At 38.1% G+C, this 72089-nt stretch overlaps 2 protein-coding genes and 1 long non-coding RNA gene across 3 annotated transcripts; 2 read left to right on the plus strand and 1 right to left on the minus strand.

Annotated features, from left to right (window-relative positions):
* Nucleotides 1-38204: 38204 nt before the first annotated feature.
* Nucleotides 38205-40266, minus strand: LOC5576585 (non-homologous end-joining factor 1). The gene is made up of 5 exons (XM_021841800.1): nucleotides 39989-40266; nucleotides 39166-39360; nucleotides 38959-39097; nucleotides 38622-38895; nucleotides 38205-38565 (listed from the first exon to the last, which is right to left on the minus strand). Exons 1-5 carry the CDS (start codon nucleotides 40166-40168, stop codon nucleotides 38391-38393), a joined length of 963 nt encoding a protein of 320 aa, XP_021697492.1. The 5' UTR covers nucleotides 40169-40266; the 3' UTR covers nucleotides 38205-38390.
* A 7454-nt stretch (nucleotides 40267-47720) lies between these two features.
* On the plus strand, nucleotides 47721-57761 carry LOC5578881 (galectin-3-binding protein A). The gene is made up of 6 exons (XM_021841807.1): nucleotides 47721-47959; nucleotides 48060-48299; nucleotides 48365-48948; nucleotides 56087-56505; nucleotides 56569-56744; nucleotides 57096-57761. The coding sequence occupies exons 2-6, from the start codon at nucleotides 48261-48263 to the stop codon at nucleotides 57357-57359; spliced, it is 1482 nt and encodes a 493-aa protein (XP_021697499.1). The 5' UTR covers nucleotides 47721-47959; nucleotides 48060-48260; the 3' UTR covers nucleotides 57360-57761.
* A 10875-nt stretch (nucleotides 57762-68636) lies between these two features.
* On the plus strand, nucleotides 68637-69692 carry LOC110674448. The gene is made up of 3 exons (XR_002498875.1): nucleotides 68637-68750; nucleotides 68818-68991; nucleotides 69049-69692. It is a non-coding gene; the product is annotated as an uncharacterized LOC110674448 (long non-coding RNA).
* The last annotated feature ends 2397 nt before the right edge of the window (nucleotides 69693-72089 follow it).

Below are 72089 nucleotides of genomic sequence, written 5' to 3' on the forward strand. Positions count from 1 at the left end.
ACGATATGCATTTTAATTTTAATGATTTCTGGAGCCTGATTTACGAAATAATTTAAAAGCATCAGATTTAGTTTTTAAAGCAATGGAACATTCATTATCCCACCAGAAAGAAGGGCGATTTTTTTTAATAAATCGTGAAACATTTTTTTTATTTTGAGATTTGAATAAACAATCAATTAATAATTTTGAAAAATTATTGTAATTGTCAATTGGAGATACTGAATCTGGCATTATCATAGTTTGAAAATTAAAGCTTTGCAGGGTCAGGGGATTGAAGACCAGAAATATTCAAATTAGCGTTCAATCAGAGTGGACCAAGTGAAAATCTTGAGTACCGGCCAAAATATACTGGTCCAATAAGCGGGTTCTACGACATTCTATACATACACCATATAACTACCATAAACTTCTATCGGACTCTGAATTGATTAAAAAAAAACGTAATAATCAATCAGTTTATTGCTTTTCATCACTTGGTTCGCTCTGTCTGCACAGAAATTGTTGCAATTTCTGATCATCCATCAAATATGGAAAATGGTCAAAAATCAAAATTAAATGCATCGAATTAAGTAAAATTTATAAATTTCTATTGATGGATGAGTAATAGAATTATTCGATGTCGAAAAATCTGAAAAATCTTTTGCAATGATTTCCATTTCCTCGCATTCCTCAGCGCGCTGGCCATTTTAGCTGTTATGGTAATAAGTACTTGGTCCATTCTGACTGCATACTTTTATAGATTTTTATTGATCATCCAAAGTAAATTTACTACCGTAAAGCGGGGTAACTTTGATAGTTTTTTCGAAGAAAACTTGAATATTTATGCATGCTGTTTCACAGAATAATAATTTATATTTTTAAAACAAGTACTGGCATCCTAGCTATCGATTGCAGTCGCTAGATTTCCAAAAGATTTATAATGAATGGATATATAATTTTTCATATAATCGAAAGTTGGTTTTCTGTTTTGGGGTAACTTTGATAATGGAGTATGATTCGAACAAAATTGAATGAATAACGAACATTTGTAGGGCATTGCATACCTCTAGGCGTTTAACGTTATATGGAAATTTCTGACTTAGATTTCAAAAATGGTCCCAGTTTGTGAAAATGCTATTCGCTAAGAGATTTGAGACCGTATTCAAGTTCTATGATAACTAGGCTGTCAAAGATAAGTTGCCAACAATTCAAAACTACATCAAATAGTGATCGTAGAACAGATTGTTTGTAAGCGTTTTGAAAATGCTAAAATTGTGTCAATTTTTAATATTCGTATAAAAAGCCTCAAATGCACTTGATTCCAATGAAAATAGCTTTGACATGAAGTGTTATACTAATACTCTTTACTTTTGCATTCGTTTTGCTTAACTGATTAACAGAAACTTCGTTATTTCGTTCAATATGTTGTGGGTCTCGCACTATCAAAGTTACCCGCATTATCAAAGTTACCCCGTTTTACGGTACATATCTTTGGCAGTTTACAGTATTCATCCAATCTGATCAAAGTGAAACGGAGGTAAGGTAATTTTGCATCTAATGAGAGAATAATCCAATTTTCCCAAGTTTTATACTTGGTCCCCTCTGACTTAACGCCGACCAATTTAAAAAATGCCTATTATATAACATAATTTCAGTTCAATATATTATTAAAATTTTTGAACCCTAACTGATTGCTGTTAGCTTTATCAATCCGAGCAAGATTTTCAGCTTTTTTTTTCTACATTTTCAGCTGTAAACTGTTTAAGTTTTAGCAACAGCAAAAGTACTACAAATGAAATTACTAGGAATCAAAATTATGTAACTTAAACAGGAAATATGCTTGTTTTAACTATTTTTCGAAGGACTTTTTAGCATTATGGTATATCAAACTATCATTCGTCAGATTATCCTGATGTTTCAGTGTTCAATATCAAATAATCTCTCTATTTGTGTAGAAATTTCGGGATTTTAGTGTTTCATTTTAGCCCAATCGTTGAGGAAAACAAATTGCAAATTAAGGGGGGGGGGTGCTTGATATGCTACGTATTTTCCAAGGGGGTGGTACCATCATTTGTGACTAAATGCTACAAGGGGGGAGGGGGGTGTAAAAAATCAGTAAAAAATGCTATGTCATGCTTCTTTCTGGCGTAACGTCCCAACTGGGACAAAGCCTGCTTCTCAGATTAGTGTTCTTATGAGTACTTCCACAGTTATTAACTGAGAGCTTTCTTTGCCGATTGACCATTTGTTGCATGGGTATATTGTGTGGCAGATACGAAGATACTCTATGCTCTGGGAATCGAGAAAATTTCCATTACGAAAAGATCCTCGACCAGCGGGATTCGAACCCACGACCCTCAGCATGGTCATGCTGAATAGCTGCGCGTTTACCGCTACGGCTATCTGGGCCCCATCACCTATCAGTACTCTAAAGACTGATTGTGCTACTTTTCCCCGAAAGTTTCCCCGAATGCCATTTCCCCATATGACCCGTTTCCCCGAAAAGTGGAACAGTTCAAAGAGGCACTAAAATAGTGGCAGGATGGTGAATCAAAAAGAAGGAGGTAATTGATCATTCTCGGTTATACACATGTTGCCAAAAATGGTGAGGACGGTAAAACTCGTAAGAATCGCCAATCAAATAAAGAAGGGTGCATATCAGATGACCAGTAAATTCACTACCCTGAAATGTATTAAGATATGACAATTATGAGCAGTGTTGACCAGACTCATTTCCCCGAAATTCGAATTGTGAAGCCATGAACTGTTATAACTGTGCGTTGTATTCCTGAGATGGAGGGGGAGGTGGTTGGGCTTGAGTGTTGCACATGGGATCCGACAGTTTCGATCTCGGTGAGCCGCAATTCAAGTTTCGGTAAAATGATTCGCACTCACTCACTCACTCATTTTATTTCACCGAAACTTGATTTGTGGCTCTCTGGGATCAAAATTGATCGATTTTGTGTGCAGTACTCAAGCTTAACCATCTGCTTTTCTATCTTAGGAGGATAGAGCATGGTTGTAGTAGTTCGTGGCTTCATAGTTCGGAAAATGTTATTTTCGGGAAATGAGTGTGAACAACACTGATTATGAGTTCCAAAAACTTTTCGGGGAAGTGGGTTATTCTGGGAAACGGGATATTCGGGGAACTGGCATTCGGGGAACAGGCGTTCGGGGAAACGAAATTCGGGAAAAAGTAGAACAACCCTAAAGACTACGTAAACATATGATGGTTCGACACTTTCAGCGTCAAATCATTCAAAGGTTATTAAATTTCGCATTTTGTTATAATGACAAAAATCAGGTAAAAGGAATGGTATTGGGTTTTGAATGCTAATCTACAAGAGTATATGTCGACACCCTCAATAACGAACCGTTCATATTTCGTTGATGCAATTCAGTAAAGTAACGTCATGATAAAAATACATTTCATAATATATTGGGGCCCAGACAGCCGTAGCGGTAAACGCGCAGCTATTCAGCATGACCATGCTGAGGGTCGTGAGTTCGAATCCCGCTGGTCGAGGATCTTTTCGTAAAAGAAAATTTTCTCGATTCCCAGGGCATAGAGTATCTTCGTACCTGCCACACGATATACACATGCAAAAATGGTCATTCGGCAAAAGAAAGCTCTCAGTTAATAACTGTGGAAGTGCTCATAAGAACACTAATCTGAGAAGCAGGCTTTGTCCTAGTCGGGACGTAACGCCAAAAAGAAGAAGAATATATTGTACAATTAAAATGAAACGAGCTCACCCAATTGATCATCCATCCTTGATTGAACAGTTCTAGCATCTTTAATCAGCACACTCATTTCGCAAAACCAAAATATCACTCCGGCGGCGCGAAAAGCTAAACTCGATTGCATTCAGAACGCATGCAAACTAAAGCGAGAAAAAAAACTTCGGCGACGCAACGACGCAAAAAAACGATTTTACTGGTGAAACGAAGTCAAAGCTTAAACCTTCAAGAGTACATATCTAAAGAACCCGTCAGCGGTTCAAGCTGGAAACCTGATCAATTGGTCCCCACCAGCGATCCGCTGTCCGATTCTTCAGACCTGTGATCCTGAAAATCTGACGTCTGGCCTCGATGCATCTCTCCTTCTGCTTGGTCTTTGACAAAGCACTGCCCAGTAGAACGCGTGCAGAATAAACTGTTTTATTTTCTCTATAGACACTTTTTCAAAAACTGCACCAGCCGAATCTAATAATTTGCGGAGACGATCGTTGAAATTCCACCGGGTTCTGAAACCCGTTAACTCGTCCTCGCTCGCCGTCTGAATCTGCTGCACGATCTCCTTATTTGCAGCTTGGAAGCTCGTGCCATTGTCGGAGTAGAACTCCAGCGGTTTTGCTGAACGGCACACGAATCGCCGTATGACAATCAGACACACTTCAGTCATCAAGCTGCGAGCAATCTCAAGGTGGAGGGCCCTGCTTGTCTTGCATGTAAAGAGGCAGATGTAGCGTTCCTCCGATCTGCGTCCGACAGTAACTGTCACCGGCCCACAGTAGTCCACACCGCTATGGCTGAACAGTGGAGCCATACTGGGTTTTGTCGAGCGACACTTTTGCACATTATACCAGACGCAGGATTTCCCGATTTTCTTCATCTCGCGCCGCTCTACCTTCCATCCACAATACTCCATCGTCGTCCAGGAATGGACTCAAGACGTACAAGTAGCTGGACCTCTCCATCTGGTGACGTTGATGTGTTGGGAGCTGTTGATTCTTTTTCAGCGTTCTAATTTTGTCTTGGAGGTGGTCGGATTGAGCCGGTAGGCGCATGCAATCGTCCGTACTAGGACCTTCCGCTACGAGAATCGCAGCGGATCCACTGTCGGTTCGGTCACGGAAATATCGGGAACTGCAGACTTGCTCGACATTCGCTGTGATACTCTTGCTTCAACCAATTGTCCTCCGGTTGGTAGAGGAACTTTGAGGCACGAAACCACGGCCCGTCGGAACGGAAGGTATTTTCTTTCCCCTACTTGATTTGGCATCCATTTATTACGTAACGCTAAAATTGGAAACTTTCGGACTCTAACCACTCGACGGACTCTAGCCACTCGGCTAAGGAAGGCCCCAAACGTCATGTACTGCTTGTGTCGCCGGTGGTCAGAGTGGATCTACGACAGAACAGTCTTTGAGTGGAATGTTGCTTCACCTCGAAGGAAAGCTCATCGACGATAGAATTGGCCAGTCCTGCAGCTCTGTTACCGTTTCTGGTACGGCCTCTTAACCCTCGAGGATATGCTCGACGCACCCAGAAGGGGAAACATCCTAAATCGCAGGTTGCTAGTCTAAAGTCAACGACAACCTAGAGGGCGGGCAAACAAGACCTCTTTTGGTTCTCAAGTCCCAGGGTCGTTGAATGTTTTGGGGAGGTTTTCGGACCTTGCTAGTGGTCAATGTTCAGAAGTAAATTTAAACACTTTATTACTAACGGATTGATGGTTGGAGGTTAAGTTGCGTGGACTAGGCTGTAGTTTGATGGCAAGCGGCTTGACGGCGGGTGGCTTGACGGGGGTATGGGATTCTCAGCAATGGCGGCGGTGGATTGAAGGCGAGCGGCAGAAGTGGAAGATGAGGCACGTGGCCCATGGCTTGCTGTGCGGCCAACCTGGGATGTGCACTGTTGACTGCTGACGAGTGGTCGGTTTCCTTTTGGAACCCCTCTGGTAGGATGCAGATCCGCAGATTTCTTCGTCCTTAGCAATTAGCGGATGGCGTGTCGGATCGCTGAAGCTTCCGAGAAGGATCCGCGACGAACACCGGCTTTCCTCTTTTACGGTTAGCCGTAACGATTTGAAACCGTGCAGGGCGAGACTGGTATACTCTTTCCGATTTTTGGCCACAGTCAGTTGACACAAGCACAAGGCTTCTTAGACTGTTCACGACCACGGTCACAACTTAAGATCGCTCAGTCTCTTTCTCGAGGCTCCAGCCGCCCCTTTGTGCACGCTCGCTCCTCTTTCCACATGTTCCGTTTGCAAGGTCACTACTTTCTACAGAACCCATCCAAGCCATCTACACTGAGCCAACTCTCTCGTTAAAGGGTATATGGAAGTCATATAATTCTGCACTATTGGAAAATCATAAGAATATTAGCATGAGACGGAAATGAGGATTACAAGTTATATGCAACACATATGATAAGACTCACGGATATTGAAGTTATAGCTATATGCATTACACTTAGCCTTCACAAATAATGATCAAACACAACTACCGATCCAAATTTATATGTAATTCATGTGATGTACAATTGACCTTCATATATTAACCCCTCTACCGGCAGCTTCATTTTTTGCCGCTAAAAAAATATTCAAATCGCGATAACTTTTTTGTTTCTCGTTATTTTTACACTATTTTTTTTAGAAGATCTCAAAAAACTCTTCTAGTTTAAGAATCCGTGTCGATATCAATCATTGGTGATCAAGTTTTGAAGATATTCCAATATTCCTTGGTGAACCGACTTCTTCTTTCTGGCGTTACGTCCCCACTGGAACAGAGCCTGCTTCTCAGCTTAGTGTTCTTATGAGCACTTCCACAGTTATTAACTGAGAGCTTACTATGCCAATGACCATTTTTGCATGCGTATATCGTGTGGCAGGTACGAAGATACTCTATACCCTGGGAAGTCGAGAAAATTTCCAACCCGAAAAGATCCTCGACCGGTGGGATTCGAATCCACGACCCTCAGCTTGGTCTTGCTGAATAGCTGCGCGTTTACCGCTACGGCTATCTGGGGACCGACATTATCCATATAAAATGTCTTTAGCGGCCATTTTGTTTTTGGTCAATTTATCAAAAAAATAAAATGTGTACTATACAATGCCAGATAATAAGGAGCTACTCTGAAAAAATCATACAAATCGGTGCAGTATTCTTGAAGAAATTTAAATAACGATATGAGGTTTTTAAGAGTTTTCAAGATCTTTATTTGTCCAGCGTGGTATCAGAAACATAAATGCTCGTAACTCAAAGACGGCTGCACCAAATTGCTTCATTTTTTCACAACATACTCGCATTAATGTATTATTCCGTGGTATGAATATCCGAATACGATAAAATATTTTGGTCGGTCCTACACGGAATTTTGGAATATCTTCGGATCCAGATGACCAATTATCAATATTGACACATATTTTTAAACTAGAAGAGTTTTTTGAGGGCTTGTGGAAAAATGGTGCAAAAATATCGAGAAACAAAAAAGTTATCGTGGTTTGAATATTTAAAAATGAAGCTGCCGGTAGAGGGGTTAAGCAGTGCAAAAATATGCTTGTAATAAAGGAATGTGTATTTAAAATTGGCATGAATATTTCAATAAAGGGCTTTTAATAATAAAATCCTAGTACGCCTTGGCGAGCCTGCTTATTTGAAGATATAAATGCAAACCAGCACTAGTAACAGATGAAAACAGCTCTTGATTTGGTATTTTGGATTGCACTTATATGCTCGACTAAGTTGTAATAAGCGTTTATTCCAAAGCTTAATTGTGCCCTATTGAAATAATCACGCCAATTGATTAAGAAACAACTATACAACTTAAATACAAATATACATGTTTATTTACTTATAAAATACATTTCTCATAAAATACATGCTCGAATTTGCAGGAATAATCTCTGACTCGCTGCTGTGTAAGGTGGTCGCTTCTGCCACTACTGTAGCTACAAAGAAGCGACAACTATGAAATAAACGCAACAAAATACCTAACTTCAAACAACAAAACCTACCTTTCCGGGTCTTACTATTTCGATTGGAAACGCATTATCACCAGACGCCTTTAACGTTACATCGCCGGAATAATGATGGCCGTTAGTCTCCCCTGTTGCTATTCCTAGCTTACTGCTGTGGAAACTCCTTGGCTGAGTGTGTGGAACAATAGGACAGGTCACAAATACTCCTGTCGATGGTTCCCTTCCTGAACTGCGCTCGCTGCTGCTGGCAATATCACGCTGTGAAGAAACAGAAAAAAATGTATGCTGTTGATCATAATTCATAAAAAAAATAATGAGTAGATGTTTGTTACCTGTTTAGTGTCAATCGCTTCTTCGCTTTGATGTCCCGGAAACAAAAAAAAACTCCTAAAAAATTGCTTAGCAGAGAGGCGTTGAGCAGTTCATAAGAGAGGGTACACTGAGGAGTCTCTGTACTACTTTTAGCTGCACTGTTGTTGGTTTCAGTACTGGAAATAACTCCTTTACAATCCTTTCTTCCAACATGGACTTCGTTCGACTCTTGATGACGCTCGTTTTCTGGCTTGATTTCCTTTGTTTTCGACAGATTATTTTCGCAGTCCAGAAGATTATGGAGCTCAATAGGGTCATAAAGTCCTGTCCTGATTTTAGTACCAGACGGTTGAGTTCAGGCCAGAAACACATGTTTACACAATTTTTGAATGCTTTTCGTTGGTTTACGATCAAAAAACATTTTTTATGATTTTTGAGATTTTGTCACACCCCTTGGTTTAAACTCAATTTTTGAGTGTATTTTGTTTTACGTGTCCCTTCCGAAATGTCAAATAGGAACAACCCCAGTGTTAAAAGGATGAGCCCCTGTGGCGTTTTTGCCAGTTCAGTGAATGTCAAACATGATCTTAAGTGTCAAGGTTCAAATTTGAACCTATTTTTTAAATTAAATTTTAAATGTGATATAACCGTTATTTGAACAGGAAAAATAGCTAAAGTGGTTGCAAGAACGTGATCTTTCGTATTATTAAATTAAAACAAGATTTCATTCAAAATTTTAGGACCCTATTTGCTGTGAAAAAAAAAGATTATCCTCTGAAATTATAATTCTTTCCAAAAAAAACCCTCAAATACCTTTATCGCCACGGAACTATGGCACCGAAAATTTGTTATGTGTTCCAAACGTACCCTTCATCCAAGTTCGCCAACTGTAGTGCTTCCTTTAGCTCTCCGATAGTAATTACGCATAGTTCTCGAAGACCAATGTTTAAATTTGAAAACCAGCTCCAATGTAATAAAATTTTATCATATTATGTACTAACTTACCAGCAAGAAGATCGAAAAATGTTATTGGGAGTCCGGAATCCAACAACAACTGCTCACGTTTGTCCGCCATTGTTGATTTTTGTGCTCTACCGAAATGATAATGTCAAAGTCATACGCATATAACTTTTTTTTTATTTATTTGAAGGCAATTGAATCCAAAAAGTTTTTGTTGTTATATGTTAAATGATCAATTGGAATTAATTAGACCGGCTATGATTTAAACTCATATGAAATTGCTTATACAATAAACACGTAGAATAATTTCAGTGTAGGGGTAATTTAGCTTGCTACCATTACCTCACCCGTGAATAGGGTTCTAAACATTACGTCCTATATCGGACAACTAGCAAGATAGATCGCTACATCTTAGCAAGATGGTGAGAATCGCTGCATCTATCTACATTTCTCTTGTACTAGGGTTTATTGTACCGATTTACGGCTACAGCTCTTAGCGGGGGATTGAAAGGTGATCTAGCGGGGCCATATTTGACCTCGACATCACGAGAGAACACTACGGCCCGTTTGTTGTCTCGATGTGGACGTATGCTGCTGCACCGCACACTTACGTCGACGAAAACGTGGAGCTGAAGGTACAGCCTACCTGAAAGAAATAACGGGGAATGCGAATACTCTCGATCTTTGGGAATCTTCTGATCCAGTTGTTTCACTTTCAAACGTAATCTTCGTCAATCATTTAGGAAAGGATTTGCCTCAGGGCTAAATTTCAAAGTAATACCTATGGAAGTTACTAGAGATAATTACGCTGGATTTCCTGATGGAAATTCTTGGGAACTTCATCTAAGCATCCTTTGAAAATCCCTGGCCAAATTCCTGGGATAATTGTTCATAAATCTATGATGGAGTAACTTTTGAAGGGATGCCTTGAAGAGTCCATAAAATTATTTCAAGACAAATCTTTGGTGAAATCACAAGAATGATTTTTGAAGCCTGGATGCATGGCATGCAGAATTTTTTTTTCTGACGTTACGTACCAACTGTTACAGAGCTTGCTGCGCAGCTTAGTGTTCTAAGTGCACTTCCACAGTTATTAACTGTGAGCTTTCTATACCAATTGACCATTTTTGCAAGTTTATTACATGTGGCAGGTACGAAGATACATTATGTCCTGGGAGGTCTTTCTTCACGAAAAGATTATCGACCGGTGGGATTCGAACTCACGAACCTCAGCTTGTCCTTGGTGAATAGACAATCGACAATCGGAGGAGCAAGTTTTTCGAAGTAAATAACTGACGCTATTCATAGGTATTTGGGTTCGATAATCTTCGTCTCTGAGCACACCCTGCAATATTTGGCAACACTGCATTCAATTTTAAGAGAATAACAATAATGACCTCAATAAACGTATATTAAACGGAACGAAAACACACTACACGGTCAGAATGATAAATCTCTTTCGCCTCACGGTAGTGAACTGAGACACGCATCACATCCGAAGAAAGAAAGCGGGAAAGTTTGAGCAAACGTCGTCGTGTGGCCGTTCGTTTTCGACAAGGAGCAAACCTCCTGCCTGCCTATGTCAGCATGCATGGAGTTGAGGAACATATATGAAACGTTGGCAGAGAATAAAAAGGCCGTAAAATTTGTCCACCAACAAATATGTGCTTTATCATCCGAAGAATAACCAAAACGGAGGATGGAGGGGGCGAAGAAATTCGAAACATTGGGGAGGGGGGCATTGGTTTATGCTCTCCGTTCGACATAATTCATGATAAAAACCAATAAAATTATTATTCCCTCCGTTGTTGTTGGTCCAGCTGAGTTAACTATGCATGAATCACATCGTTTCCGAGTTGGATGCACTTTGTTGGGAGAATATTAGGGGGACAAATTTGAACTCTGTTCAATGGAGTGGACCAACCTCAAATTAAGGTTGGAATTTCAAACCACACTCAATGCGAATTCAGCTCACTTAATTCGAACCTCTGCAGATAGATCAGATAGATCTACTTGCTAGAAGATTTATTTGTAAGAAATAGTAAATATATTATCTTTTCTACGCGTTCTGAATGGCAAATAGAACGAGCCGTTTAATCTTTTAACAGCTAAAACAAGCATGAAGCAGTTATTACTGAAATTTAATTGAAACCTGGTTCCAAACTCAAAAGAGATCCATTTTTTTCTGTTTATCGTAATGATCGACTTGATGGAGCATGTGGTGAATTTGCAATCATTTGAAACCAAAGTTTTTGAAACTTTGGATGTTTCTGTGAAAACACAGCTTGGTAAATATACTTTTATAGCAGCCTATCTGACTTTCCAATGCACTGGGAAGCAAGTTAATTTGCGTATTTAATGCCATACGTCGCTCATGGAATAATTCACAAAGCAATTCCAACGGAAGATTTATTTAATCATTGCTTTTCAGGATACTTTTCAAATCAATACCCTAATAGCTCTACTTATTTTTACTCTTCTAGAAATCTCGCGACGATTGATTCGGTCTTAACCGACTCCAGTCACCTTTGTAACTAACTGGTTACTAACGCTGATTTTGATTCTGATCATGCCCCTGTTACGCAGCCCACAGACGCTCAGACGGTTGGACCAACATTGACTACGCCCCCAGATTGATGCTCATGTTGGTGCTATGTTTGACCGTGTGTGATGCTGCTCGACGAATCAATTTAATAGTTTGTGCAACCGATTTGACGGTTGGCGAATCGGTCGGCCAAAATCAAACTAGTTTTATTCTGCTCAAACCAACGGTGGGCGGAGCCAAATGTTTGACGAACTGATAGTACCGTCTGTGGGGATGTTTCACGAACATCGACGTCAGTATGTCAAATTGAAGCTTCGACGTCCCATGAACTGTAGATGCAGATGGGTTGCAAGTCAAAATACGTGAATTTAAACAGCGCACAATGGTCGGGCTCCATATAAAGGAGCCAAAACTACCAAAACACTTTTTTGAGATTTTTATGATTTTTATCATTTTAAAATATACCTCATGTATTATATTATTATGATTCTTAATTGAAATTGAACTAAAATTAAATTTTCTTTGACTTTTATGACGTCAAACTGACTGAAGTCAAAAAATTGAAAAATGTTACAATAAAATAAAGTACAAACTTCATATTTAAGGAATGCAATATTTTCCCAAAGTTACACACTATCTGAAAGCTTATGGTTCAACACTTTTATCGAGCATGAGAATGGAAAAAAATATTTGGTTGAAGTTTTTATACCGTTCAGTATTACACTTTGGTAATTTTGATGATTTTGAACATGAAAAACAACTCTTGTCGCGTCATGTCGCCGCCATTTCGAATATTGCACTTTAAAATGCATCCTTAGATCTTACAAAAAACGTTTAAATTTTTTGCAGAAATTTGCTGATTTGCAAGTTAGAGCTTTTTGAATAATTTAATATTTTCATACATTTTGACGATATTTTTCATACAAAGTTGATATAAAATATATTTTACCAATATTCATGCATATTTTGATCAAACTCGTTGAAATACAAACAAAATTTGTGCTTTCAGCCAAATTTAATTGCATTTCTAATTAAAAAAAGCTTTTAAAAAAAAGTTACGTAATATGTGAATAACCCCTTCTGAAACAATAAAAACGCCAAATAACATATTCAGATTACATATTTCATCGATTAAAGCGATAAAACTAGTTTTGGCCAAACTTCGTTTTTTTCCGACCATTGTGCAGCGTCGACGACATGGTGATATAGCAAATGTGCGCTTTTGAGTTGTTTCTATATAGGGAGCCGGATCCTATTCTTGGCACTTTTGATTCACTTCGGCAGTAGGGTTTTTTGAAAGCTATGTAGCTCATATTTGACCACAATATGCGTCGTATTGAAGTGTTTCTTATTGCAAAGTTTCAGAAAAATCGGTTGATAAAAGTGAATCATGGAAGTGCCCAAGTAGCTCTGCACCCTAATGCACTGGAGGTTTCCCACGATCTTTAACCTATTTCTTTAGCAAATACACGGAATTCCTCCAGGGATTGTACCAGGAATTCCTACAAAGAATTCATCAGGAATTTCACCAGGAATTCATTCAGCTAATGGGTTTCTTTTCAAAGTCCTTCCAGAGATTTTATCAGGAGAGTTACCATCAGAAGTTATTGTAAGGATTACACCAGGAATTCCAGGATTTCCAGGATTACACCAGGAACTCCTTCAAAATTTCCTCCAGGAATTCCATCAGAAGTACTTCTGAAGAGTCAATCATGAGCTCCATGGATTTCCTACAGGACTTCCATCAGGGTTTCCATTAGGAGTTTCTCTAGGGATTGCATCGGAAGTTCCTCTAGGGATTTCATCAGAAGTTTCTTAAGGATGCCATCGGAAGTTCCTCTGGGAATTCCCTCGGAAGTTCCTCTAGGGATTCCATCATGAATTATTCTGGGGATTTCATCAGATGTTCTTCTACGGATTCCATCAGGAGTTCCTTCAGGTATTCCATCTGGAATTTCTCCAGCGATTCCTTCAGGCACTTCAACTGGAATTCTTCTAGAAGCTCAGAAGTTCTTTCAATAATTTCATCAGAAATTCCTTCCAGAATGTCTATCAGAAGAACCTCTGAGAGTTCTTTTGAGGATTTCATCAGGAATTATTCTAGGGATTCCATCAGAAGTTCCTTCAGAGATTCCACCTGGGCATCCTCCACAGATTGTATCAAGAGTTCCTCGAGGAGTTCTATCAGGATTTCTTCTAGGCATATCATCAGGAGTTCCTATAGGGATTCTATCAGAAGAACCTCTGAGAGTTCTTTTGAGGATTTCATCAGGAATTATTCCAGGGATTCCATCAGAAGTTCCTCCAGAGATTCCATCAGCAGCCTTTAAAGATTATGGTAGGAGTTCCTCGAGGAAATCGATTCTAGGGAATCATAAGGAATTCCTCTAGGGATTTTATCAGGAGTTCCATCAGGAATCTTATCAGAAATCCCTCAGTTTCTGTAGAGATTCCATTAGGAACTTGTCAAGGAATTTTATCAGTAGTTTCTCTAAAGTTTCCATCTGGAGTTCCTTCAATAATATCTTAAGGGTTCCTTTAATGATTCCATTAGAGATTCCTCCAGGGATTCCATCAGGAGTTCCTATAAGTATCCCATCAGGAGTTCCTTCTTCTTCTTCTTTCTGGCGTTACGTCCCCTCTGGGACAAAGCTTGCTTCTCAGATTAGTGTTCTTATGAGCACTTCCACAGTTATTAACTGAGAGCTTTCTTTGCCGTTTGACCATTTTTGCATGTGTATATCATGTGGCAGGTACGAAGATACTTTATGCCCTGAGAAGTCGAGAAAATTTCCAACACGAAAAGATCCTCGACCGGTGGGATTCGAACCCACGACCCTCAGCTTGGTCTTGCTGAATAGCTGTGCGTTTACCGCTACGACTATCTGGGGGAGGAGTTCCTCCAGAGATTGTATCAGGAGTTCCTCGAGGATTTCTTTCAGCATTTCTTCTAAGCATATAATAAGGAATTCTTCGAGGATTTCATCAGAAATTTCACCACTGATTACATCAGTAGTTCTTCCAAGGATTTCATCGGTAGTTTCTGTAGAAATTTCATGAGGAGTTTTTCAATAAATTTCATTAGGAGCTTCGGCAGGGATTCCATCAGAAATTCTTCCATAGATTCCTTTTGAAATACTTCTAAGATTTCATTATAAAATCCTCCGGGGACTCAATTATGAACATCTTCTAGGATTGATCAGAAGTTCTGTCAGCCTCCCGAAATTTTTTAAGGGATTTATATCTCCAAGGATCTTTAAGGTTTATCAGGAAATCCTCCTGGGATCTCACCAGAAATTTCTTATCACCGGAATTGCTCAAGAGATTTCTTCCGGAATTCCTCAAGGAAATTCTCGGAGAATATCTCCAGAGATTCTTGGGAGTTTTCAGGGATTCCATGGATACACATGGATATGATTAATTTGTGTTCATGGAATGTTTACGAAGATGAAGTTGTGGCGAATGATTGGTTTTAAAAATAAATACTGTTTTATTTTAACAAGAAAGAAAAGTGTTAATATTTTAGTTATTAAAAACTGTCGAACCTCATGATTTGTAAATAAACAATAAAATTAATTTATTTAATAAACAACAAGATTATTTATGTTCAAATTCTATAAATTTTTCAATTTCAAATGAGAAAAATTTCTTCAAACTCTATCAAATAAGTTTAAACGTGAAACATAGAAATATTATTTTTTAATACTTAATGATAGCTTGTGGCAAGTCATATAGTATCATGTTTTAAATGTTAACAAGTTCGCCATCCATGAACTTCACTGCAATTCAAAAATAAAGACTCACATAAACTACAGAGGAAGTCTCCCGACAAGAAATATTACCTGGAGCTAGATTATGAAGCAAAGAAAGGTGTCGATTTTACCCCAAATGAAAGTGTCGATCTTACCCCGAGTGGACATTTATTTTTCAATAGCGTTTTCAGCCGTCGAAAAACCAAAAAGTAAATTCTTCTTCATGTTATATGAACGTAATAATAGTAAAGGAAGATGTAGACGCAGAACAAATAATAACATTTTAAAAATTTCACATGTGAAATAGTTAAAGAATAACAGCGAAATATTGCAACTGCTGTTGCTTCTATGTTATCCAATATGACTTTGTTGTTTATTTTGGCAGATTATTGGTAGATTCAGTTGTAATGTCATCCAAAACACAACATTTCACAAGTTAAGATAAAGCGTGGTGGAAACTGCATGAAAATCTGCTCAAAACATGAAAAACCAAAGGGTGTCGATCTTACCCACAGTGTCGATTTTACCCTGATTTCCCCTACACTAGAAATTCTTCCATTCTTTACTCTAGGTACTCCGTCAGGAAGGCATCTACAAAATTCCAAAAGATTATTCCTCAAGGGATGCCACTGATATTTACTCAGAGGATTAAACGAAGCATTTCTCTGAATGTCTGCAGGTTGAATCCGTGGAAGGATTGTTTCGAGCATTTCTGGAAACTTCTGAATGATGCATAATGAAATCTTTGGAACTAAATTCTAGGGGAAATCCTGAAGGAATCTTTGAAGAAATTGCTATAGCAATCTCAGGAGAAATTCTTGGAGGCGGCTTTAGAGTAAGCTCTGATAAATTACTTGAGGATTTTTTTTGGATTGATTTTTAAGGAAATCGAGGAAATCCTGAATAATTTTTGAAGGAATCTCTGAAAGAATACCAACAGAAGGTATGCCTGAAGAATTTTCCCTGACGAATTTCTGGTTAAATCTGTGGATAAAGTTTTAGATAAATTATTGATAAAATTCTTGGTAGCATCACAGGATGAACTTCTGGTAGAATCCTTAGTATAACCCAAGGATTCCTGGAAATACTTCAAAGTAGAATAACTAGAGGAAACTGGAGAGAATCTTTAAAGAGATTCCCACAGCCGTTCCTATATCGATGATTATTCAGCATAATCCCCGACAGAGACCCCTCATAATATTAGAGTTTTGTCGGAATACACATCGTGCTAATTCTAACTGGAATTACTTATCAATATCCATTTCTTCCAGTACAGGTCGGACTCGATTATCCGGAGACTCGATTATCCGGAATATATTTTTTTAATTTCTTGTTTATCAGTGTTTATGCAAAATTTTGAGATAATTTAGTATTTAGACGTAGGTAAGAAAAAGGGGGTTCAAAAATGTTTTTTTGTGTAAGCCGGTCAAAAAAATATTTTTCTTCTCAAGACTCCTAATATTTATAGAAACAATTTTTGGCTACGCCACTGCATCATATTAATAAAACAACGAAAAAAGATAATATTTAGGTTTTTATCACGGATTTGAATTTTCCTTTTAGTGATTCGATTATCCGGAGGAGTCGACTATCCAGAGAACAAAAAAACCGATACTCCGGATAATCGAGTCCGACCTGTACTTAAATTTTGAAAGTTCTGCTTTTGCTTAATACCATTATTAACCAAAAATCGTAGAGATATTCTCCTCACTGCCACAGAATGCGAAAAAAAAATAACTATCACATACCACTAGACTTACCAAGATTCAAAACATGCGGTTTGACTAACTTGGGGGCGGAGTCAATTTTGGTCAAACCGTCTGAGCGTCTATGGGTTGCATATGGAATACCTTTGTCGGCGTAGCAATTCGTTAGAATACCGACGCCGAACTTCGGCGAACTTTTGTTGATGATATTTCATTTCTCTTATGAACTTCGATCTAAAGTTGATCTGAATGCAGAATGCATATGAACCGTACGTCGATAATAATCTTGGTGTTAACATTTCTTTGCAAAAAAAATACTTGATATTGACAATGCTCTCAAAAGTTTTTACAAATTTCATCGTTGAAGCAATGGACACTGCTATACCAAAATTCTAATTCGAGATTATAGACGATGATTTCAAACTCTTGGTTACGTCTTAAAAACGTGAGGCGAAGACAATCAACGCACTCGCGATCCTGCAATGAAAGTTATTTGGCAGGATCTGCAAAAAGAAATATAAAAACGGTATTCTTAATAAGGAAACAAAAATTTTTAAAACAAAATTCCTAAATTGAACTTTGGCATTGAACCCTTTTAGAAACTATCTAAAATTTTGAAAAATAAACATCAGAAGTTTCTCAGCTTCCGTATGATTCAATTATTCACAATCTTAAACTCGCCCGTACAAATGTAATTCAATTACTTCCGTATTTTGCAGGCGGAAATATACGATGAACACCAGCTCTGTCCAAAACTACCCACCTATTAAGATACAAGCCGCACCCCAGCTGTCTCCTGTCCCTTGCCAAGTCCGCTGGACATGAGAAATACGATAGCAGTTCCCAAGGAGCAATCAACTACAGAAGTTTCAACACTCGCCACGTCAGTCAGCTCGATCCGACCAAGTCCGACACTCATCTTAATGGCATACAAATTGATGGGTGCCACCCCGCTCTAATACGTGTACGAATGTCTCACCACAATCTACCACGAACCTCCTCTCGTACGAAGGGTGTTAGAACGCCTTCAGATGTCGGTGTCTATATCTATGTACTTAGATATTGTAGTTCTCGGCAACTGTTTGAAGTGCAAATTTGTAACCTACATTCTCTATCTGATATCAGCCACAAGCATCCCGCACCCTTCTTTCTCCGGTTATCATTTGCAAAACTGACTCCGCATCATCTGACACACACTGAAATATTCAGAGATGTGTACCGACCGACAGCTCTGGACAGAACGAACAAATGCTTGGCCGGTTGGTTTGAGAACACAGTGTGGTCATAAAACCCCAAGCTGACAGAGATATCCATAGGTTACCCCAGCAGCAACGACCACTAATGGGCGTAGCCAGGGGAAATAGAGAAATCCATTGGCGTCCCCCCTGGTCAGCGGAAAAAAAAATCAAAATCAACTGATTTGCTACAAAAGTGAATACTTGTATGAACTTTTAGAAGATGATCATCATCATGAATATTTAGAGCAATGTGCTAATTTCCGTCGTATTAAGCTTCGATCAGTGGTATCATGCAATTTACCTAGTCTTGCAGTGAACAATGCTAATACAAATAGTTGCCTAACGATTCTTATCCAAGACGGCTTTCACATTGTGAAATAAAACTTTGATAAATCCTGATCGTTTATTGGAAATAATGCAATGAAATTATCGCTTTTCGTTGCCTATATCCGTTGTATCCATTTTTATTTCGGTCGCAATCAGTTTTGCTTCGTCTCACAACTTCACCACTTCAACGTCATAAGTTGTTTAACTACACTATTAAGCTCTTCTGGCACGTCCATCCTGGCTACGTATATGAATGAGAAGAGAGAAGCCCATATGAAAACTGGAAGCGCAGTAAGAAATCAGAAACAGATGTGATAATTTAATAACAGTTCTCTTGTTCGAGCTGGGGAAGTAAATTCTCTCTCTCTCTCTCTCTGTCCATATCTCCACCCTTTTTGCGTGCGTGGTTTGTGAAATACGATGATCCACAGGATTTCTCCACCGGATGAAAATGGTTGCATTCTGGGACTGCAGCAGATGCACATATAATTTAATTAGGTGGATGTATGTGGCGAGTGGACGTGCATCTCTTGGTAGATGTTTCCACGGGTATATCGGAAGACATCACCAACAGTTCATCATCGTAACATGTATGGTTTCATTTTAGAACTAATTGGCAGATTTATTCTTATTTGGAGTTTATTATTACGAAGAAATACCTAAAATTCATCAAAATGTGCTTTTCGTTGTTCTTGCTGGCGTACGAGGGGTCCGCCAATTGAAGGAAACCAAAACGCTGTTACTCCACTTTTGACGTATTCTACCAAACAGCAACTAAAAACAGTTTTAAACAGCAACCAAACAAATTATTTAGGGTTAAGTAGACCGTAATTCATTTTGACAGCCATGTTGATTTTGCAGCTTGCAATTTCAAAGTGATAAAACTCAGTCATTATAAGAAATATTGATACAGAAAAGTATCACTACTAGCGTTTACATGCAGACAGCATGTTAATACTTTTTCAGCTATGTCAGTGCAAAACCAAGTGATTTTCTTGAATTCGCAATCGTTAGACGATTTAGACACAGTCATCGATGCCTAGTACAAATAGCAATGACGGCCTACTTCGCCTTAAGTTCTAACGATATGTGCTGATGGCGGCCTGGTTTCAGCGGGAATTATTCAGGTAACATATTTGACCCAGTTTTCAATTAGTCATTGCAATAATTGATAATCTAGTTGCTATCTCAGAGCATGCATACTATAGATATTATGGAAATTTCTCAAAATCACCTAGCCTCCTCCACCGATATGGGATAGATTATCCACTTATAATGTTTCACGATGTCAGGGTAAGGCGCAGAAAAAGTATGCCATGCCATGTGCCTGTCATCATGAAAAAAAAACTGCTGCGGAAATGTTGACCACTATTTTGCTGAACAAACTTATGTCAAAATATTCAACCATTTTAGTTACAAGAGTTTCAAAATTTATTGTTTGAAACAAACTTTTGTCCTATCGGTGGGACAAGAGTTTGAAACAAGTGTGGAGTAAAAGCATCCTTACGATAGGCCTAGCATCACCCCAACTAAAAAATAAAATTAGATTCCAATTTCATTATGTTACATGCAATGAAAGTTCGTTCGGTCGAACTTTCATTGCATGGAACATAATGACAATGGAATCAAAATTTTTATGTCTAAAAACATCAAACAACATTTGGCGCGAAAGTCTCTTACATGAATCAGCAATCTTAGCATTTGAATCAGCATAACATTTATAATATTTGTTTTAAAATGAGCTAGAAATTTTGAAAAGAAATTTTTGCTCCTTTGAACCTTTACCACACTTTACATGTCGTTAGAGGGAAGCGATGGCTGTCTTACGACGAGTTTAACTTAGTTGGCGAGCTGAGGAGGACAGTCGTTCGTTTCTTAGATACGAATTTGGTCATAAAACCAACGGAGGCTTGGATTATGTTGTTTTTCATAAGGCACCCGGTGTATAAATGGGGCACCTGTATACGCGAGAAATATGTGAGTAATACTACAGCTTAAATTTCAGTTATAAAGGATTTTCGATCCTTAGAGCTTCTAAAAACAATAAAGGTATCGACATTGCAGGGACAGGTGTAGTACAAGGCATCAACAGAAACATCATTGGATACCCTACCATAAAAAGGTTCCTGATCACTGACTTAATAGCTTCCGATGATTCGGTAATTGAAGACAAATACCGTAATCCGGGGTAACATTCATCAGATTTTAGATATATCTCAAAACTCTAATTTGAAAATCTTATATTTTTAAAGTCTTATATTTTTAAAACAAGTACTAACTCTTAATCTTATATTTGTAAAACAAAGACTGGTGTTCATCGCTCTTGACTATATAAAGTATTTTTACTGAAAGTTATGAACACATTTCATTTTTTTTTATGTAGCTTATTTGGGGTAACATGGGTCACCCATGTAAACAATGTTCGGTAATATTGAAAATACAGTTTCACTTTTTGAGTTATTGTAATGTTAAAAACAGCTTGAACCGCGGAATACGCCTAAAGGTAGGCAATTCCCAAAGGAAATGCCGAATTATTTATAATTCGTTAATTTTGCTGAATTGAACATACCTACCCGAGGAGGAAAGAATAACTCGCCAATAACTTATGCATACTATATTTTGGTATCATACCATAATTACGTATTGTTCAGTTATCAATACCTCAGTTTAGTGTTATAATGGTATTTGAAAAAAATGTTAAAAATAACTAAAAATACTTCATTTTGGTATTCGATAGCTATTGAGGACTGCTGTAAGAGGTATTGAACTATTATTGAAAAAATCACTTTTATATGAAAATCCATCATGTATTATTTAGGTATTACAATACCTGATATAATTGATTCTACCCCATTACCCCGAATCCCATCACCCCGAATTCCATTACCCCGAATGCACCATTACCCCGAATTCCATCACCCCGAATGCTATTTTCCCGAATTCACAATTATCTTCACATGATGATATTGATGACATTTCCCAATGATTTTGAAATTCGGGGTAATGTCATTCGGGGTGATGGGTCGTTCGGGGTTTAGGAATTCGGGGTAATGGCGTTCGGGTTAATGGCATTCGGGGTAATGGGGTAGAATCGATATAATTATCAGCTTGGTATTTGTAGAATATGCAGAAGGTATTATTTGAGGTATTTTACCTCTTATGCAGGGCTTATTCATACCTCATTGAGGTTATAAGTATTGGAAACCATCTGGTATGGAATACCTCAATTTGGTATTCAGTAGTTATTTTCTTCTGCTCGGGTACTCATACACATTTTGACAGCACAATCATTTTCGGCGATGTCATTTTTAGTAGAACAGCATTTTTCTTGACTATATCATTTGCAGAGCTCATGTGAGAGTGAGGCATGATACTTCGGTAGTGTTATCGATAATCACTAAGGAAAGGGATCGCGATCAATGTGTCCCCGCTGATCAAAGTTACCACCCCGTTTTAAGGTACCAATTTTCACTTGGTTACTGATATGATAGATAGAGGTTAGTAGTTGCTATCCTCAGATGGATCAAGTCCCCTGGAGCCAAGTTAATTGAGCACCTTTATGCACGAGATACTGCGATTCAACCATTACTTGGTAGCTGGTCTTGATAGATTGATTAGACGTTGCAACTGACGAATAACGTCTGTCTGTGATTTGCGTTTTCTTGGCTTTCGGGTGCTATTGGTTAGGTATAAGTAGGGACAATGGAAATTCGTGGCAAAATTCTTAAAATTTCGCGAGTGGCTCAGGCGATAAATTACAAATTTCGCGGCTTTGTCGCGGCCCCGTATTTTTGACCATACTTTACACAAAAATACACATTTTCAATAAAAGAAAAAGCCTTTATATGTGTAAATTTCATGGAATTTCAATCAATTGTTTTTTTAACAAATTTAGATTATATGTTTGAAATTAGGGTGGTTTTTGCAAAATTTAAAACGAAAATAACTAGCAGGACAACGTCGAAGTTAAAACTAAACAGTTATAATTTTTTTTATGGAACTTCGACTCCAAGATGAATAAACCATTTTCAGAAGCAATAAACTGGAATTTACCTTGATTAGCATACAAATCATCTTCAAATTTAACTATTTTCGCGGCATTTCGTGGGATTTCCTGAATTTCGTGGCGAAGCCCAAATTTCGCGGAATTCGCGGCTTCCGCGAAATCGCGAATTTCCATTGTCCCTAGGTATAAGGTATGTGTGCCAGGAACTTTCGAAGCTGTTCTAGGATCGAGATAAATAGCGAAGGTGTTTTATGATAGAAATAAAGGAAACAAGTGTGACATGCAATTTAACGCCCGGAACTACAGGTTTATTGGATAAAGTGAAAAGAATCCATTTAAACGTTATTAGAAACCGCAATAATGTTCAATATCCACATCACGTGTCGTTAGACTACTCTATACCAATGAATTCCTAGATTTCTATAACCGTCAACTGATGCAATTACACTTCTTTGTTGTTCAGTGACGCGAGAAGTAAGTAGGACTTGCACTACGCACAAAAACACCTGGGTTGAACGATCAAAGGATTGTCCTACCCACGATCACAAGTTACAAGAAATTTCTTTAACCGTTAGAAAAACAACCCTGTATATGTTCTGGAAAAAATTGCCGTGAGCATTCCTGGAAGTAATTCTTGACAAGTTTCTGGGACATCCATAGAGAATTATCATAAGATTATTGAAGAAAGTTTTGTGAAAGTAATGGATTAAACTAAGAGCAGTCGCATCGTTTTATACACGTAAGAATGTGATGGTGCTAACGATTGCTAAACGTGCTATCAATCTTGATATAATCTATAAAGCATTGCTGAATCTCTTAACGATTTTCAGAGCAATTTCTATATAATTTCCAGAGTGTCAAGAAGTTCTTGGCTGATTTAGAGCTGCCATAGAAATATCTGGAAGTAGTTCTTGGTCAATTCCTGAAAAATGATTGGATCAAACTCCCACTGTTATTTTGTGGCATCATTCATAAAAATTTTAAGAGCAGATTATGAAGATTTTCTGACCAATCAAGCTTTGAAACATTTTTCAATAATCTGCAGTTTGCAGTAAACCCTTATGCAAAATCGTTTCTGCTCCAGAGACTATGACGTCTGGTATTCCCAGAGGAATTATCATAATGATATTATTTAGAATACTTTCAGGGTCTCCTATAGAGATCTCTCCAGAAATACAATTTCCCCAAAAATACTACTAAAGATTTTTCAAAGGATGCTTTTCTCCAGAATTTGCTCCAGGAAATCTATGAGAACAGCGACTACCTTGATTTTCCCCAAGTCTATCCTTGAAATATTTTTCACTAATCCCTCAACCGAATTCTCCAGTTGTTACTCTAGGAGATTTTCCAAAGATTTCTACAGAATTTCTCCCGAAAAAGCCCACAAAAATTAATTTCATTTTTTTTCTGAAAAGACACCTTAAAGGCTTTTTTAAGAAACCCTGCAAGAATTTCTCCGCCTGTTCATGTGAATTCCTTCAAGAATTCATCAACCTTTCCTCCCAGAAATCTAAAATTCGTTAAGGAATTCCTCGAGCAAATCTATTTTTTAGGAATTTCTTCAGCATTTTATCCAAGTATTAATACTGCAGATTTTTCCAATGCATTTTTCAAAAGTTTATTTAAGTTCTTACATTAGGTAATACAACAGAAAATTTTCCAATATTTTTTCCGATCATTTCCTCAAAAAGTTCTTCTGCCCAATGGTTTTCGTTGAATTCCTTCACTAAATCCTGCAGAATACTATCCCAAGATTCGATTAATTTTATCTATGAAAGATTGACGGATTTTGTCTACAAAATCCTCTAAAACTTCTTCAAAAGTCCAGCTGTTTCTTTCAGAGATCCTTGTTCATTGAATATGACATTAAAATTTACACTGGTTGTTTCTTAAGTTACTTTAGGATTTTCATTTAAAATACCGTACGGATTGATTTTTCTAAATAAAAAATTCTTGACGTTCCATTGGAGACATTCCTGAAAAAAAAACTTTCAAAACTCGACGCTTACATTGAACTGTGCGGTAATCCAATCTTTTTTTTTTTTCTAAATTAATTAACTCATTACGCGTGGTAGAGATGGATAAATTATGGGTGAAATTATAAAAAAAATCCACGTGCTCGGCTGGGATTTGAACCCATGGGGCTTGTATGCTAGACGAGCGCTTTACCAACTAACTAACCGAGCCACTGGCTTGCTTAGTTGTTAAAGCGTTCGTCTGGCATACAAGAGTCGTGGGTTAGAATTCCAGCCGAGCACGTGCATTTTCTTAATAATTTCGCCCATAATTTATCCATCTTTACCACGCGTAATGAATTTATTTCAAAACTTACTTTAGACAATCTCATAGAATTAGTGTGAGAATTTCTGTAGAAATGTTACCGTAGGTAGATTGGATACTAACTATATTAATGTTTCTTTTTGATAATCTCATCCACACTGCTTTCAGAAACAAGGTTGGAGAGTAAACCTTGATTCAATCTTAAACAAGATAACAAAAAGCATGAATATCGCTATTCCCGGTCACGCCCTTCTATTTTTATTTGTAATACTGTTTCGCGAAACTTTTCACTACAACCCAGTCAACGATAAAATGATTTATGTAAGGTTATCCGCTCAATAAAGAGCGAAACCGATCCATGCAGGGTCATCGGATCAACAAAAATATGCATACAAAACGAGGAACAAAAAAAATGGTTCAAACACGACCGAGGTAGAGGTTCCATTTGTTTTATATTTTAAAAGCATGATAGTTATTTCGTGTCATCACATCAAAAAAAAAATCGCTTTCTAACTAGCGGGCAAAAGGGATATCCTAAATAATTTTATAAAAAAAATCAATCCGTTTCGTGTTAACGCTACTACCGTATATTATCAAGTGGAACGAACGCACCAAATCTTCTAATCCGATTTCAAGCAATGTCACAAATCATTCAATTATTCTGGCCACTTATTTTATTGTGTGCGCTTTCCAGTGACATCACTCAAATGCACTCTCAATTCAAATTTTTTTTACAAAGTCGCAAAGAATGAAATTGAAATTGATCTCTAGTTTTGTAATTATGAAGTAATAACAATGAAATGTTTAATAGAGAATTTCAACAACACATACGACACACAGAATGAACTCAAAATTTTGATCTTTTTCGGTTTTCTGAATTTCTTTTAGCCGTTGAGAATTGACCGAAAACAGTCGCATCTGTAGCGTAAATCTGGGTTGAATAGCTAATATATACATACTTAAATTATTTCACCGACCTCAGTAAAACTTTTCGCCGTGCTAGAATAAGGGCGTAAGTCGTATGATCGATTTCTCTTCATCGATCCTCTCTTCTGTGTAGGCCTTACCTTGTAAAGCCTGATTCGCTGCTGACAAGTAATTTCTCGGCCTATATTGATGCATGGGAAATTTCTGCAAGGATTCGCTTAAGAATGCATTTTTTCTGGTCGCAGTACTCAGTTGAAAAGAAATGTCAGTTCAAATGGGAGTCGCTGTAGAAAATTTCTGAAAGGAATCGAAGAGAAATTTCTTGAGCGATTCCTTTTTAGTAGCAAACCAGGCTTAACGTCTCGAAAATATATTCCAGTTCCAGTAGTTTTTCTGTTTTCTCTAAGGGGGATGAGTCTACATCCTGTGAACCATGCGGTGAAGTGAAACGCTACCATCTTAGGCTGGAACCAATAATTCGATTTGTAGATGAGCAATTCTCGCTGAAACCAGGCTGCCATCGGCACCCATCGTTAAAATTACAATTTTATGTCACTGATCGCTAGTATATGCTTATACTTGTAGTAACCGAAACATAACTGATCGGCCAAACTTAAGCCGAACCAACAAATAAACACACTATAGCAAACACCGTCCGTTCGCTACAAAAGTTGTCACCAAACTGGATCGAGTTGTTTTCAAAACTGGCTTCTTTCCCGCACAGTGTTCTCGTTTCGCCCGCTTCGCCTAATCTGCTTTTCGTTCATTTTCGCTCGTTGTTTGACATCTCTTGTACACGCTTAGCATATTACAAGTAGAATCGAAAACGATTTACTTTATTTTGTTTATATTTCAATCTATAACAACTCTATTCGCCATAATACTTAAGGGTGGTCCTTTCGGTTTTTTAAATTGGTGGACCCCTCGTACGCCAGCTAGGTTTTTGATAATTCTTAGGTATTTCTTCACGTAATATGTCTCATATTACCCTTGGCATCGTATAGAGGAAGGATTTAGCTTTCATCTAAGACTGAAGCAATGTTTAAATGTGGCCGCCATCTTGAAGTTTGTTAGAAAAAACGTTTTTTCACCATTAGCGCACCGCTCGTTTAGAATTCTTAGATCTTCATCAGAAAGCTGAGAAAAAACTGAGTAAGATAGGCTATAAAAACTAAGTGAGCAATGGCATTTACTAGTGATCCTTTATAGAGAGATAAGCGGAAGTAAAATGGAATGATTTGGCAACAGATCAGCAGTGTTGATTTTGCTTGGCGTCGAGAATAATAATGTAACACGGACATGACTTCCTCATTGCTAAAGCGAAGTACGCACTTCAACAGAAAAGTAATAGCTTATCTCGATGCGTGGGAAATTTCTTGTAAGAAATGCTCAAGAAAAGCATTTTTCTTTGATCGCAGTACGCAGTTGAAAAGAAATGTCAATTCAAATGGAGCTCACTGTAGGATATTTCTTGACCATTTCTTGGGCAGAAATATTTACTTTTCTTGAGCGAAACAGCATACCTAGCTTAAAAAGTGTAGTTTGTTTCATATAGATCTTTGAGCTACGTATCCAAACTAATAAACAGCCGAAAAAATCAACAACTAAAAATCGCATTGACAAAAATTTAAAAAAGAAAAATATATCATTTGTTTTGCTTCATGCAAAATTACTTTTACCGAAATAATTTCAAGCGGATTACATTACTCCTCAAGAAAAGTTCAAAACACACATAACGCATGTTCTTCTTCTTCTTCTTTTCCCTCTTATGGCGAGTCCACTTGTCAAACTATACTGCCAAGTTGTGTCAAATATCATGAAGCTCTTTTGGGCATCATACGCCTCTTACGTTTATCGAACGGATTCGTTTTTATAACGTCTTGTCAAAGTCGACATAAGTGCACCAGTCTTTCAACTGGTGATTGTTTATAAACAATTAGTGTTGTTTTTTCGATCTCGAAAAAACATCATTCGCGAGTTCAAATTTGAATACGGTTTTCTTTAATGAATTTGGCAATATCTCGGTATGTTTTAGTGTTTGCGTTTTTTAGTAGGTCTTCAGTGTTATTGCAAGTCAACAAACAGCTGTGTTTGTACCTGCTTCCCAAGTATTTTTTACATGCGAACAAGACATGGTTAACATCTTCCCTTCTCCCACATTCTTCACAGGTGTCGTCGTTTTTAAGCTTCCATTGGTATAGTTTGTCTTTCGTTAACGTGTGAAATATTCGTAGCCTTCCTATGCTTATAATTTCGTGTGTTTCTAAGGAGCATCTGTAGAACCAGGGCTTTAATGTTGGTTTGTGGTATATTTTAAAGTGTTTTTGTCCTTTGTCTTGAGAAAGTATTGTGTAGTTTTGTGTCCATTCTTCTAACGCTTCTTTTTTAATTAAATTAAATGTATCTGAAATAGGCAATTTTGTGTATATTACATTTCTACTGTTACAGCCTTGCTTTGAGAGTTTATCGGCCTTTTCGTTCCCTAATATTCCCTTATGACCAGGAATCCATTGTAGTGATATATCTTTGGAAGTTTGACTTAATTTGACTAATATTTCTTTGACTATATAATTATTTTTAAATTGCTTGTTTTTCAGGCATAACAGCCCGGATTTCGAATCTGTACAGATTACAAATTTTTCCGCGGTACTGTTATTTATTACATCGATTGCTGTATTTATTGCTGTCAATTCTACATTCATTATAGAGAGTTCTTTATTGACTTTGCTGCTCACTGTTTCTGTATCTTCTATCCAAATGCCTATACCGCAACTGGTAGATGTTTTAGAACCATCTGTGTAAATTTTAACGTAGTCTTGATATTTATTGCAGATGTATTCATTTGTGATGGCTCTTACTGTAAATTCATTCATGTTTTGTTTTACTAATTGTGGAATTTCAGTTTCTATTTTGACTGTCTCTAGTTCTTCTATAATAAGTTTAGTTTCTAATGTGACATGTGTATTATTGGTTTGTATAACTATGTAATTATTTGTGTATGTGATTTGTTCTAGGAATGTGTGTTTTTTGGTAGGTCAGTTAATTCAGTAAATTTACTTAAAATATCCAAAATTGGTTTATTGTAGGCAAAACTTTTTACCGTTTCTTTTTTTGTTAACAAATTTGCTCTTTCTTTTATAGGTATTTCTCCTGCCTCGGCGTACAGTACATTGATTGGCGTGGATTGTAGCAATCTTAGTGATGTTCTTAGTCCTGCATTGAAAGTTGAGTTTAGTTTTTGTAAATTGGTTTTGGCTGCACCTCCATACACTGTAATTCCATAGTCTATTTGTGACCGAATTATTGCCTTGTTTATTCTTAATGCTGTCTGTGGATGGGCTCCTTCCTTTTTCTTACAGATTATTTTTAAAACGTTTAATCTCTGCTTAGCTTTGTTTGTTATGTAGTTTATATGCGGAATATGATTTAGTTTTTGGTCTATTATATAGCCCAAGTATTTGTGCTGTTCTACTTGTTTAATGTCCACTCCTTCTAATGTAACTTTTATTTTTTCTTCTTTTCTAGGATTATACACTACAATTGCTGTTTTTTCTGGATTGATAGCTATTTTTAGGTTTTCGAAGTATGTTTTGATTCTGTTCATTGTGATATTGGCTGTCAATTCAACTTCTTCTAATGTTTCCCCTAATATAGTAATCGAAAAATCATCTGCAAATTGTTCTAAGATAACTTTTTCTGTCGTTATTTCATGTACACCTGCTGTATAAAGATTAAAAAGCAGCGGTGATAGTGGGCAGCCTTGTGGCAGCCCTTTATTTGAGTCTTTGCTTAGGCTAACATTTGTGGTCTCTAAAATAACTGTTCTATCATTTAAGTATGCGTTAAGCCATCTAAGGATTTTGTTTGGAGTAGCAACATTGTCTAGTTGTTTTAATAGTATGCCTATATCAACCGAGTCGAAGGCTTTAGTCAGGTCTATAAAAATAGTAACTACTGTCATTTTGTTTCTTTGCGCTTCTGTGACGGTTGAAATCAAGTAATTAATACAATCTATTGTTGAGGAATTTTCTTTAAAACCGAATGAACGTGATGGTATTAGATTTTTTTCTTCAGCAAACCTATTCAATCTTTTCTTAACTTCGCAATTTATTATTTTCAGGTTAATGTTAATCAGTGCGATAGGTCTATAAGAGTCTGATTTACTTTTGTCTTTTTTAGGTTTTAATATGGGAATTATTTTACTGATTTTCCATTGTTCAGGTATATTTTCTTTTCGCCACACTTCGTTTGTCATTTCTAATATTCTGGTCAATAGTTCCGGTTTAACTCTTTTCAGTAAGTAGTATGACAGTTTATTATATCCTGCAGCTGATGTATCTTTTCTACTGTTAATGGTATTTAACATTGATTCCTTGCCTATATCTCCTGCATATCGAAGTTCATCGACATTATTGTATGTCGGTTCGAAAAGTTGTCTATCTTCCATAACAAAGTTATTTGTAATGAATTCTTTCGCTAACTCTTGGTTATGAGTTAGTTCTGAATTATCCTTATTTTTGAAATTTCCTGAAATACATCTGACTATGTTCCACATTTGTTTAATATTTGTGTTTTCGTTGATTTCTTCCAACTTTTCTTCTCAATATTTGTATACAGCTTTCTTTATTTCAATGTTAAATTCTCTCTCGGCTTTTTTGTAAATGTTTTTGTTTTCTAACGATAGATTTTTGCGAAATTGTATGTGTTTTTTATTTTTCTCTTCGTATAGCTTCTTAATTTTATCCGTCCAATAAGGTTTGATTTTCTTTTTGCTATTTGGAAAAAATTTAAACGTTGCCTTGTTTAATGCATTCTCAATTTTTTCTTCAAGGTCATCAGCATTTTGTATTTCCTTAGGATTGATTTGATTTAAGTAGTCTAAAGCCTTATTTTTGCTAATTACAGTGTATGGTGTATTATTATTAAACTTGTTGTAATTATCTATTTTACATTCAATTAATTTGTGGTCTGATCCTAGATCTTCTTCACTAACTTCCCAGCTTACGAATGGTGCAATATCTGTAGTTGTTAGGGTTATATCTATGGCCGAGGCATTACAGTTTAAATCTTGCCACCTTGTTGTCTCACCTGTATTGTGAAATACTATATCATTATTTTCTAATAAGTCGCTTATTAATTCTCCTCGCTTATCAGCTCTTGTCACCGTATTATCCCATATGGGATGGTGAGCATTTATGTCACCTCCCAAAAGAACGGATTCTGATCTACTTTTTATGAAGTGAAATAAATTTTCGAGAGGTTTTTTAATACTGTCTATTGTACTTTCTGGGGGAATATAAAGAGAAATAAAAATGATAGGGTTCTTAATGTTTTTGATTTTAACTGCTATTACTTCTAAATCTACATTAGGTATGATTATTTCTTCTGCCATTAGGGTAGGATGAACAAGTATACCTGTTCCACCGTAGCCTTCGTCTCGGCATTTTTTGAAAAAATTATAATTTAAAAATTTGTATTTTTCTGAATCTTTGATCCAAATTTCTTGTATCAAAAAAATGTGAACATTTTTGGTTGTAAGATATGTTTTAATACTTTCTCTTTTCTGTAATGGTCTTAAACTGTGTATATTGATTTGTGAGATATTGAGCGTTTCGTTAAAATTAGCCATTGGAATTACAGGAGATGTTATGTTGTGATTAGGATTGCTGTGTTAATTTTATCTATTATTTTTTGTATCATCGAGCCAACTTCGATTACTAGGAGATCCGTGCTTGAATCTAAGTCCGGTTTGTCATTAACTTGCAGGACTGTCGAAAAAAAGTCGTGTAGTTGTTTGGACATTGTCTGGAGTCGTTCTGCTTCGGAGACTGCGTGCGGGTTGTTAGTGATGACACTTACTTGCTCGGGTATCTGCTCTACCTGAGGGAAAGTGTTTTTGACTATTGTTGGGTTTTTCGCTGGTTTTGATAGTTGTTCGATGATTTTGCTGTAGTCTACTTTCCTGTTTGGTCTTGATGGTACTTGGCGGAATCCAGCTACTTGTCTATTTGGGCGTTCCAATCTAGGGAATTCGTCGATAGACTCCAGGGCTGCAAACCGGTTGCTTGTTTTCGGGTACATTTCTTCAGCTTCGGCAAACGTCATTTTGTTGATCGTCATGGCTGCGTTGATCTGTTCTCGTCGTTGTCGTTCCGGGCATTGTGTGTCGGTGGGTAGGTGGTTTTTACCGCAATTTTTGCATTTCACCGGCATATTTTGGTTGCACTGTTGATGATCTTCGGAGATTGTTTTACCGCATCTTTTACATGATTCTTTTCCTTTGCACGCTGCTGCTTTGTGTCCTATTCTCCAACATTTGTTGCAGATCCTCACTGGATAGATGTATATTTCCGGTTTGGCCAGAACTCCATAGCGTTGAACAACTCTTGGAAGTTCCGAACCCTCCACCGTTATTTTGACCGCTCGCGTGTTGACCAGTTGGTCATCTTTTTTGCGTTTTATCCTGTCGACTCGAATTACTTTCTTACTGCTGATGATTTTTTCGAAAATTTCTTTTTCCGTCAGGCTGTAGTTGTTTTCCCTCAGCTGTGTGGCTGAGTTGAGGATTTTTTCTGTGTCTTGTGGTTTCCTGTAGGTGAGTTTATACCTGTACTATCCTGCCCTTTTCAGTTCGGCAAACTGGTCCAACTTCATTTCGTGTAGGAATTTTCCTACCTCCATCGGTTCCAGCAGCACTTCTCCTTCTTTAATCGTAATTGGCTCGATGAAAATTACGTTGTATGTGTTATTTTTGATCTTGAATTCATCATTAGAGTAGTTTCCTGGTCTTTGTGTTTGTTGGGTTCTGTTTTTGGTTGTGTGGTTTGTGATGTTTTGAGATTGTGATTGTGATTCGTTGATTTGTGTTTTCATTGTTGGTGTGCGTGTCGATGAAGTCGTCTGACTTAGTGTTTGTGTCTGGTTTTGAATTTCTTTCGTGTTGTTTGTTGGTGTGTGTGGTGTGTTTGGTTGATATTCTGTACCTGATTTTGTCTTTTTCTTGTCGTTTTCTTTTTTTGATTGTTCTTCGCGTCGTTTTCTGGTCATAACCTGATTTCGTCTCGTGGTCGTCTCGTCGAAGCCCATGAATTCCGTATCCATTGGGTCTTCATCAGAAGATGGGGGTAGGGGCGTGTTTGGCCATGTCTTACCTTTATCGGGGGGCTCGGTGCCCCACTCACCTGCCGAATTCATGCTTGGGAAACAAGCATGAACCACTGTCCGTCACTTGTTTTCACACTTAACCTAGTTTTATTTGCTACACTTAAAAATACCGATTTTTTTCTCTCACTTAATGTACTAATTAATTTAAAACGATGTTTTTTCTCTATCTACTTCAACTATTCACTTTTGTCAATTTTTCTCTACGCTATAAAAGTTTTAAATAAATTTTCACTCCACGCGGTTAACCGAACAAAATGGCTTCACTCCACTTGACTTTCACTTGGCTTGCAGCTATTGTGGTACGCTCTTCTTGGCGGTTCGAGGGCGAATGATAACGCATGTTCGTTTGGCTCACACTTTGACAGAAATGTCAGCTTCCGCGAATCGCTCTTATAAAGGATTACTAGTATTTATCCTATAAAATGAACGATTTTCTAAATCATGTTCAACAATTTTGACGTATATAACGGCCAAATTCATTTTTTTAGTCTTAGATGAAAGCTATATCCTTCCTCTATACGATGCCACTAAGTTTGCTATGTATTCCAAGGACAATATGAGACATATCACGTGAAGAAATACCTAAGAATTATCATTAACTGTTTAGCTAGCTGAGAATTGCTCAAATGATGATTCGTTGAGTGCTCCTATAGATTTCGAAGTTGAACGATGAATTTTCTTCCTTAATGACAAGTAGATAAAAAACAATAGTTTGGTGATATCCTTGTGTACGCCGTTGAGTGTACCCGAAATTTAGCTAGATTCTTTCGCTTGATAACCCTGAAATGTAGTCGACGTATTCCCACCATTTACCCGGTAATACCTACTCTCGATTCTTTAAATTTTCTCAAAATTCGCCATGAATGGTTCGCACAAAAACGGAGAGAGAAGGTTTTTCATTAGGTCTCCTTTCGTCTGCTTGTAGAAGTTTCCTCTAAATTGAAAGTAGTTCTGGTCCATGCACAGCCTTGCCAACCTCATGTATGTCTTGACCTTTCCTTTCCTTTGGGGTAATAACCAACCCTCGAGAAGAGTGGGGAAATCTTAGGAATAAGAATCGCTACGTCGAAAGACACCAATGTTTCCTGACTTCTGGGGGAACTCCTGGGTATTTTTAACAGACCTTGTGGAGAAGGGATTTGACGTACTCTGGAATACCTTGACTAACAATTTACGATTGCCGAAATGATTCAACGCATCTCTTTCCTGGTTTGTAAATTTTCGGAAGTCCTTTGATGCGTGGAAGATAGGGGTTTACCTCTTTCGCCAATAATCACCTTGCGATTCTTCAAACTTTCCTCCGTAAGCTTGATGAGTATTTCGACGGCACTCACCTCTATCGCCGGACCCATGAAGAGAGTCTACATCCCATACGACAGACACATCTCCAATCAGCTCCGCCCAAGGCAAGGACTAAAAAAATTCGGAATCGATTTGGTGTTTCCAACAAAGACAACCAGCGCAAAACTTCGTTAAGCTATACCAAGGATCCGAAAGACACTGAACAAGGCTGGCGTTTACAAAATCAGTTGTCCTCATTTCAGCAAGGTCTACGGTGTCTCGATGTTAGGATTCATTTTCTTCTTCTTCTTGGCATTACGTCTTCAGTGGGACACAGCCGGCTTCTCAGCTTAGTGTTCAGTTATTAACTTCCACAGCTTCCACAGTTATTAACTGAGAGCTTTCTTTGTCAAATTTGCCGTTTTCGCATTCGTATATCGTGTGACAGGTACGAAGATACTCTAAGCCCAATGTGATGGATTTTACTAAGGTGGCGCAGATGATTGATGCGTGCCACTAGTTCTCTCTTTTGTTCTCCCGCTGTTCTTATGCAGCGCAAATAGTGACGTCACTATTTGCGCTGCATAAGAACAGCGGTAGAATGAAAGAGAGAACTAGTGGCACGCTTCAATCATCTGCGCCACCTTAGTAAAATCCATCACATTGCTCTAAGCCCAGGGAAGTCAAGAAAATAACAGTGGCCCAATTTCACATTCGTACAGGATACTGTTAGTAATTAACTATTAAATGATGTATTGAGTTTAAAATTCTTTATCCACATTGAAGGTAATAGGTGTCATCTATTATTTGCGAATCAGAAAATGTTTCCATTTACATTCATCTTTGGATTAATGTAAAAGTATTGAATTTATGTCTAAAATTCACCCAATTCCATATTCGTGCACCTACCAAAATTCGAACGTACAACATTCAAAACTAAATTTAAAAGCTCTATTTGATTGCTGAAGTGCTTTGTTATGGTGTTTAGATGTAGTGAAGTACATTTGGACAATTTATTAGCGGACATATATGAAATTTAGGTAAAATTATGAGAAATGCCAGTTTTACAATGATTTTTGCTATAAAATCCAATGATTCGAACAGTAACGTTCATTTTTGTCATTGAATCCAATCTATTAATTATATTCGTGGGCTCTGATTGAAATTTAGTTGGAATGTATACAGTTTACAGAAATCATAAATAGTTTTTATCTCTTTAGAGTTCAGAAAATTGTGGTACCATAGTTTCAAAACTCTTCTAAAATGATAATTTTTTAATCAATGTAAACCAAATTTTCATTCTAAACAACAGGTAAAGGTCAATTTTGAAATTGTCTGTAAAAAAAAAATTTGAATCACGAACTTCGTTTTACAATAAAGTACCCTAAACTACGCTGTACATACCTCAACATAATTGATGTTATCGCAATATACAGTTATCTATGAATAAATATTCAAATTATATTCAAAATAGCACCCTATTTTGCTATTAATTGATTTTATTAGAAAAATACAAAATAACTTGAATGAGCAGAGAGCATTGATACACTTTTTACTAGAATATATTCTGTCGTTTTCATCATTTTAAAAAAACGTTTATGTTGCGGTTACGGCCATAATATTTATTCTACAAATCTCTATAATCATGTTTGGTAGTAAAATGTAAATTAAAAATAATAATTACGCAATGTTTCGATAGGAACATTAACTATGGATTATGTATATCCATTTAGGAGTAAAACTTAGAGAAATTGACCACCATTTTTGGTTTTGGATTTGTTATAAATGTTATATTACCTAAGATCCAAAAGAATAAGTTGTCGATATCCACTCCTAGCTACTCTAAAACTGATTATAATTTTTTGAAACTTATGCAATATTCGCAACAATCATTCTTGAGAAAGCGATGTTGAATAATATGTAAGTTATTGTTTAACTTACCGAATATTTTAGCAAACCACATGGGACAAGTGGTATTTTTCTTAAAATTACTTAAGTTTCAAATATGTCCGCTTATAAATTTTCCAAATGTACTCTACTACATCAGAACAACACAACGAAGAACTTAAGCAATCATCTAGTCCATCAAACATGAGTTTTGAATGTTGTATGTTTCTTTTTTGATAGGTGTACGAATATGGAATTGGGTCAATTATAGACACAATCTCAATACTTTTCCATTATTCCAAAGATTTAAGCAAGTGAATACAGTTTGTCATTGCCAAACAATAGATGACACCTATGACCTTCGCTATTGATAAAGTATATCGAAATCCATGCACCATTTAATAGTTTTATACCAACTTGATATGGAAACAGTGCCCCGTACGAAAATGAAATTGAGTCACTGTATCATTACGAAAAGATCTTGAACCGAACGGGAATCGAACCCAGAGGCCTTCAGCAGCGGACTTTAACAACTCGGCCTAAGAAGGCCCCATGATAGATTCATGGAATACTTAGCGATATTGCCAAAGATGCCGAGAACGGTGAAACTCGAAAGAAGGATCATCAGATGACCGGTTCATTCACCCTCTGAAATGTGGTGTGCAAAGCACATTTCGGGGGAGTAGGCTATTCGAGGAACTGACATTCGGGGAAAAATAGCACAACCGTGTCTAACGGCGCATCCATGTTATGCTATCAAAAAATCCTCGTTGAGTTCAGGACTTCAGATCAACAAGCTTAACCAGCAATAAATTAAAGGTTAATGAATGAGGCTCTTACGATTATCCCAAATAACCACTAGCGCGCTAATTCGCCTTTTCAGGCTTATAGGGCTAATATAGGGTATGTCAGCAGGGCCTTCCTTAGCCGAGTGACTTCCCTGGGCATCGTACTTGCCACACGATATACGAATGCGAAAATGGCTAATTTGACAAAGAAAGCTCTCAGTTAATAACTGTGGAAGTGCTCACAAAAACACTAAGCTGAGAAGCAGGCTCTGTCCCAGTGAGGACGTTAATGCCATGAAGAAGGGCATGTCAGTTGTATTATAGCACTATATTAGCACGCAGGGCGAATTTTAGTGCTATTTGGTTACTTGAGATGTTTCGCTAAGTTTCAATTCAACAAAAGTAACTCTTGAAAAAAAAAGGTTGGAAAATCTCTGAAGAAAATCATGGTATAGTGTTGCGAAAATATTCAAAATTATACTCCGTGGGAAATCCCTGGATGAATCTCTACAGGAAATTCTGGACGAATTTCTGACAGAATTTGTAGGAATTCTGTTGAGGAATTTCTGGAGGGATGCCTGGAAAAGAAGGAGAATTTATGAAGTTTTCTGGAGTGTTTGATTAAGAGTCTCTGGAGGTTTCTCTGGAGGCTCTAGAATTCTGCACCAGAATTTATCGCTAAGAGAAATGGGAACTAGTGATTTTAGAGACCATTTAGTTTAACATAGAGATTTTGAAGACCTGCAATCGCCCATGTAAAGAAATTCCATGATGGGAACAGTAAATTTTTTTTTCCTAAATATTTTGAGAAAAATTCCTGAATAATTTCTGGAGAATGTCCTGAATGAATTTCAAGCAAAAAATCTTAGAAATTTTTAAAGTCCATTGATGATTTCCTTGGGAAATGGTTGGACGAAATTCATAATGTTTGCTTGTTAGAGGAATTATCGGTGAGAATTTGTATTTCTACATTAATCCATAAAATTGATTTAGTTCTTGGTAAAATCTCTGTGGTGATTGTGGTAAAAGGAATCCCTAGAGGAAGCATGAAACCCATTTCGAGATGAACCTTTTAAGTAACCCTTGCAAAAATTGTTGCAAAAACTGATAGAGATTTCCGTTAATTATAAGATGCCCTGCCTATGTCAACTAAATCTTGATTTCCACGCCAGGAGCTCGAAAGACAGCTATTTCAGGACTCTGTGGGTTTCTATCTGATGTCTTCCAAGGTAAACTCAGGATTTTCCAAGATTTCGTAAGGCGAATCTTACAGTGGCTTCAATTAGGCAAGGGTCAGTGTATCAAGGAAGTGATATCTATCGCAAGAATCAAGGATTTTACAAATTTCACTGTTTCTCCAAAAAGTCTGCAGCCAATTTTATGTGATGTTAATCCAAAGTACCAGGAATAGGAAACACATTCTTAAAGAAAAAACACATAATTATAAATTTTGATCTAAAGAGGTAAATATATTAGTTACGCACAAAAGACAAAGATATAGACACTATAATTAATTACAATAAAAGTCTTCTAAAGTTTCGTTATTTTTCTAACTTTTACCATTCCGGATGCATTACTTAAATCACTTTGGTTGATGCTGGATTGACTTGTGCTGAGTACTTCTTCCTTATCGTCATCCTCATCGCATTGGCTAGCTTGGAGCCTCTTCAGGGACATCGAAGATGCCGATATAGATTTCGGTAACCTGATGAAGGAAAAATTTAAGTTGGTCTGGAAAGTGAGGTAATTTACTAAATCAACCTTTGTTTTGCAAATATTGCATCCAGTCCTTTGGCACGGCCTCCGGGACTTTTCCGTGTTGGGGTCAGTATGGTTTTACTGAGTTTTGGTGAGTTCTTCGTAGGACTTCCCGTTTCTACCGGATCTTTAGATTTGATTTTCAAATGTTTCATCAGATTTAGTCGGCGTTCTCGATTTTTGATTAGATCTCGTATCCGCAAACCTTCCGAGGACGTACTTAGTGGAAATGTTTCGGAAAATTTACGTTCGTCGAACTTATTGGTCGCTACTAGATCTAGAAGTTTGAGAAATTGATAATTTTTTACTAATTCTTTGGCCAAAGCAACTTCAAACACACTTCTTTTAAGAATTGCTCCCTCGAGTTTATATTGTTCAATTTCAATATCCTTTTTGAGGATGATATCCTTTAGGGCACAGTTCTCCTCATACAACATAAGAAGCGTTCGCCATGTGGGCAGTATAACGTTTTCTGCAAGCTGTAAGTTTAAAATAAGTAACTAAGATAAAACCCCTGAGACTTCCAGAAATAGGAATCGATACAAACCTCATCGCTGGTGGCCACCTTCAGCCGCAACGTAAATGTCACCGGAATGCTTTGCACGTAGTATTTCAAACGGAGAAACAGATCGCCACAAACAGAGTCCGGACATCCTTGGGTAATGCAGAAGTCGTCCGCTTTCCGAGCGAGAATGGTTTCGTTGACGATTTCCGCGGTGTACTGAATGATGGAATCGGATTTCTGGAACAATTGTAAGGCGTATTTTATAAAATCCTTAAAACAATAGAAACTTTAGAAATCTCATGACTGAAAAAGCGACTAAAAAGAGAATTCGGCTAGACGTTTCTCTAAGGGATAATCATATAAATTTTCTTTTTTGAATTACGATAAATATTACATGTGACTTTACAATGAGTATAATTTTACGTATTTTTTTCATGACTTTCTCCAAAATTTTCATCAGAATTTAGTTCAGATATCAGTCTAAATTTTTTTCCGATATTTCTTCAAAGATTTAGTGATTTTTTCTAAGCTTAATCCCAGGAATTCATCTAATGAACATTTTACGTATTTCTCATTACACCCGATTCTGTTTTTGCACGGATTTTTTTTACACGGCCGTGCAAAACAAGTTACCATACATTTTTTCCGCCAAAACCTTATTTTTGCATGAAACGTCGAAGAACAGTGTTACTTTTTTGCACGGTTTTTGAAATTTTGAACTGAAAACTTTTTTTGCACGGTACGCATCCCCCGTGTAAACAGAATCGGGTGTATTAAAAAAACTGTGATCCGCAAACTGCCGTTTGGGAAACAGTGCAGTCAAACAGCTGAGTGATTGGTTGGAGAGCCCTTTAAATTTGAGTACCTTTTCCCGTTCGATCAGGTTCTCAACAGATATCGTTTCGCACCAGAGCTGGCATAAATCGAACAGATTGCACTGCACTACAACTTTACTGCCACTTTCTTCCACTGCCGTTTGATTATCGGTCACCTGCCGCACCTCCACCACGTAGTATTTATCGTTTATTTTTATGAATTCCAACATTTTACGCGACGCGCACAAGAACACAATTATTGCACAAAATTTACAATCGGCGGAACGGCGCACTTTTTGTTTTGGGTTGTGTTTGAGTGACTGATCACGAATTTGGAACCAAAGCAAAATCTGATAAAAATTGACCACACCAGAAAGCTTTTCCCCACAGCTGAGGGAAAGCTCACTGTGGTGAATTTTATGTCTAGACTCTAGAGAGATTTGCAATTAGGGCGATTTAAACAATCAACTTCAATGGACAACACTAAGGAATGAATACTTTGGGCGGCATTAATTACGTAACGCTCTAGGGCTCTGCACGAAAATCTATCGTTCTCTTTCACTATACCTTGAAATGTATAAACAACAAGGCCAGTAAACGTCAAAATCCCATGCAAATTCAAAACAGTGCAGAGCCCCCTAGGGGGAGGGGGAGTAGGCTCAAGCGTTACGACTCATACAAAAAGCGTTATGGAGGGGGGGAGGGGGTCAAAAATTTCAAATTTTAGCGTTACGTAATAAATGGACGCTGCCTTGGTCAGTCTGAACCTGAGACGAGACTCGTGAACAGGAAAAATGGTAAGTAGTGTAGTAAGTAAGTAGGGTGACTTGTTGTATCTTCGGCAGTTTTGTTTTCAAGGGTAGATTTTTTTTGTTCACTATAAGACATAAATTTGCATCAATATTTTTAGCATATAAGTGCATTTTACTGCCGGATTTAAAAAGATTTGGTTCAACAAGACTAAACCCCCCCATGACTAAAAGAACATACTGGCCGAAAATATGTTCCTTTCTTCCTCTTGGCAATACGTCCTTACTGGGACAGAGCCTGCTTCTCAGCTTAGTGTTCTTATGACCACTTCCACCCTTCCACAGTTATTAACTGAGAGCTTTTTTTGCCAAAGTTGCCATTTTTGCATTCGTAAATCGTGTTAAGGAAGGCCCCATATAGAGTAACGTGTGAGTATTTGTTTTCCCACGTTGAAAATTTTCACAAGAATCTATTCGGCAACAAAACGAACAATAAAATAATTTAAAAAAGAGCTTGTCTTGATTTCTCCAGGATCCATAATAAATACTACAGATAAAACGCATACTTCGCCCTTTGACGGCCTGTGTAATAATATATGCCATCTGAATACAAATAATTTTGACTTCAATAGACCATTTCCGTCAGACCTTACCCCCTGTTTTTATATTTTTATTCAAAAGACGATTGTTTTTAATGATTTTTGACGATTTCAGATCTAATTTATATGCACTCCTGATTTTATTATACATTTTTGAAAACTAGAGAATTCACCACATTTTGAGTAGTGCGGCACAGTTGTTTCAACCCTGTGGGTAAACAAAGTGAAGATTTTTCCACAACTTTCAATCTCACCCCTGCGTTGAGTGTTTGTAGACACAACAAAATGTCAATGTCAAATCAAGCACACCACGACACGACAACATGGTCTGAGACTCACAACGGATAGCAATTACCGTTTTATATCTGCTGCTCATGGCCAATGGAGCATACATACTCCCCCGTTTTACCACTCCCGTCCCGCCCAACTGGTTAGAGTCCACGGCTACAAAGCACAGCCATGCTGAAGGTGTCTGGGTTCGATTCCCGGTCGATCCAGGATCTTTTCGTAATGGGAATTTCCTTGACTTCCCTGGGAAGAGCATAATCGTAATGGCCACACGATATACGAATGCGAAAATGGCAAGTTTGGAAAAGAAAGCTCTCTGTTAATAACTGTGGAAGTGCTCATAAGTGCACTAAACTGAGAGTCCCAGTGGGGACGTTAATGCAAATTATAAGAAGGAGAAGGTCTTCCCGAAAAATCCTCCACGACCACAACGAATATTCCCTTCATCTACGCGCCGGAAGACTGTGCCGTGCTCCACGATAGTTTTCGAAAAGGGTTCTGCTCCCCGGTGGCAAACTGGGGACGAAGATATAACCGTGCGACAGCATACTGTTTCGATTACGATTTCGGTACTCGATTCCAATGGAAGCTGCAGGAATCCAAACAGAATGATGAGCCAATCAAGGACCTCTTGCAATCTCGATCAGCGGCGATCTTCCGGATATCAGCGAAATTCTTTTCGCCACCCTCAGCCAACCGCGAAACCGGAAGAGAGCAGAACCATTTTCATATCCAAGTGGAGCACTACAGCAGCCACAGGCGATAGTAATGAAAATAATACCCACCGTTGTCGTGAAAGATTTCGTCGTGTTGGATCTCTTCATCATATTAGTAGAACAATTACGATGGAAAGTGCTCGGGGAGTAAAGGCAAATAAAAACGGGAAAATAATATTATTTGCGCGCACAGTTAACCTTAAAGTTCCGGTGGTAGAACCGAAGTTAAAAACATTGACGACCAGCAGCAGCACCAAGATGGTTTCCGGGATTGTTTTGTTGATTCCAGCCACGGTAGAAGTGGCGGATGAAAACATAAATAAAGGTATCTGTCATGATTGACCCCAATCAGCTGATCGAATATTCACCACAACGTGGAGACAAAAATCATAGGAGAAAAAGAGGTCTGATAAGAATCGGAGAGAAATAATTTGTAGGAGACCGTGGGGTGTAAAGTCGTGCCGCCAGTTTTTTACTGTTTTTCAATAGTTGGGGGCTTCAAAACATATGGGTTTCTTGGGAAAGTTTGTTCAATAAATTGACAGAAAGCATATAAGCAATTAAAAAATTTTCACGGAAATGGTCTATTTTGAAATCCCTGAGGAGAGGCCAAGAAGTTAATTTTCGGCAGGGAACCAGTATTGAACATGGTGTTACCGTGCTACATTCTCACAATTTACAATAATCATTTTTATGAAACGACCACATTGTTGATATTGCTGTTGATTTCACGTGATAAGCAACCGCCTGCTGTCAAATTTGCATTCATAAAATGAGCAATCAGCCGATCCGAAACGGCTCATGGGCCAGTGGGGTCGGATCTGGTGTAGAAAGAAAAACAAAGAAACGGCTCGTAAAAATGAACTATTACAAGGCGCACTATTCAAATATGAGTTGAGGTGATTCAGAACTAAGAAGAAATAGTATCAATCGTGTACATCGTAACCAAGCGTCCTGAAGTGAAAAATTTTTGATAACAAACTAACATCTTTTTTTTTTGTGAAGTTAGTGGTCAAATTGTATTCGTTTGTTCCAAATATGTCTTGCCTAGAATTAAATTTGTGAGTAGTTTGAAAAAATGATCTGGATCAGTTCGTGATACACTGGTAGCAAATATCCTTCTATTTTGAAATTACTATTTGAATTTTTAAATTAAATTTCGTATATTGTTTGATTCTGTGGTACTTCTTGACTTGACAGCTTGAATAATAATAATAAACTCTTTTAAAAGCACGGCCTGCTCAGTGTAATGCTCAACTACCACATCTCCTTTTCTTCGACAGAAGATGTGCTTTTACTCTAAATGGACTAGATGATATTTTGGCGTGTTAAAGACATTAAGAACTCCATCAGTTCTGATCTTTCTAATGCTATTCTGATGCCTGGGGTACGTTTTTCTGAAACCATTGAAAAACACTTGGTCCAGTCTATCTGAGCAGCGACCATATAGGATCGCTCTTTTGCTCTAAGTAGACAACTTTTATTTCACAATTAAATTCACAATTCTAGTCTGGTCTGGTGGTCTGGCGCCATTTAACGTTTCTATCGGAAATTGGCCTCAAATTTGTTTTTGACTATTTATATTGGTTGGATTCACTAAGAGCGCTTCCTGTTGAAGCGAGCATTTGGTTTTGCTAGACACAATGGATCGTATGACACGACAGCTGAAAACTGTCTTTAGAACTGCTCCCTTCAAAAGCGATCTTTTAGGCACATTTTTTTTATGTTAATTACACTTGCCTTCCCAGCTGAATTAATCAGCCACTGATGATCTGTCTTTTCAGATCAGTATTCAGGATTTAATTATTTTAATAATATGGCCTTTCCCTCAGATCTGCATTTTCGATTGGATTATAATTCACTTGTCGCTTTCCCATTATGAAAAACAGTTTTGCTTTACCGGCCATTTTCCTTGCCTTCTCCGACTGATTTTTCAACCGTCGTTAAGGCGTCTCCCTCTCATGAGGCGAAACATACTTATTGCCTTCTCTGGTCGGATTTTCATCCACCATTTCGGCGTCTCCCTTATTTAAGGCGAGACATTCTTGCCTTCTCCGGTTTTTTTCACCGTTAAGGCGTCTCCCTACCATTAGGCGAGACATTTCTCTTGCCCTCTCCGGTCGGATTTTCATCCGCCGTTAAGGCGTCTCCCTATTTTTAGGCGAGACTTTTCGTTTTCCCTCATACCTGATCCGATCAGATGCTATCCGTCGGAAATGCAGGTATACCTTATAGTTACCCTTAATCGATGAGTCCAGAAACAACTTGAGGTCCGTTCCGTTCCTATATAGATTCCGGCTGTGGGTTCTTACTCGTCGCCAATGTGGTACTTCTTGACTTGACAGCTTGAATAATAATAATAAACTCTTTTAAAAGCACGGCCTGCTCAGTGTAATGCTCAACTACCACAGATTCTAAAAAAAAAATGATTGTAGTGTATTTTTTTCTGTTTATTTTCAGGTTGGTATCATAATTTCATGATGACCCTCCTTTATCCTTCAGCTAGGCATGCTGTTCCGCTCAAGAAAAGTAAAAATCTCTGCGAACAAAAAATGGTCAAGAAATTTTCTACAGTGCGCTCCATTTGAATTGACATTTCTTTTCAACTGCGTACTGCGATCAAAGAAAAATGCTTTTCTTGAACATTTCTTGCAAGAAACACATCGAGATAGGCGTAAATTTTTCTGTTGAAGTGCAGATTTCCCATTATGATGATATTGGCATTAAAATTCAAGCATTTGGACCTGTTATGGTTTATGTTCGTTGGAGCTTTTAGATTATATTTTCACATTTTAACGTTATGGAAAAGATGAAGAGGTTTTGTGCCTCTTTGAGAGAGATTTCTATAGGAATCACTCAAAGGGAATAATCAAATAATAAATAAACTAACATCTTATCATCTTCATTCAATGAAGGCAACATCGATGAAGAGAAATCGATTATGATACTTATGCCCTTGTTTCAGCGACGCTTAATATTTATACGAAAAAAAAATGTTTGTCTTGAAATCTGTTGACAGAAAGAGAGCATTGCTCAATTTCCTCTTCATTATCAACGAACTTAAGGTAGCACACGATAAACTCATTGTTCACACCATGAACAAACTATGTTGAAAAAGAAAATTTCTGTTTTATATCATATCGGTCATTCGGTGATCTATCGGATCATATGCTTGCTAACAACAGGAATGTTGATAAACTTTCAGTTCATCTCTAGCCATTGGTAATCGAGTGTGTAGCTCCTTGTTTCTAAGCAAATGAATGGACCAAGATGAAATCTATCACCACTGGGAGAGAGAGGAGTATCTTCTCTTTATCGTAGCATTGTTGAATAACGTGTAAATCCATTTGTTTGCTCGGTAACAACAAGCTATACACTCGGTTACCAATGGCTTTTAGGGCGAGATCACAAATGATGCGAGAATTATTATTTTGAAAAATTTTATTCATCACTAAATCACTAAGATTGTAAGGCAGGAACACGGGACACTGACACTGGGTGGATGACGTGCAATCCAAGCTACACGACGTCTTCCTTGATGTATTCGTTCTTTTGCCGTAGTTCGGTAGTTCCAATTCATAATTGCGATATCGAGCTCGGTCGGCACGGTTGACTATTATTCCGTACCGATCAAGGATGGAAATCTAGTGATCATGACAAAATTCATGATGCAACGTTCGTGGGTCAAAGTTTTATTATTTTGAGGATTTTTTCGTTTTTCCTTTGTGATTTGCCTTTGTACATGCTATTCATGATTCTGAAATAATTTGCACATGGTCTGCACGAAAAATAGTAGCGCGAATGCGGCATGATTCGAATTGATCGCAATTTGTAACATTATCCGACAACTCTTTGTCCCACGACAAACGATGCATCGGATGCTTCATAAATCGGTTGAACGCACGTGTAGTGAAGTGATCAAATCATGCTGCTGTGAGAGCGACGGCCCTCTTAGACCGTTCAAATACCTTGTTGTTTGTCACTAGAGACGATAAATATACACGCATCAGAATTCATATTTGATAGGTTTTATTAACACCCAATAAAGACTATATGAAGGTCCAACGAGGTTTAAATAATAAACATATGGAAGCCGTTCGAATTTCAAATATAACTTATTGAATATCGTTTACCCATTCGGTAATAGGGTCCAAAAATGTTTAATGAAATCTTGTTTTTATTTAATAACACAAAAGAGCATGTTACTGCAACTACTTTAGCAATTTTCCCGCTCAAATAACGGCTATATCAAATTTGAACGTTAAATTAACAATTGAGTCCATAAATGAACCTTGACACTTTTGATCATGTTTGACGTTCGCGTAGTCGACAAAAACACCACAGGGGTTTTAGTTTTAACAATGGGGTTGTTCCTATCTGACATTTCGAAAGGGACATGGTAAACAAAATACACCCAAAATTTGAGTTTTAGCCAAGAGGTGTGACCAAATCTAAAAATAAACATAAAAAACGTTTTTTGGATATAAACAAACGAAAAATATTAAAATTTGAGTAAACATGTGTTTTTAGCCTAAACTTAAGCGTTTGGCACTAAAATTGGTACAGGGCTTTAGGACCCTATACCCGGATGATGAAAGATTTAAAGACTGGAGAAGTACTTGATCCCTTTCAAAGCATGTCAAAGAAGAAAACATTTACGTGGATTGTAATACGTTTTGTTAAATAAATAATTTAAAAATGTACTACTCGAGCGTATTTGTATTTTTGAGATTTTATTGCAAACAATCATGTAGCCATTGAAAAAATATTTCAGTTTTATTAAAGAATCAGTTATTATCTATATTGATTTCGGATGAAATGTATATGATTCTGTCTATAACACCAACTTCCATTGGATTCCATATCCATCGTCTTTATACTTAAAAGGTATGTGATTTTCATAATGAACTCTATCTATACGATTTCTAAATAAGAGCTATATGAAGAGCATTATGGAAAAAAGCTATATGTTTTTGGTAATGACTTGAACATGATTACTTCTCAGAGTGTAGTTTTCGATTTGGTCATTTTCAAAAGTAGGGCTTGTTTCGCATAGCTTTTGGCAGCACTGCGAAAGCTCACCGCCACTCATGAGTGCTCTTTTCTGTGGGTAGTGGGTGGACAAGAAACGGTATTGTAATCACTAAATTAAAAATGTTCAATGAAAATTTAGATGAATTCCGATAGTAAATCCCGATACACTATCTGGTACCAACTTGCTTCCGAATCTTTTTCCACTCAAATAATAATTCAGCGGAAATGTTGAGCCAGGGACGATAAATAGATTCTCGAAATTAGTTTCAAAATTACGGTTTTTAATTCCAACTCAAGAAGGCACGCACTGCTGGATGTTTTGCTCCATCCCATGTGGCTCTTCTCCTTACTTCTTTCCCCGCGTCCACCATCGATACTGTTTTGCGTCGTCACTTTTTCACCCTCTCCTTCGTTGTTTACAACTGCGCGTTTGGTCGTCAAAATCGTTCGTGTGTTTTTATCCATCTTCTTCCGATTTCATAGCTGTCAAAACCTTCCATCCAAAATCAAAATTAGTATTTAGTATTTAGTATTTATTTCATTCAAACTTAACGTAAGCCTGTCGGTTATACCATTTTTCAGGTCAAGGAAACAACAATTGATATTGCAACTTTTAGAAGATAACAATTACCTAGGTATTAAAAGTTAAAAAAAAATTTGACTGTCATGTAAAATAGGGCTAGTTTAAAATTTAAAAAAGTAGGATTTTTCGCATCTCTTGTTTTGGATTTTCAGGATTTTGTAGCAAGATTCGTGACTGGCTGGTGTTGAGAAGTGGTCTATAAGTGATTTGGGTTCAGAATAGATTAAATTTTATGTTGTGGAGTAAAGATTGAAGTTCGGAAAATATGTAGAGGGATTGAAGTTTTGTGTACGTGCGTTTCATCATAAACTGTGTTTATAAACGTTTCTGCTGTGAATTGAATCAGATTTACAATGGAAGATCAATTAAGTCAAGATTCCAGTGATGTTGAGGTAAGTTGCAGATTGGTACCCTAGAGAACCAGGAATCCGGGACATTTCATTCTTCCACCTTTCAGATGAACAACTCCAAGGGGGTCCTGCTGAAGATCGCCAATCTGTACGCGGAACAGTTGATGTCGGATGTCTGTCTGGTGGTGGGAGCGAACCGTTATCCGGCCCATCGGGTGATTCTCTGTGCCAGCAGCGATGTGTTCCAGGTCATGCTCATGAATCCGGAGTGGAACGAATGTCGGGAGAGTGTGATTGAGCTCAAGGAGGATCCCATGTGTTCGATGGTTTTCCCTCAGTTTCTGAAGTACCTGTACGTGGGACAGATCAAAGTTTCGATCCAGACGGTGATGCCAATGCTGGAGCTGGCCGATAAGTACAACATCAAGGACCTGGTGGAGCTTTGCGTGGACTACATGATGAAGCATATCGCCAAAGCGGCCACCCAGGGCTATATGGTTTCCTGGTTTCAGTATACCATTTCGTTGGGAAGTGGACATGTGGAGCTGACACAGGCGTTGAAACGGTTTCTCAAGTGGAACCTGGACATCGTGTCGGAGTCGAATGATTTCAACGAACTTTGCGGGATGATTTTGGTGACGCTGCTGCAGCAGAACGATCTGGTCGTCCAAAGCGAGTACACTCTGTTTGGGTAAGATTGTAAAGACTTTTACAATTCTAGGGCTGGTATCAGGTCTCCTTTTAGAGACTTGGTATTCGAATACAATTCTCTGGAAAGTCTCTATTTTTAATGTAAGGTGTTAGAAGTCCTTTTTTCAACCAAAGTGTTACCTGAAGCCACTATTTTCCTCATTCTGCTTACAGTGATTCCTGATGTATAATTCTAGTGGCTTCAGAAAAACCTTCAGAGATCCTCACGCGACTATTCTCTAGGAATTTGTTATGAGATTCCTCGAGGAAATGGTTCAGGAATTTGTCTAGTGATTTCTCCAGAGATTGCTTCTGGATTGTTTTCAGTAGCCCACTAGAAATTACTCCAGAGATTTTAAAAAGAAAAAAAATATAAAATCATTTACAATATGCTCCAGGAAAGCCAACGCAATCAGATCCAGTAATTTTAACAGGAATTATTGTAAAAATTTAACTAGAATTTCCTCAGATATTTTTCCATCTTTTCTTCCACCGATTTCTCCGCAGATTTTCCAAAGATTTCTACATTTTTTACAAAGATAAAAAAACCCTTAGGGGTCATGCATAAATTACCTCACGCCCAGCCCCCCCTCTCTTGGGAGCCAAGCGTGGCACGCCTTACAAAACTTTCGGAGGACATTGCGTGACATAATTTGTGTACCATTCCTAGTGTTTTTAAAGAAATTCGTTTATGAACTCTTCTAGGATACCGTACGTCGAATTTTTCAGTTCTCCCAGTAATTTTCATATAGATTCCTTCACGAACTCATCAATGGCTTATCTCAGGAATTCCTCCGAAATTCCTCCAGGGATTATTCCATTAAATCTATTAATATCTCTTAAGAGGAAAATAACCATCATCGTTTTACAAATTTTCAAAACCAGTTTTTTTGCTCAAAATTGAAGCCATGTTCATGAAAATCTATCATTGCATTGTCCTTGCTATCTGTAATAAGATAATAGATTTTCATGATAATTGCTTTGAATTTGAACGAAAAAAAAAATGGTTTTTAAGTTTTGATGATTGCTGCCGATTGGATGATGGATTCTTGAGCCTTAAGGTTATTATAGAACGAAGCCACACCTCGAATTTTCAAGAGCACAAGACTTGAGAACCAAACAGCGCTCCGCGTTGAAAATTTATCCCATTGGTCAGCACCAGCAAGCAAGCAATTTGATTGATTTTCAACAATTCTGGATAAGTTTTTTGAATATTTCCTTGGTAAATGTCTCGAAGGTTTTAAAGAATATGCCGATTCTATAACATTCTCCAGAAAACCATTCCCCCGAAAACCATTCCCCAGAATTCCGTTCCCCAGAACGAACCATTCCCCAGAAAGCTATATGAATATCCATTTAATTTTTTTTTACCCTTCTTCCAACCATAAGAAGGGTATAAAGATCGCTTGAAAAACTGCTTGAAAAATACTCAACTTTTTACATTTTGATCAATTTCTGAGCTATTTTTAATCCGATTTGAGCTCTTTTTTCATCGATTCAAAGCTCTGACATCATTCACAATCATATTGCAATCGAGTTATAAATTACAAAAATAAATTATTTTTTTTTCAAAAATCTCTAAAATTCAGGGTATAAAGATCGCTTGAAAAACTGACTTTTAATATAAACCTGCACATAAATCATAAAAAATCGCCGGCAAAATCATTTTGAGACATCAATTTTTCATTTTTCGATATTATTTTACAGGATGGCAACATGTAAACTATGATACAAAGCGTATGAAAAGTAATATAGTTTGATATCCGCCTTTTGACGTGCAGTTTCCAGGACTTTTTTTTAGTTACCGTAATCCGGGGTAACATTGATCAGCGGGGTAACATTGATCGGGATGACTCATCTTTTTTTTTTTTTTTTTTTTCTATCTTTATTAACGAGATTTTTAGCCCTGGGCTAGTTCATCTCGGGACCAACGGCATTACTTCCCTTCCGAAGGAAGTCGTCACTGAATTTTTTTGTGACTATCTCGGGGATGGGATTCGATCCCAGGTCCTCGGCGTGAGAGGCGTGACTCATCTTGTTAAACGTTCAAATAAAGATTTATTGATGAAACATTTTCGAACCATGAATGGTGCCTCTCTTTCGTATATTCATAAGCTAATGATAATTAAGGTTTTTGCCAAAATTGCGTTTAGCTCATGCGCAAATTTGTCAACTTTTTGAAACAATGATTTCTATCATTTTCACTGACACTACCGAAAATTCATGTCTCACATGAGTTCTGCAGACGATGTGATCAAGGAAAATGCGGGTGTTACTAAAAATGGCATCGCCAAAAACGATTCCGTTGTCAAATCTTTCATAAGTTTATTCAATTAGGCAACAATAACTAATTACTATTACGAATGTAGAATTTCCTGAGGAAATTGCCTACTTTTAGGCGTATTCCGCGGTTCAAGGTGTTTTTAATTTTGAAATAACTCAAAAAGTAAATGACTTGTAAGAGTTTGGTCTTCATATTCGGCTTCAGGGGCCCTGATTTTAGTAAGTAACGACATTTCCAATATTAGCGAACGTTGTTTACTTGGGTGATCAATGTTACCCCATATCAGCTGAATCAAAAAATTACTTAAAACATTTATTTAAACATGTTGAAATCTTTCGAAAAACAAAATAAAGTACATAGTTAGGAGTGGTGGGTGCCAGTACTTGTTTTAAAAATATGAAACTTGTAACATTTGTATTGTGAAATGAAAAATTTAAGAAAAACTAAAAAAATGATCAATGTTACCCCGGATTACGGTATACTGGTACAAGGTTCCAAATGAATGATGAATAATAATTCTCTCAAACCTGTATGGAAATGTAAGAAGGGTTCAGTCTCATCATTGGTGGATTAAGTCAGGTTTTTAATTTAAACCTGCACAGAATTTTAATTTAAATCTGGACATAAATCTTAAAAACAAACTCGCTGGCAAAATCATTTTAGGACATCAATTTTTCATGTTGCGATATTATTTTACAGGATGGCAACATCGGTTTATAGACCCTCATAAACTATGATAAAAAGCGTATGAAAAGTAATAAAGTTTGATATCCGCCTCTTGACGTGCAGTTTCCAGGACTTTCTCGCAAACCATTAAACTATTAGGGCAGATAGAATATAGTCACAACCAGAGGCGACTCGTAACCTCACTTTTTACCTGTTCCACGAATCTAAAAATGAATAATTCGGCAAATTTAGTTTATGAAACACAAAGTAAATGGTTGTAATCTTCCTTTCTAACAAAGCTCTATTTGTTAGATGCTAATTTGTTGCTGAAAATCCAGAATTTGTAATCGTGGAACAGGTAGATTTGAGGTTAAGGAATCGCCACTGGTCACAACATTCTAAAGTTTAGTTCTACTGGTACAAGGTTCCAAATGAATGATGAATAATAATTATCTCAAACCTGAATTGAAATGTAAGAAGGGTTCAGTCTCACCATCAGTGGATTAAGTCAGGTTTTTAATTTATGCTTTGAGTGAGTCACTTAAGTGACAGGCTAAGGTCTGATGTGACAAAACAAATATGTAGGTAGGGGGGTTAGGGGCATTCTCTGGGAATATGCATATTTCAGCAAAATTTTAAAAACTGTATGAAATTTGTATTGTATATGAACTTTTTGACGGTATAAAAGTTTATGCTTTGCTTCATTTGTCCTCTGAAATTCTACTACTATATTTTTTTCTTAGCTACAAATTAGTTTATAAGAAGCGGTGGAAGAATTTAATTTTAGAGCAAAGTAACTAACCTAGATAAGTTTCTTCTTGCTAATGTGATAGGGGGGAAGCACTTTTACATATCAGTACGTTTTGACACCCATTAATAATTAAGTTTTCACTAAATTCCACAAAAGTGTTCATTTTACCCGTATACCTTTTTATCAGTCGTGTTTTGGACCCAATTTTCTATCTAGTTTTTCTAACATTTGATAAGATTTTTTCTAATCATGAATGGATCCATCACGTTATACTAATTACGAACTTGGAAACCAGCCGAAAGTAACTGAAACATATTGCCATTCTATGTAAAATAAGCATTTGCTTAATGTGTCCATCATGCCCCAGAATCCCCCTAGACATGATTATTTTGCATATTATAATATTACATTCTTCTTTCAGTACATTCCCATAAAATTCTTCTTCTTTCTGGCGTTACGTCCCAACTGGGACAAAGCCTGCTTCTCAGCTTAGTGTTCTTATGACACTTCCACAGTTATTAACTGAGAGCTTTCTTTGCCGATTGACCATTTTTGCATGTGTATATCGTGTGGCAGGTACGAAGATACTCTATGCCCTGGGAATCGAGAAAATTTCCTTTACGAAAAGATCCTCGACCAGCGGGATTCGAACCCACGACCCTCAGCATGGTCATGCTGAATAGCTGCGCGTTTACCGCTACGGCTATCTGGGCCCCATAAAATATACAAACTATATGTTTATTTTTGCCTTTATAGTGATGCACCCTTCGTTCAGCCTTATCTTATTAATGATATAGGCAAAATATATCGATGGAGAGCCCATATAGTGTAAGGTCATTTAGCATAAAATGATTTGGTATAATGCCATTTGGCATAATTATATGAAACACTGAGTGACCATTTGGCATAACGATCACTAGGCATCCAGCCATACTTATGTTCCTTCTTTTCAAAAAGGATGTTTTTCATGTTATGCCAAATGGTCATTGGCCAAATGATCATCATGTTAAATGGTCCTTGATCATTTAATCAATCATGCCAAATGCCTTCTTGCCATTTGGTACCCTTACGGAACATTTTGTCTATATCGTCAACAGGATAAGACAAAAAGAAGGGTGCATCACTATTTTGTATAAAATTGAACAAATCATTTGTATTTTTGTTTTAGACTTGACGTAAAAAAGGGTGTATCATTTTAATGTGCACAATAGTACGTTTTTATTTTGCCTAATTTACGTAATAGTTATATCGGAAACGTATAATATCAAACTACGAACGTCTTTATTCCATTCGGGGTAGCCCCATAAGGTAAGTTATGATGCACCTTCTTAAAACATTGATGAAAAACTGGATACATCACTATATTTGATAAAAATTTGACATTCATGTGAAATTATACATTTGGAAACTACTATACCGAAAGAAGCAGAATAGTGATGAGTTCCATATTATCTTAAATAAATATATGATATTCTGTATCCCCTAGACTGATCTATCAGTCTTCATAAGTGCCAATAAAAGTGAAACTACTGTGATAGTTCATTTGCAAATGAAATTTGAATTATGCGATGCGTAAAGTGTTCATAATTAGCAGCACGAATGTTAATCTTCTTATGTACTTGTAAACAACTTTGTATGAAATTTCATTTTCAAATATTTTTAACTAAATTATTTCAAAACTTTAGAGTAGGTATATAATGGTAGGTAATATATAGGAGAATGGTCCATTCTGGGCATTGGTTTTCTGGGGAATGGTTCATTCTGGGCAGTGAAATTCTGGGGAATAGTACATTCTGGGGAATGAGATTCTGAGGAATGGAATTCTGGGGAACGAGTTTCGGGGGAATGGTTTTCTGGGGAATGTTATAGAATCAAATATGCCAGGTTGAAATCCCCAAAAAATATCTCAAACTATAATTATAGGTTGAATTAATGGAAATGTGTTAAACAAAAACCTTGGAAATCCTAGTGGCACTAAATTCTAAATTCATTCTGGCACTTTAGAACGTCCATGTTGAAACTTGTTCTCACAAGAAATCCGCCTCGACCGAGTTGGCAGAACGCGCCCATACCCCTTTCTGAACCGAAGGACAGGGTTGCATTTTTCATAACAAATATCTAAAAAATTTCTGCTCGTCGATATTGAATTTGATCAAAATTAAACAGATGCTCACTTAAGGATTTCTGAAGGGATTTTTTTTTGTTGAAACCTACCGTACCCTCTCGGTCATTTCGAACTGTTGAAATGAGAGTGAAAATAACAAGATAACACAGCGTAACAAAAATGACATTTTTGCCTGTCTCAAGAACCAAATTATGTGTCTCTAGTAGTTTTGTGGTTGCTGAATCTGATGCCGTTCTCAGAAATGTTCCAGCACGTCACAATTTTTAGGTACAGGTCGCCAAACTTGTATAAAACACTGTTTTCATTGATGTTTGCATGCAGTTAAAGTATGATATATCAAACTTTTTTGTTATCTAATCCACCAAACATACAAAAAAGACTTTAACTTTCATTTCAGATATAATTTGGTTGAAAATGCACGATAAAATTTAGATTATATCGATTTTTTCGACATACTTGCATTCTCCATACAAAATTCTTTGTTTCTCTTATATGGCAATATACAATACTTTTCTAAATCGTTAAAAAATAACTTTTGAGCATTGGAGGTATTATGAACTTTGTTGATAAGTATTGTTTAACAGAGGAAGTTAGAATTCTGTGGCACATTAAGCAAATAAAGGGCCATACAAGCTGACAAACTTGCATGCAAGTTGGCAAAAATGTCAAATTTAGCATTTTCAACAGCCAATATCTCAAAACCTAGATGTGCTATGATATTTTTGAAAACGGCAATGGATTCAGCAACCTTAATTAAGTCAATAGCGGTATTTTGGTGCTTGAGGCAAAAACGTGTTCCGCAGTGTAACGTATACCTACTATTATATTATATACCGTAAAACAGGGTAACTTTGATAGTTTAACGCTATATGGAAATACAAAATTGGTCCCAGTTTGTACAAATGGTTTTCGTTAAAAGATTTGAGATCGAATTCATGTTCTACTATAACTAGGCTGTCAAGGATAAGTGACGAACTTATTATGACTTGATCAAATAGTGATCGTAGAACAGATTGTTTGTGAGCGTTTAAAAAATGCTAAAATCTTAGAAATTTTTAATATTTGCATATAAATCCTCAAATGTACTTGATTCCAACGAAAATAGCTTTGACATGAAGTGCCACACTAATACTCTTTATTTTTGCATTCGTTTTTCTTAACTGATTAACAGATATTTTGTCATTTCGTTTAGTATGTTATGCGTATAGTGTGAGAGTTTCCCGCATTATCAAAGTTACCCCGTTTTACGGTAGCTATTATATGAACTTTTTTTGTTGCACAGACAGAAGGCTAATCAAACTCTCCCCCAACAGGTATCTCGAAAAGTGGCTCCTGTACAAAAAGGACCAACTGGACAAGGACCCGGAAATGTCGGAGGAGGAACGACAGTTCGAACTGGTCAGCACGATCGAGGCCGTTTTTGTGCATGTGCGCTTCGCTATGATGTCCCCTGCGGAACTGGCCAACGTTTTGGTTTGCTCCATTTTCCCCTTTCACAAAGAATTCTTCATAGAACGGGTGGCCATCGGAATGTGTTACCACGCGGGACAAGACGATCGAATACGAGAGATTCGATCGCAGGAAAATGGTGCCCTCCAGTTTACACCACGACTGTACACGAACGATCGGTGGAGTCTGAATATGACGGTCGAAGAGTTTGATAAAATCGAAAACTACAAGAACTTTGTGTGGTGTTTCTTCTCGCAGAAGTATCTATCCGAAAGATACGAAGGTATGGTTCTTCTATGTTCTCTAATTGATTGCAATCTAATCGATGTTTGCTTCTGTTTTGCAGACCAAAGTGTCGCGTGGGAAATAGAGCTGTTCCCGCGGGGAGTGAAATATAATCGCGCCATGCTGATAGGAGTGTACAACATGCTAGTCAATACGGAGATTCCGGAGTCGATTATTCGGACCGTCCGGTTGAAGGTTCTGTGCCAGGAACGTTTGCAAAGGGACCACCGGTTTAGGGTAAGTTGTGCGGCGAAACTTAGAGCTAAGCATATTACAGGTGGTAGCATTTACTCCTAAAATCCACTGGAGAAATCTTCTAATATTACAGGAACAGTGCTTAGAGTAGTTTATGAAGGAATATGCAGGAATTGCTGGACTATCCTTTAGGAATTCCTTTTAAAATTTTGTAGAAACAGTTTATTGAACAATATTTAAAGTAATTCTTGAAAGATTCTTTAAAGTTTTTCTGTGGGACTTCTAATAGGAATTCTTGGATCTGTTCTACAAATTTCGTGTCGAGTTTTGCCAGAAACTATTTAAAAAATATTCACGTTTGCACGTTTCTTTGATAATTATCTCGCTTTGCAGATCGGCGTCCTGATCAGCGGCGTCCAGAATCGCATCACCCACATTCGAACGTGCCACGTGCGGACGGCGTACTTCTCCAACGACTTCCGGGTGCTCAACATCGACAACCTGATACCGTATGACGAGCTGCAGCTGAGCGCGGTCAATCTCAGTCCGCACCTAATCGGCGAGAAGCGCGACACCATCCGGCTGCAGGTCATCATCGCTCCGCTTGGAGAATACGCCAGCACCGACATGCCAACGTTCGAGTTCAAAGACTTATAACGATAAGAAGATGGTACGGAACAGTCGAACCACACCTTCTTTGCGGTTGAGCAAAGTAGGGAAGAAAGGAAGCACGTTGTTTTTCGCTGGCGATGAGTTCTGAGGCAGGGAACAGATCAGCCATCACGTGGTTGACGTCGACGGCAGAGTGGTCGTTTTACTTGAACCAGTAGCAAAAGGTATCATTTTCGTTGATCGGGTTTTTAGTTTATCTAGCCGTTAGGAGGAGCGGGATGTCGGTTTTCAGCATATGTATTAGTAAATCTATTCAGCTGGAAATTAGTTATACAGAACACTGCATATAATAGATTACCAAAATAATATATGACGCAGGTTTACAACCATCATTGATTCATGTGCTATTATCTTTCACACCAGTAAATAATTAACTATTCGAATAATGTTGTGTCGTCGAGCTTAATTTTTTTGCATCCGAAATGCCCACTTGGTGGCCCCCAATTGCTGGATGTTTATCGGCGCGTACTCGATGGGAGTCGGGTATTCGTACTAACCATACTGAGTAATTTCCAGCGGGACCAGTTCAAATGCGCATCAAAGAGCATTATTTTTCGAAACAGGTGTCAGGTATCAGACGGCCGGCTGGACGGGAGATTTATGCTATCGCCATTTTTGAGCCTATTTCATCAATAAAAAGAGACAGAGTGCGAGGAGATGGGACAGTTGTGTCGGTCCAAAAAACACGTAAGTTCTATCTAAGCTCAACGCATCCCGAAGATGACTGTGAGGTGATCGAGAGGTGGGAGCAGTACTTTGACGAACACCTGAATGGCGCAGAAATCACATGCAATGAAGGTCGAGACAACGGAGGAAATGCCTTCGTAAGTACTGCGGACGATGGAAACCAACCAGTCCCCACTTTGAGGGAGGTTAAGGATGCCATTCACCAGCTCAAGAAGAATAAAGCTGCTGCTAAGGATGGTATCGGAGCTGAACTCATCAAGATGGGCCCGGAGAGGCTTGTCATTTGTCTGCACCGGATGATAGGCACAATCTGGAAAACAGAACAGCTACCGGAGGAGTAGAAGGAAGGGGTAATATGCCTCATCTACAAGAAGGGCGACAAGCTAGATTGTGAGTCTAACAAATCTTCGAGCTGTTCCAAATCTTCCAGAGTATTCCGAACACATTCCCCACTAGCGCTGGTAAAAACACCAAGGGATTCTCCCAGAAACTATTAGAGTCAGGACGCATCGAGGATAACGAGATGATGGCTTCTGATTATTACCCCAAAGGACGGATGCAGCATTGAAAGAAAAAGTCAGGTCGTACATGAGGTTGGCAAGATTGTGCATGCACGAGAACTACTTTCAATTTCGAGGAAATTTCTACAAGCCTACAAGCAAACGAAAGAAGCCCCCATGGGAAACCCACTCTCCCCGTTTTTGTGCGAACTATTCATGGCGAATTTTGAGGAAAATTTAAAAAAACAAGTAGTATTACCAAATTTGGAGATACGTCGCATTATCAAGCGGAATGATCTGGCTAGAATTTTTGATACAATCAACAGCGTACACAAGGATATCAAGTCTACCCACGAGGAGGAGAGGGGTGGAAAACTACCGTTCTTGGATTTACTTGTCATGTTACTGACCATTCGTTACTCGCGTCATGGAAATCAAGAGGCTGTTGTAAACGGTGAATTAGGAGATAGGAGTTTGTTTTTTCTAAAAAAAAGTAAGGGATATTAGATAGTTCAATATAAAATTCTCATTATCCCCCCCCCCCCTTTCTACAACCCTGACGTTCAAAAACGCTTCACATCTCTGCCTTAATGATACCTGCTCTACACTGAAATGAATTTTATTGTAGAAACTACTGAATCCATGGTAAAATTAAGAACTGCACCAACGACATTAATCTGTTAATTCTACCAAAACATAGTCAACATCACTACACAAGAAAATTTCTTCTGTTGATTTAACCAGAGTTGTAGTATTTTTGACTAGAAACATTCTTGATTTGAGAAGTTTAGCATCATACTTTTGACCACACTGTGTTGTTCGGTGGGTGTCGCGGATTGAAATACAATGCTTTGTAGTGGATGCTACTATAGACATAGTCAAATTTACTGCACTGCTCAGTGATTTTCACCAGATTATAGTAAACTTAACAGATTTTTGTAGTCGGTTGAAAATCGTTGGTGCAGTTCTTAATTCTACCATGGATTTGGTAGATTATACAACAAAATTTGTTTGCGTGTACGAATGTGGTACCACCGAGGGCCCAGTTGATAGTTCCGGATGTGAGTAAAAGAAAGATGGGAAGAGAAATTAACTGTGATAGGAGGGAGGACAGAAAGTATCCAGAAACATTATGGTAAACGTCGAAATCGAACTGGAAAAGAAAAGATTCTTGGAAAGTGTTGTTCGGGCCAAGAGGATAACTCACCTGTGGAAAGCGCTTTGGGGTTTCCCTGCTGGATCCCCGCGGTCAAATTGGCAAGAAGAGCTCCGAAGAAGAAGTATAGTCGGACGTAGTGGAGGATTAGCTAGTTCGGTGCATGGAAAGCACGAAGCGACCGTGGGAAGCTTGTGCACCTCAAGGACACGTGGATCCCTCTAACCGCCCTAGGAACCAACGGTCGGCGAGCCTGCTGCTGGTGACCAACGAGCAAAGCCATCGTTGTGCCACACGCCACGGGAAGATGTATCCAAAATTTTGGAGGTGAGGGCGGTAGTGAGGTCCGGTTGGTTTACTCCGCTCGCTATCGCTCGATATCCGATGTGTTGCCGAACCCGTCAACGAGCACTAAGGACGTCGATCAACCCACCATCTACTAGCCAGTCACCAAGAACCCACCAACAACGATAGTACCACGTGGACAACAGAGCCACCCTTGAAAAGCCTCTAGGAGAACCTCTGGGCATGCAGGATTACGGAGCAACCTCGGGTGCCACCCAGGACCGGATTTAGCTAACACCTAAAGAGGTGGCAAGTAAAAAGATGTATGTGTCTCTTTTACTCTCTCGCATGAAGGCCACTGGGCCCTGAGTACCTCTAGTTCCGGATCGGCCGCAACGAACCCCCCCCCCCCTCTTTTTCAATGTAAAACCCTAAGAAAATAAATATGTTAAGCTTATTCTATCCGTGTATTGTGCCACTTTATTGAATGGAAGACAATCTTGTCTCTGTTAACTTTAAAAAGGTTTCAGTTATTTGTCATAAATGGACAATGCTGAATGCGGAACCATTCCGGAGATATTCCGGGTTGTACTGGGGTCACGAGGGTGCCAAATTCGGGAATTGCGATTATATTTTTATTTATTTTAGTTACAACACTGAAGTTTTGATGTAAATCGTGAGATAATGATCGTTTGTCATCATTTCAACATAATTTTAATAAATGAACCGTTCCGGAACATCGTAGCCGGTTCCGCCAGGGCCAGTTTGGGAACATTTCCGTTCCATGTCCAAAACATACCGTGCGACGTCTCAATTTTCTTGAATTCGAAAGAACCTGTCAATAAAGGAAAAATAAACTAAATATCAATAGATTTTGCTACTCCAGAGCACCTGACACAAGTTCCGCCAGCGCCTCTTTGAGGACATATCCGTTTTTGTCGGAAACATACCGTGCGTATTACATCACATTGAGTTGAATCGGCGCAAATCACCTAATGGCATCTGAGCCTACTCTTGCCTAGTTGGAACAACCAAGCGACGGATTTAGATTTGGAACGTACTCTAAGGCCTGTCACGGTATTACGGGACGGGGCAGCGTACGTCGTTACCCATTTCGGGCCAGTTTCACCCGACTCTACTAATGGAGTAGAATGTCGCCGCTGTCAGCCTCAATGCATATTATCCAGTACATATACTAATTATATATAATTTGTCTTTGCATATACCGCTGGTTGTCCTTAGTCGTGCGCAGCCAGTCTACATAATAGGGTCCTACAGCCCTGTCCTGATTTTAGTGCCAAACGCTTAAGTTTAGCCCAAAAACATATGTTTACTCAATTTTCCAATGTTTTCCGTTTGTTTAAGTCCAAAAAACATTTTTTATGTTTTCTTAGATTTTGGGGCCTTTCTTAGCCGTGTGATTAAAGTCCGCGGCTACAAAGCAAAGCCATGCTGTGGTGTTTTTTGTCGACTAAGCGAACGTCAAACATGATCACAAGTGTCAAGGTTCATTTATGGACTCAATTTTTAAATTGAAGTTTAAACATGGTATAGCCGTTATTTGAGAAAAAAATTTCAAAAGTAGTTGAAGTAACATGCTCTTATGTGTTGTTAAATAAAAACAAGATTTCATTAAAAAATGTAGGACCCAAATTGGGTACTGGCGTTGGTCTCAATAGAGTTTAGTGACATTTGAACACACGTAGACTAGCATAGGCTCGTCATACACAGTTTGTTTTTGTTTTCCTCAAAGAAACTTGCACACGCTTTTCAGACTCATCAAAATGCATATGGAAATATTATTGTCGCACCGCCACCAAACCGGATCGCGCCAGTGAGACTCGCGACGCGCCTCAACTCGCGCGATTTTGAAATCAGTTTTTTAGTGTGGTGCTGCAATCTTACGATTTTTATGAACACAGCACACTATTCACATATTAGCTGCGACGCACGGGGCCCGAGAAAACAATAATTATAAATAAATGTTGGTCTTGATTTCTACCGGATACATAATACCCGATTTGAAATATTTACACCCGGTTTCTGGGTGTTTTTCGAGACTGAATGCATATTGTTTTCCTCTAAGGTTCACAACTACATCTACGCTAGGACACCCATACCATTGGGCGTGATAACCACAATCTAGGGGGTGGGGACGGACCTGGTGTAGTGGTTAGAACACTCGCCTCTCACGCCGAGGACCTGGGATCGAATCCCATCCCCGACATAGTCATTTATGACGTAAAAAGTTATAGTGACGACTTCCTTCGGAAGGGAAGTAAAGCCGTTGGTCCCGAGATGAACTAGCCCAGGGCTAAAAATCTCGTTAATAAAGTCAAATCAATCAATCAATCTAGGGGGTGCGAACTGGATATCAACAAGCAGCCAGGCTGCTGTCAAGCTAAAACTTTCTTCCATTCGAGTGGAAAATTTCACGAAGTAAAGGTGTGCTTTTTTCTGTTCAGTGATTTTGGTGGTTATTCAGTGCTAAAAAAGTTACGTGAAGTAGAACTTTGCCGAGAAAAAAGTTTTTCGTCATTGTGCGAAGTGGAAAACTCCGTAAAGGGCGGTAAACATAAATAAAACAGTGAATTAAGTCGTCTGAACCGTATTACCACAGGAAGCCATTTTGTGTTGGAAGCGAAAAAGGTGCTGGTGGTAGTGGTGGCACCTAAGAAGAAAATACCGTGAAACGGTGTGAAGATGGACGGCATAAAGGATCCTCCGGATATTAATTCCGGGAGTAGCATGGAAGACTGGAGCGATGCCGCGGAAATAAACGTAACCAAAAATTCAGAAAGAGTGGACAACAGTGCATCAACCAGCTCGTCAGGAAACTGGACGCGAGGTGAATCCCAGCAACAGCAAAACTTCACATACACGATCCAAGACAGTGCACCCTACAGGATCTACGTTGAGCTACGGAACAAGGATCGGAGGATTAACAAATTCTCCTTAGGATCGATGATCAGAGGAATGCACGAATACCGACGATAGGTTACAGACATGAAATACGTGGGAAACAACAAAATCCTGGTTTTCATGAGCAGTTTCATGAAGGCCAACTGATGGAAACACTCAACGAAGGAGAAAGACTGTACAAATCGTACGTTCCACGACATCTCGTGACTGTTACTGGTGTGATTTCCGGGATTCCACCGGAAATTCGTGATGAAGAGATCGAGGCAGATATCGAAAGCGAATTCCCTGTTGTAAGTGTACGAAGTGAATGGAGGAGACAGAATGCCCACGACAAGAGTGAGCGTAACATTCCGAGCACATGAACTACCGAAGCGAGTAAGAATCTTCTGTTGCCGAAGTTCGGTCCGACCATTCTTCCAAAAAGTTGTGATATGCCACAATTGTCTACGGTTCAATCATCGTGAACAAAACTGCCGAGGATTCCGTCGATGCAATAAGTGCACCAGGCAACATGAAACCCGTGAAGAGTTTGAGAACTGCAACGAGGAGATTAAATGTGCCAACTGCAAGAAAACGGGACATAATACGCTAGACCCCGGTTGTCCAGAAAAACAACGACAAGAAAAAATCAAGAATGTGATGGCTAGGAAGTGTGTTACGTACACCGAAGCAAGTGACATGTTTCCAGTGGTCGTGGAGAACCTGTATGAACGACTGAGCGATGCTGACGAGTTTCCAGCATTGGAGCAATCATTTGCAAACGTAACCGGAAATAACTACAAGTGGGAAAACCCCCTCAGAGATCAGTGGATAAAGACCAACCTTGAGCGAAAGGCGGTACAGGCAACGGTAAAGATTGCAGCAGAGAAGGAACAAGCCGACAAGAACAAGAAGAATGTCAAGAGGCGAAGAGATACGGACAGCGGAACAAGTGAAACACACAGGACGACGACGGAAAGAAATAAGATCGTTAGCCAGGGATATAACCAGAAAATGAATGGCACTGGACTAAATAATACATTCAGCGTAAGCGAAAAAGAAAGGTGGGAGACGATTATTAAGGACGCCAATGCAAAAGCGCAAGCTGCAGTCAAAGTAGCCGAGGAGAAAAGACAAACGGAACTCATGTCGTTCTACGCGGATTTCGTGGGTCAAGTAGGATCTAGCGAGGTAGCGCAGAAATTCAAGGAATGTACTATGAATCATTTTAACCTGACCAGATCGGTAGTAAATAATCAGAATAGTCAACAATAGTCAATAAGAGTGAGGAACCAACTGTAAGGAATAGAAGGTATTAATCAATCAAGCCATTCAAGGTCATTCAGGGCAACGTACAGAGTTTGTATAAGAATAAAGAGGAAATTCAGAGAATTCTTTCAACCAACCAAATACAGGTGGCAATCCTGTCTGAAGTTTGGTCAAATATCAGCGAGGAAAGCACGAACAAATACAAAATTTCGGGATACCACACCATACTGAAGTCACCTTATGACGGGTATGGCGGAGCGGGTATCCTTTTAGCAAATCAATGCAACTTCGTACCTATAGACCTACCAAAATTGTCTGATAATACTCAAGCGATCTGTGTAAAAATTCTCCCTACAAATGTCATGTTTTTGTCTGTTTATATAAGCCCCTCCATCACCACGGGTGGTTATAAAGAAGACACCTCAAAATTGTTCAGTTTTGCTGCCCAATATCAAAAAGTGATAATGGGAGGAGATTTTAATGCACACCACCAGGCATGGTGATGACAAATGTGATGGTAAAGGTGAAATTCTAATTGATCAGATAAACAGCTCAAATATGTTAATTTGCAATGATGGATCGCCAACATTCATTCCTCTCGACTTGAATAAAAGAGCAACGGCTTTGGATATCACTCTTGCAAGCACGGACCTATTCACAAGTACGACTTGGGGTTTGACAGACTATTGTATTGGCAGTCACCACCTAGCGATAAACATCTCTCTGACCTCGGAAAGAGAAATTAAGCCCGCTTATTACATAAATAGGAAGCAGGTACAGAAGGACATAGCTACCCTAACAGGAACAGAAATAAGATCGATAGCAGATCTTCGATCAAGCGTTAAGCAAATTTTTAAGAAAAACCGTTTCAAAAACACAAAAACACCAAAGTTTTGGTGGTCTGCAGAGGTGGACGAGGCATGGACAGCGAAAACTGAAGCGAGACGGATGTTTAACAGAGTTTCGAGTCAAGAGAACTCAATAGAATTCAAGAAAAAAGCTGCAATTTTTCAGCGGCTTAAGCGGTTGGAGAAGCAGAAGAAATTCGACGAGTTCCCGGAAGAAGTTGGACCTTTCACCAGCTCCAAGGAATTATGGACTAATATCGGCCGCCTGACCGGAAAGAAAATTCGACGAAAGGAAAATATGACTGCTTTTGACGACGCAGCTGCGGCAGAAGTCTTTCTTGACACTCACTTCGGGAAATCTGAAACAGTTACGGTGCAATTTACGACCAAAATCGTTGATTACCCTATACTAACCTTGGACAAATGGAACAGCATTCTGAATTCGAAAAAGAAAATTTCGGCACCAGGAGATGACCGAATCAGTTACAAAGAGCTTCGTAGCTTGAGACCAGAAGTAACGAAAATTATTTTAGAAGACATTAACAAAATGTGGTATGCTGGAACATTAAACGATGAGCTCAAAATAATAAGGGTAGTTGCCATTCCGAAGCCTGGCCGGGACCAGTCTACACCGCAAGGTAAGAGGCCTATTTCCCTAGTACCAACTATTACAAAAATCTCAAACACAGCTGTATTAGAATAACTACAAAAGCACCTAGACTCTAAGGAAGTTTTTCCCGACAACTCGTTTGGATTTAGGCGTGGACTTTCTACATCCACTTGCATATCGTATGTTGTGAACGAAGTTAAGCGACAGAAACGAGCAAAACATATTTCTGCGCTTATATGTGTAGACCTGTCCAATGCTTTCAATGCGGTACAAACAGTAAAGCTAAACGAAATGCTATCCCGTTTAGAAGTACCCTCGGAAGTCCAATCGTGGATAATATCCTTTTTGCAAAATAGAAAAATAAATTTCCACATGCGAGACAAAATAGCATCCAGAACAGTACACGCAAACAAATTTGGTTGTATAATCTACCGAATCCATGGTAGATTTAAGAACTGCACCAACGATTTTCAACCGACTACAAAAATCTGTTAAGTTTACTATAATCTGGTTAAAATCACTGAGCAGTGCAGTAAATGTGACTATGTCCATAGTAACCTCGACTACACAGCATTGTATTTCGATCCGTGACACTTACCGTACAACACAGTGTGGTCAAAAGTATAATGCCAAACTTGTCAAATCTAGAATATTTCTAGTCATAAATACTATAACTGTGGTTAAATAAACAGAATATATTTTCTTGTGTAGTGATGTTGACTATGTTTTCGTAGAGTTAACAGATTAATGTAGTCGGTTGAAAATCGTTGGTGCAGTTCTTAATTTTACCATGGATTTAGTAGTTTCTACAATAAAATTCATTTCAGTGTATGTAATGGATTGCCACAAGGGGATGTGATGTCACCAACCCTCTTCAATGTTTACACACTTCCTTTGCATGAGATAAGAGTAGCAGGTGTCACACTTGTCCAATACGCTGATGATTTCGGCATCCTGGTAACTGGGAGATCTATAGAAGCAACCCGGGAGCATCATGACAGCTGCAGTACAACGTCAATGTACCGAAAAATTTTGGTCCGTGGTACTGTCAAACTCAATGAAATCATGGAGTGTGCTCAAAACAGGGCGTAAACTAGAATTATGCTTGATGGACATAAACAAAGTTTTACATTTTTTGTTTGGCATTTGTAACATCATTATAAACGAGTGATCACCAAATAGCGATTCTCTAAAAGGATTTGTACGGTCATTGGGATGATTTTGTATGGCCCACGAGCGAGTTTTGAATAGTGGTGTGTTGTGGTCCGCATGCTGTAAGTTGCTTATAGTAACCGTTCCTTTGTTTACGAAATTATTTTTTGACCACTTGACAATTCATAGCAAGACAAATTTGTAAGGGATCGTTCAAATATTACGTAACACAACAAGGAGAGGTAAGGGATATTTTGTAGTGTTGCGGTCCATACAATAAATTGAAATTTTCCATATAAAACCTGTTACTTCAGGGAGGGAGGGGGTTTAAATTTGCATTTTTTTTCATTGCGTAATATTTGAATCATCCCTTAGATATTTACGATAATCATTAATTTATGGGAAATTGACTGTTATAAGCTTGAAATCAATCTGAGATCATATCAACTCGCAGTACATTTTCTTTTGCGGATTTGAACACTTATTTTCTCATACTCCCCAGTCAACATTTCGGTTGGTATATTTTTTGCTATACATCATTATATATGAATCAAATCACTCGTATAAATGCATGAAAACGCTATATACACACCAAAGTGGAGGCCATATACGCACTTCCCACGACTTTTTCAGACTTTGCATGGTCAGCAATACGATGCCACAAAATTCCGATAAAAATAAAAAATAAAGTTTCCAGTGAGACTCGAACACCAGACCTTTGAATCCCTAAACCGGTACCATACCACAACACCACAGACCGCTACTTGAATAAGGTGTGATTCATGGGGTAAGACACTCATTAATATTGGTATTAATATCCGTTAATACGGATTAATATATATTATTTTGATGATATCATCAAGATAGCCACGATTTTCCTAAAGACATCTGACAAGTATCTTGAATTTAAGTCAATGTAGGGGGCTTATAAACAAGCGGCTAGGGATCGTGGATTGTATGTTTTGCGGATCTGACATACCGCAGGAGACAAATTGTATCGGAATCGAGTTGCGCAATGGCCCGGAAATCATAGAAAGATGTGAGGCATTGATGACAATGAAGCTTCACCGAATGTGATGCTTCTACAAGGTGCCAGTCTCTTTCTAGCCAAAAAAAAAAACAGTGTGGTCTATGTCACATGGATCTGAGTCGAACTGACAATAAACACAACTTGTTTTTCTATATAAATAATCAACTTGCCTTGGGAACTCCAGCAACAGGCAAACAGCATAACTCCATGCATACTTGATAATCTTCTCAATATCAATATTAATATCATTAATAAATATTAATATTTTAATACTGGATCTAGTGTCCTGCCCCATGGTGTGATTATTTGCCAACATGAAAGGAATTTTGCTATACAGCACACACGCTTTGCACACATACTCTGGTGGTGAGTATGAGAAAAAGTGTTCTAATCCGCATAGAAAAAAACTACAAATAAAAATATCCCGCATAGAAAAACACAGTTTGCCATACATTGCAAACAATAATTTTCTTATAGCTGTAAAGGTTAATGTTTCACAAACAGTAGCTTTCATGTTGGACAATATTAAATTTAAAGCATTAGATTATTAAAAATGGTTTGAGTAATCCATATCAAATAGTAACATCATTTCAAAATGGCTGGAAACGGTAAAATTATATAGATGTTGAGACTCGTAAGAAACAGTGGAGCTATAAGGCCACCATTTGCCGAATGATTTGCGCTTACCATATATTACCAAATTAATACATTACAGCAAACGGTTAGTTTGTGCGAGCAGCCTTTATTATACACGCTCACAAAAAATCAATTAGTAGTGGTAAAATCGGACAGTAATGAAATATTTAATTTATCCAAATAACTTAACGTGACTCTACCACGCAAGTGCACAAAACATGAACAATTCTTTTTTTGCACATCCCAAGGAAATACATGTGTAATAAACAACAAAATTGTGTTGTTTAACTTTTCCAGTAAAGGTGAGTAGAAGAAAAAAAAACTTTTTTTTTGAAATTTAAAACTACACCTGCTTGGTGTTTTTTTTAGCGTGTTCCTATGCCTGTGTGCCAAAAACAAAAACCAAATATCCTTGCGGTGCCACAAAATTTTCATCTCCGGTTTCTGCCAGCGTTTATATGTATATAGACTCTGATTTCTGCTTGTTTTGTGCTACAAAATCTATAATATTATTTTTCAGTACCGGATCCAGAACTGCAGCTGGTAAGTAACCGTTTCAAATCGGCCTACAACGGGACTAAATTTCTTCTCCCCCCAAAGGATTCGCAATGCTGGCGCTGAGCAAAAGGCAGATGTGAACCGACAACACCTCCGTGGCAACCTCCTCCAAGCCGATACGCGACACGTTCCGGTCTCCGCAACCAGAGCGTATCATTAGATCTCCAGCAGCAGGATGGATCCTTACAGGAAGTGTTTTATATTGTGCCAGAACGGCATGAAGCTACCGCACAGAGAAACTACTGGTTCGGGGAACCAGTTGGAATCGATTTTCATGGTCGTTTTGTGCTCTTCGTCACAGGGGGTTTTGCCGACCAAATCTTCCGAAATTCATCAGTAAGATGCTAATAGTATCGATGCAAGTTTTTAGCCCAATAGCTTACAAAAAACCTCATGTGACGGAAAGAACAAAGCTGCCGAAAATACTAGTCATACTAGCTCGGCACACAGACAATATGATGTGAAAATTTATTCCATATAGAGAAAAAAGGGTGGAGTGCAATTTTAAATCAATCAATAATAAACAATCTAAATAAAAGTGTGTTCGCCATTTTTTTTAACACGCAAGGAAACAAGTACTATGTGTAGTCTTAATTTTCTTCAAACTTAAATCAGTTACATTTTAATACATCCTCGAACATCATGAATATTTGTTGAATAAAATGTACAGATTTTTTAAATTTGAAGTGAGTTTGTTTCTACACATTTACTTGTTTCATTGTATCCTCTACAATATTTTATCGCAATTCCTCTAAAGGTATAAATGTATCATAACAGTTCAGTATTTGGTTTAAATACCACAAATCACCATAAACGAATAATTATACATACATTACTCTTTTTCATTAGAATGTTATGGTTAAATAGTTTGTAAACTGTTTGCCTTACAATTGATTTGGCAAAAAATGTACAATATAAGCACAGTTTGACAAACAGTCTTCGAAAAAATTTGTTCGAGAAAATCGCCAATTTTATATGGTTACATAACTTAACCGCCTATTCCCCACATTGTTATTTGTCCATTTACTGTTTCCCAGATTGTAAAAACAGTTCGCGGTATTGTTAGTTTATTGTTGCTTTGGGTGTTATACGGTACTGTTTAGATATTGTTGTGAGTGGTTGTGGATAGTTCGGGTAAATGTACTAATATGGTTCCAGTTTATGTGGGATATCACTTTTCGACTTGATTTGATCTCAAATAAAAAGATAAGGACACCGTCTTCAGCCATTTAGCTGCACGGAATGTAACTTAACACTAGACAATGGATAAGGATGCTCCAGTAGCACAGTTGAGAAACATTCCTGACGAAAAGTTTCAATGGCTGAAGCGGGAATCGAACCCACACCCAATGACACGATGCGCTTAAATGCCTAACCAAAGACACATTAAAGACCTCCATGTCCCTTGCAGTTGCCCAAAATCTTATGGCTCATAAGGTAATCTAGAATGCCGTGCAAAGTGTACTGCGATCTGTCACACTTGGGTACCTTTTGCACTACCGAGGGACCATATGCAGTACTAGAAGTGGTACCAAATCTGAGCTCGAGTGGGACGGACCTGGCCTAACGACACTAACCGCACGGCCACGAGGCCCATAATATTTTATTTTATACTATGTTACGACCTGGGAGGGAGAAACCGATACAAAATTTATGTACGTCATAGTGAGCCGAGATTCTGCTGTCACGAACTGTCACTGTGAGCCCAGATCTTGAAGAATGGACAAACTTGATAAAAGCGCGTAATTGATCAAAACAAATTTTCGCATACCAATAAAGTTGACAACAGTCGGTTGAAAATCAATTCCTGCGACACCCAAAAGCAATGCCACGATAGTACCTTTTAATTTGATCGAATATAAAATAATGAAACACGCATCTTTTTACTGTTTTCCAATCATCATTAAAATTGGATGCACATAAAACTATGGCCCTTTTTCCAAGTTTGTCCAGAAAGATCGAAGGTACACAATAAAAGAAAACTAGCGATTTTCCCCAAGCCTGCCTTGACTGTCGTTGGTGAGCGGGAGTTATCTTGCAATTTGGAAAAGTGTTGTGTCATATTTCGTGTGTAGTATCGGTGCCTCCCTCCCAGGTTACGACCAGCGCTTTCTTTTGAGGGCATAAAAGCGATCCACAAATCAGTTAGGCTGTATTGTAAGTTATTTCTTATAGATTACTTTTCCGCAAAACAAAGCACTAACACGTCATTTAATCTGTTCACCGAACGAATTGGTACGCTCTTAAGTTTATTTGGTGGTTAAACTTGGTGATTTTATTAAATTTATTTGCACTGGCAGACGAAAATATCAGACTCGCCCTTATTTCATTTCATTCCATTCGTTGTTTTGCACCCGTCAACAACGAAACAAAATTCCGATCTGCCATAGTGAAAAATTGTGCCGGCAGCGGTGGATGGCCCCATTGTTTACGTTGAGAGTAGGTACGTGAAAATTGCGTTATCTGTCACTGCGCGGGGGGGTTGTATAGAAGAGATAAATTCCAAGGGTCAACAATATCTGAACGAATTCGAAAGAAGAGCGGCAGAATTGAACTTCACTATCAATCCAGAAAAGACAAAAGCAATCCTGTTCCAAATGAGTAATAATCAGCTGGCGCTAAGAATCAACAATCAATTGATCGAAACTGTGCGTAGTGCGAAACACCTCGGAGTAACTATAGATCGATCATTAAGTTTTGGTATCCACTTGAGAGTTGTAGCAGAGAAAATACGAGAGAGGACGAACATGCTTAAAATATTATCAGGCATAAGAAATGGTGCGCACCCCCAGAGTATGCTTAAAGTTCACACTGGATTGGTGAGAAGTGTCTTAGAGTACGGTTGCTGTGTTCACAACAATGCAAAACCGACGAACAGGAAAAAAAATCGAAGTACTCAACAACCAAAGTCTAAGAAAAGCTACTGGTACAGCCAAAACCACACCCATAAATGCATTGGTGGCGTTGAGCGGACAAGAACCAATAGGTCTTAGGCTTGAGTATGTAGCTGCTCGGGAAATTGTGAGGAACGTATCTAGATGTACGGCGGTTGGCAAACAACTTCTTACGTTGCCACAAGTGGA

Source organism: Aedes aegypti, chromosome 1 (genome assembly GCF_002204515.2).
Source record: "Aedes aegypti strain LVP_AGWG chromosome 1, AaegL5.0 Primary Assembly, whole genome shotgun sequence".
Taxonomy (NCBI): domain Eukaryota; kingdom Metazoa; phylum Arthropoda; class Insecta; order Diptera; family Culicidae; genus Aedes; species Aedes aegypti.

What these genes read in the sequence shown, in the direction of transcription:
- LOC5576585 (XM_021841800.1), bottom strand. Translation starts at nt 40,168, where the DNA reads ATGTTGGAATTCATAAAAATAAACGATAAATACTACGTGGTGGAGGTG. An exon ending in ACCTGATCGAACGGGAAAAG is followed by an intron (nt 39,361 to 39,988) that starts GTACTCAAATTT and finishes CAATTGTTCCAG; the next exon opens with AAATCCGATTCCATCATTCA. An exon ending in AGGTGGCCACCAGCGATGAG is followed by an intron (nt 39,098 to 39,165) that starts GTTTGTATCGAT and finishes TTAAACTTACAG; the next exon opens with CTTGCAGAAAACGTTATACT.
- LOC5578881 (XM_021841807.1), top strand. Translation starts at nt 48,261, where the DNA reads ATGGAAGATCAATTAAGTCAAGATTCCAGTGATGTTGAG. An exon ending in AGCGAGTACACTCTGTTTGG is followed by an intron (nt 48,949 to 56,086) that starts GTAAGATTGTAA and finishes CTCCCCCAACAG; the next exon opens with GTATCTCGAAAAGTGGCTCC. An exon ending in AAAGGGACCACCGGTTTAGG is followed by an intron (nt 56,745 to 57,095) that starts GTAAGTTGTGCG and finishes CTCGCTTTGCAG; the next exon opens with ATCGGCGTCCTGATCAGCGG.